The sequence below is a fragment of the Ostrea edulis genome, chromosome 8, assembly GCF_947568905.1.
Source record: "Ostrea edulis chromosome 8, xbOstEdul1.1, whole genome shotgun sequence".
NCBI lineage: Eukaryota > Metazoa > Mollusca > Bivalvia > Ostreida > Ostreidae > Ostrea > Ostrea edulis.
The window spans coordinates 37,266,994-37,339,082 of NC_079171.1; the positions used below are offsets into that span (position 1 = coordinate 37,266,994).

Consider the following 72,089-nt stretch of genomic DNA (forward strand, 5'->3'; position numbering starts at 1 on the left):
TTTATTTACTTTGAATTTCCTTGTAGAAATAACCATATAGTAGAACTCTGCGTAGTGGAATTGAAACCCTTCAGCCAAATGTGCTAACCTCATGTGAAATTATTCATAACCTTACTACCCAACTTAATTCTGAAAAAGCCTAAACAATATCATTATGTAAAGAGATAAAAGAAAATTGAGAAACAGTTAAAATGCTTTAACAAAAATTTGAAAAGCACATTCAACAAAAAACAAAAAAAACAAAAAACAAAAAAAAAGAAACAAAACAAAACAAAATAAATAAACAAGTAACAGTGATGTTCCCAGTGTTACTAAATCTGAAAGTGGAAGGACAGAGTGAAGAAATCTAACTTCACAGGATTAACTACAAATGTTAAAGAAACTTGTACAAGACTCCTTTTCAATTTGTAATGAACGTGAAGATAAGGAGATTGATCTAGCTTGTAAGAATGTCTAACATACATCTGAATAAGGTGGTCAGAAAGCGTGATACACTTATGATGGCTTAGTCGTTTTTCGGGCAACATTGAATTTGCATGATTCCTAAATCCTCTTTTGTACCCTTATATGTTTTGTGGAATTCAGTACAATTAATAGTTGGTTTTCCTCTCACAGTTTCCAGTTTGGCTTATTACTGATAAAATGTTTCAGTTTCAGGCAGATGTTTAAATTTCCTCTTCTCTGGATTCCTCTCTGGAACTCGGTTTAGATAATAGATACATTGAATCAATATATTAATCAAATGAACAACTTAAATTTGGATTACATAGATGACCATTTTTTTTACTGCTAAATAATTACGAATGTACTGTGAATTTTATGTGGAAAATGAAGACGCTTCCAGATTAAAAGAAATAGTATTTATGGTATTGTACATGTAGTTATAATTGTATCAATGGAATGTCCATTTATCAATCAAAAACATTATCTTACCTGATGAAAAGAATATTTAACCTACAAATGTACATGTATACATATATTTTAAGTTATTAGTATCATTATTATTTTGGATGTCTGGTTTCCCTAAATGGTATAACATAAAATGCTCGGGGGATCCTGCCATCTACGCAAACAAACTGAAAAACGACCTGACCTGGACTTCTAGAAAGAAATTTAAGTCGAATCTTGGACTCAAGTCTGAGATTTTACTCAAATTTTGACTGCTTAAATAACAGAAAACTAAAAATTAAGTTTGAGATTTTTTCGAGAAATCGAGGTCATGGAATCGGGGGACTTGAAATTAAAATTTAATGGACTGTTTGCTTGTTTCATATAGTCAAAGCTATTGCTAATTTGTATTATTGTATTAGATAGTTGAAATAAATGTTGATATATTGATTTAAAATTATTTTATTCAGTTTGATAATGACTGGAAAAAAAATGGCAGAGAAGTTTGAAATTTACATAGTTTCAAGTACCCATATCTTTGACATACATTTTTTGGCACGCTGTTTTTGGCTATATTTAGCTCTAAAACTTCATAGTTATTTCGGATTTCAAACATTTCGGTTGAACATCACTGAAGAGACATTATTTGTCGAAATGCGCATATGGTGCATCAAAATTGGTACCGTATAAGTTTTACACTAGATAGAAATATCACGGTGGGTGCTTGTGAACAGGACTTCCGGTAACCCCGCCCCATCCTCTTCTTGAATTTTTTTAAATATTCAATTCCTTGGGTATTTCGGATGTATTTTTTAAAAAAGATCAAATATGGATATGTACCTTCAGAGTACTGTTATTTCAATGGAAAACACAAATCTCACATATCAACATTTTTTTAAAATGTTAATCGCCGATCATAATATATGAACCTAAGTTATAATCGGTGATGAGTCATTTTTAAAAATTGTCGGTTGAAATTCGAGTATCCCTTTGAAATACAAACACTCATGGTTTGTTGATATAACTACCCAACAAGATCTAGGTCAAAACAAACTTTAAAACTATTTAAACAAGAGATATTGTATACAGGTATAGATGTCACACAGACATTTAATATACAGCAATAGACTGAAGGTTGAAATAACAGGGAGGCATATTCTCACTGAAATCATTTAATTTTAAACTGAAAATCTATAACAGGATTCCGATACATAAAGAAAACACAGAGGCATATTGGAATTCCTCTTACCTATAAAAAGTCTGGACCCAGTTGCACAAATGTTAGTTAGCTTTAACTGGGAGTTAACTTGCCATTAACTTGAACATTTATATAGTGTTAATTTGAAGTTAACTGTCAGTTAAACTTAACAGACTTTTCTGCAACTGACCCCTGTTTACATGCATCACTTATATCATTAACAAATTTGTTTTGACGTTTTTGAAAAGCACAGCAGTAAATATGAAATTGTTATTTGAATATTTCTTAGGAATTTTAAGTCTATGGAAACCAAGAAAATTAAGTTATCTTTTAATAATTATCATTAACAGTCATCGGTTTGTTTTCTTTATTAACTACCGCTTATATCAATACGATAGAATGATGCAACAATATGGCGTTTGATATGTATTCATTCAATACGCTCCTAGCAGTTTTTTTTTTTTTTTACATTTTGTACAGACTTTGGAAGGGTCAATTGGATTAGCTAAGTGTCAATTAACACCCTTGACAGCACAGGTAAACAATAGAAATTAAAGACACCACTCGTGTTTTTTCACACCTCCGCTTGATGATTTCCCACCTGGTCAGTTGGGCAGTCAATTTGCACACCTGGACGATCTTGATCACTCTCGGGCCAAAATTTTCTTGTCTTCAAAAAGTGGCCGATATGTTAAGGGTAAATTACACATGTTTGTTAACAAATGTATTTTAAAATGTGGCCGATGTCCGGTTCTCGGGGGTGGCCGGTTTTGTGAGACTTTCTTTGTAAGGAAATGTTAAGATTTCTGCCGGGACTTTGAAAATCGCCGATATTCAGGGAGAACCGGTTTTCTGAGGGGCCGGTTTGGAGAAGTTTCACTGTATTTGGTATATCAATGCCTCATACATATCCCTCCATATATATTAATAATTCTACCATGTCTTTTGTTCGGACCTGTCAAAATCTTTAAAAAAAATCTTTAATTAAGATTCTCCGTTTTCATTGACAGCAAATTGCTTGTGTGATCCCGACATCAGACATCAGAAATGCATCCCCGGCGCAGTGCTCAGGAAGTCCTATTGTTTGACCTCTGTGAAACTGTCCCCCTACAGAGGCATTGTGAACTATGTAAAATAAATAACTGTGTTAACTGCATGGAAAAACACATCTCGGTTTTGTCTAAACGACACAATGTGGTGAACTATTTACACAGAAAGTCTACTCCTAACTACCCGAAATGTCCGAAACACAACGAACTGCCTGCGTCTCCTATGTTCAACAAAAGGTCACAAGATATCAGCTACTCTGGAAAAACTCAGTTTTAAAACACGAAATTTACAAAACGATTTGGAAGAATTGGAGACCAGAATTTATCCCCGATATGAAGAAATGGTGTCCAATGTCCAAACTGAGAAAGCTGAATTAGAAACACATTACGGGGAACTGAGAACAGCTGCCGACCAACAAGGATAAGTCTGGCACCGAGAAATCACCGCCATTGTCAATCAGCGGAAATCTGATATTGAGGAGACGAAAAATAAACATTTATCTACCCTGAATAGAAATACAGAAGAAATCACACAGAGAATTACTGAACTCAAACAGATCATTTCCGACTTGAAATTACAAAATACTAGAATCCAATGACGTTTCCTTAACCTCTAGTTACATATCTAGGAATTCCGAGTTTAGAACATTACCGCCTAAAGTCCGATTTACATCACCGAGTTTCTCTCCTCAGAATCAGCTTGATGAAATGTTTGGTTCTCTGTCTCCATTATCCAATCGCACAAAGGAACAAGGTTACCAAATGAATTCACCAGAAGCTATGTCGTCTCCTTCAGTCAAACCACTACTTGATATCCGCGACTCACCGCCACCATAGACACTGATTATTCACCACTGAGCTGCCTCAATGATGAACAAGTCTGGACATGTGGTGGGAATAACGAAATCATGAAGCTCTTAAACCTCCAGGGTAAACTACTAACATCGATACAAACCGAGTCGGATAATGCACCACAAGACATAGCAGTCACACGTGATGGAGATCTTGTTTATACTGACACTACTAAAAGAACTGTAAACCTAGTGAAGAATTAACAAATACAGAACATGATCACACTACAGGAGTGGACACCTTGCTTTGTCTGCAGTACCGCCTCTGATGATCTGGTTATCATGGACAGCGCCGATGAAACACAATCCAAAGTTGTGCGTTACTCTGGCTCCACAGAGACACAAACCATTCAGTTTGATGATCAGGGTCGTCCTCTTTATTCATCTGATTATAACTATAAATACATCTTTGAGAACAGGAACCTGGATATTTGTGTGGCTGACAATGCAGCTAGAGCAGTAGTTGTGGTCAACCAGTCAGGAAATTTCCGATTTAGATACACTGGTCATCCCTCTAATACCAAGGAATCATTTTATCCAATTGGCATCACTACAGACAGCCAAAGTCATATCATGACAGCAGACTTTAACAATGGCTGTATCCACATCCTAGATCAGGATGGACAGTTCCTCCGTTACATTCAGAACAGTGATTTATACGGTCCATTCGGTTTATGTGTGGACATCAGAGACAACCTTTTTGTGGCTGAGTTATATACTGAAAAAGTGAAGAAAATCCAATATCTATCAACACATTGTTAGTTACACTGTGTTACACCTACCCACACAGTGTTGATTACATATGATAAATATGTGGAAAGTGCTATTTACAACAGTGTGTTGATTACAACCACTTATTAATTACAGCTGTGTGTTAATTACAGTCCGGTGTTTGTGATTTGTAATGAACATGTTCTTGTGTTTGTGTGTTTAACTGATTGAACATAAGTTTCTCACTGCTGTTTTATAATTTTAGTGGAACTAATTTTTAACTTATTATCAATTTGACCATGTCACTAGTTATTCATATATTCCATATACAATCTCTCCTACACATGTGAATCACTGAACACAATTCAATAAATATAGATCAGATATTGGGATGTGAATTTCACTTTGTCAATATTTTGTGTGTAGTCTTGAATTATAGTACATCCACTACTGAATACTAACATACAGTATATGGGTATACTTGTTTTGATGTGATAAACTACTAATTGATCATTAATCTGTTAATCATATATTTCAATGTTTAATTCTTAATGTATATATAGATACATATTTCTGATTTTGAATAGTTTATCTTTATCAGCTCACATGAACCAAATCGATTTTTTGTCGTTGATTAATTATATCATTAAGCAAGCTTCCCCAGCTAGATAGGACAGATAACAGTTTAACCACTTTGATCGAGGCTTCCTTCCTAATAACAAACAAGAATTATTCAAACAAACAAAAATTGATTTTCAAAAGAAACAAAGAAAGGTAATTGATAAAGAAAATCAGCACAACCACTCACACACCAATCACGTGCCTAGTAAGACTAATATTCATAATAATAGGAGAACAGTACCTATTACATATGCATAAATCTTCTTCACAGCCTCACATCTGTAAGAAAAAGTAAATGAATAGTCATGCAGAGCAGGAAGGCCTCTACCGAAGTTTCATGATCACCGCTGTGAAGATTCTCTCCAGTATTTATGTATAAAGTATTTAAATAACATATCCTTCACTGCTATGTTGCGTCTCCATATCAGTGAAACATTCTCGAGTGGGACGTTCAACAAGATACAACCAATCAATCAATACTGCTATGCTGTGGGAATTTCGTCGGTTAAATATTTTGCATGAAATAATTTCAGTTCAGTTAAAAATTATTTGAAAAAAAAAGAATTGTTTAAACAGGTCTGAATGTTGTATTAGACTCGAGGCTTTTATAAGTGTGATCTTCATTCCCGCCAAATATCAGTATTCAAAACAGATTAATAGTGGGTGGGGACAAGACTAGGCTTCCATGATGTATCAAAAATCGAGAGCATGCTTTATTTCCAGTATCCGTGTTTACTACAAATGAAGACCAAATATGTACGTATTGGATACAATGAATATATACAAAAATCAACGGGGTTCGAAATGACTGCTACCTAACATGGCTACGCCAACAAACGAATTAATTTGAAGCTTTAATAAATGTTTACACAGAAATATATGCTAGTAATCTTTTGATATTTTAAGATGACGATGCAAGAATGCAGCGATTTGAGGCTTCAAATCTGCGCAGATTTTTCTGCGTCGTAAATCGAAAGTTTCTATATGGGCTATAGATCTATAGCTCTCTGGTCTGTAAATATAATTCTAAATTGTCCGTACGTGTAGCAGGCGTTGTGTCCTTCCCGATTGTGCTTGTGAATGAATGAAGCTGAATAAAAGCTTTATGGATTTTTATGATAAAAGAAAATACAAAACTCCTGCATAATTACTTGCATTCGATTTATAATGATGCAGTGACCTTTTGTAAGGTTTAAACCTGAATCAAGGTATCTGTGTGAGTTAAAATTTTACACCTAGGTATATGCATGCAAAAATGACATGAATTAATATCTAATAACCTTGTATTGTTATTTTAATAATTGTTTGATATATGTAAAAAGTTCAGATGGTTTGAAACTTAACAGGCTTACCGTAATATATAAATACCGACAAATGAATAATACATATATTTCATGCTATCGTGCTTCCGTACAATACGCAGGTTTTTGGGAGTTGATTTTATCAACTTCTCTAAAACTATGCAATGACTCGGCTCAAAGTGGTGTGAACCTGAGTACTTCTCTACAAACATATGTAATGTTCAGCGCTTGCAGCAAATAGTTCGTAAACCGTTTACGTATTACACGTTTAAATGCACAATTTCTGTAAAAGTTACTTTTCTACCGTCGATCAATTGAGTATGTTAATTGAAAACAATATAAATATCACTAGAAATGAAATATAATGTCAACAGCGATATTTCCCAAAATTCAAAAATTCCTACATGCAGACTATCGGTGATCATAATTTACAACAGGTTAAACACACGTGCCTCGCGAACTGAAAGTGGGCCGACACTAAAGTCGGTGTCTTTGAAAATGCGGTTTCTGCGTATTCTATAGCAATTGAGTGGACCTTTCAAATTCAAAGATACATATCCATGTTTACACACGTTTCCACAATCGGAAAATCAAACGACAGTAACTGATCAAATTAAGCGAACCAAAATAGCGTGAATCGACACATTCAATGCTAAAGTTTGAAGAATTGAATGTCTATGGAAAAAAAACCCAAATATTTTGTTGTTTTCAAGAAAAATTGTCATAAGTATGAAAATCAAACAACACGCCATATAATTTCGGGTTGTTTTTTTTTTTAATACACATTTTCCCATATGCATGGACGGCGACCAAGTTCTTAAAGAAAAAGCGTCAGATGATTGACAGATAGAGCACGTATGTTACGGCACGTTTTGTCGCCTCGACACGTTCAGTCGGCGACGACCAGTTGTGCCGCACGTATCGTTGCCGGGCAACCGAATGTGCCGTGAGGGTCGTCAATTTTAGGCCATACCCGAGCACGAATGATCGCCACCCAAGCTCACAGTCCGAAACCCCAACTTTGCTTTTATCTTCCCTCTCCTCCAACACATATTCTCCTTCCTTCTCTTTCTCCCATCTAATCCTCCTACCTCTTCTCCACATTCTTCTTTTTGTTCTGGTTTGATCAAATCGAACAAGTCTTTTGAAATGGTGGCTAAAATCTAAGGGAGATGTTGCGCTTTCTGGTAGCCTTCTATGAGTAATCAGATGTCATTGGACGTCCCCTATAAATTTCACAGCATATTCTATTCCGATTCGAAACATCCCTTCAAGCCTTTGGTACGTTTTGCGTGTGTAGAGAAGAGGCTAATCTTGCATTTCACAAAGGTGGCGTAAAAGTGTAAGACCAGAAGCGGAGAGAGCATATGGAGAAATTCTTACCATTTGGCTAAATTGCATGCCGCCATCTTGGAATTCGAACTATCAGTCATCATGTAAAGAAATTAATAGAAAAATATGTAAAATCATGATTGTAAACTAACCTCTGCATAAACACACGGTTCCAGCATTATACCCCATTCTTCATGTTCGTATCTTTTCAATGAAACAACTTTCAATGTAACTGATACAACAGTCGGAGTTCCATTTATAGTTGAAGTTTTTAATCGAAGAGCCCCATTTAATCCATTATAAGCATTTCAAGAATCTTTGAAAATCACAAAAAGTCCACTTTTTCACTTCAAAAAGCAACGGATACAAAATAACGATCACTAATTCCAGCATCGGAAGCGACAAATTGACATGTGTTTTTCCGGAATCTGTTCATAGATTTATTGAATTATTTTTCAAAAAAGTTCGTTTTTGAATCAAAACCACCGTTTTCGGCATTTTTAGTATTTCGGCAAAGAGACATCTACGGGTAAAATCAAGTTTAGAAAATGCAGTCATTCCCATGTATTCATTTGATGAATAGAAATGTCATGATGTTTTCTGTCCTTGGCACTTGTACTGATGTCATGAGGCCCTCTTAAGGGATACCTACAAAATGTTTAAATGATTTCGGAAACCAACATTCATGTAAATATGATGCTTCACTGAAACTTGATCCAATTTCAAAATAAAGGAAACATTTATTAGTGAATATGTATTCGTAACTGCAGTTAAAATAAATATTAATACTTGAGATGGAATATTGCTTGGTAAAGGTGGGATCGCCCGATGATCTGTATGTTGTTTACTGGGGAGGGGGGGGTATGTTATATACATTAACTTACCGAACAGGATCCTTTTTGTGTAATATTATGTGGACAAATATGTACGTGCCGGGGAGTATATTTTGTTTTTAATTCAGCTCGTGTTTCAAATATTGTGTTGTCAAAACTTTCCAATTTTTAAAAATTAATTTTTACACCATGATGTACGCGGTAAAATAACTGATAAAGTTACACGCTTAATGAATATTCATAACCTTAAGATCACCTGATATCAAGCTCATGAATAAAGTGGTTAGAATTTCTCCATATGCTGCACAAAAACGACATGGATATACCCACAAACTGTAATATTCCTCAATAGACGCCTACTCTTCAACATGTCAGAGATACCCCCGCGCTGCCCTTACAATCACCCCATGTCATCTCTTTCTTTCTCTCTCTTTCTCCTCAACAAATTCAATCACACACACACACACACACACACACACACACACAGAGAGAGAGAGAGAGAGAGAGAGAGAGAGAGATAGAGAGAGAGATAGAGAGAGAGAGAAGTGTGTTGTGGTAGATACCTTATAAGATAATGGCTCCATTTTGAAAGAGCCGCATTCATATATAAAAAGTGCTTAATTCAGACCTATGAATTTGCAAATTGCTTACTCCACCTTTTCAATTTGATGTGTACTTTGTAAAATATCCGATTTTGCAGGCTTTTTGGTACATCTTACTTTCAGGTTTATCGCTAGTGCAGTAGTTGGCCTAAAATATATTTTAAAATTTTGTTCAGCATAGTACTTAAGGTTCTTTTTTTTTTTTTTTTTTTTTTTGTTACATGAAGTCAATATACTAAGTAGTAAATATCTGTTCATGAATATTATGTTCATTAGAATTAGAATTATGTTCACCATGTTGTTTATGCCGAATCTAAAGATTTCATTTTCTTATTAAACCACGGCATATGGTAGTACTTGCTTTGTATTTCACTTTGTGTGCTACATGTATGTGTATTTGTACCCTCATACTTATCAGGATGTATTGCACGTCATATTTATATTCATTCCGCTTTAAAGATATCTTATATAGTTTATAAAATATTTTCTATTTTATTTTATTAAGATGTCTCAAATTTACAGTTTATAAGATGAAAAATGAAGATAACGAACAATGAGCAATCTCATAACTCCTATAACCAATACAAAATAGATAGTTGGTCAAACACGGACCCCTGGATATACCAGAGATAGGATCAGCTGCCCAGGAGGAATAAACATCCCCCGTCGACCGGTCAAACCCGCCGTGAACCCTATATCTTGATCAGGTAAACAAAATTATCCAAAGTCAAAATCAGTGTGCCAAGAACGGCCAAATAATCGGCATGAACCACGTCAGACAGCATAGATTGGAAAAGTGAAATACAATCCATACAGCTGTTAACTTGCCAGTGTCTATATGTATGTAGGCATAAACAATTACATTTTGATTGTTAAAGATACACAATAAGTTTATGAATTTGAGTGTAGTTCTATTTTTTCAATTTTAGAATAATTCTCAATCCCAGAAGTATCTGGTGCACAACTCCCATAAATACTTTTTGTACTTTGATTAAAATGTGCAGGTCAGCCGCTGACAGTAAAAGCCAGTCGTGCTCGCAAAAGTCCATTACATGTATTCAAAGGAAGCTATTCCGGTTAAATTCGACATTTAATTAAATGTTCCGAGTCACTAAAATAATTTTCATTATTTTCTTTGTTATTTACTTTCGTTTCGTTGTTATTCGTGTTACCAAAATAAAGCACACCCATAACAGAAGTTTTTAAAACGTCCTTTGGATCACACCTGTTAACATAATCAGGTATAGTTTCTATTCAATTAGTACTGTATTGTGTTTCACAAATAACTTTTATAGAACAGCAAATATATGTAGATGAATGAATGATGTGAGTTATATGAATTTAGAAAGGAATGAAAACAACAACACTTTGAAGACAAATGAAGGTCACGCAGTATTTTCCGCCATATTGAGATCCCTGAACGGTCACAATACAAATATGAATCACGTGTCGAGTTTTATTATTTCCACTATGCATTGATTTCGTTTGCATTTCTGTTTCTTTTTTTTATGATGACAGCATTTCATTGCGTAGGATGAATAGAGAGGATGGGAGACGTTTAAGATTTTTTTATAACTTGCAGAGGAAATCGATAGAGGTTCATTAAACAATCACCAGAATATGAGGTCCATCTCGGTGTCACGCGTGTAAATATTTGAATTTGAATCTGAAAGTGCAAATAAGCTTTTTAGCTCACCTGAGTCGAAGGCTCAAGTGAGCTTTTCTGATCAAAATTTGTCAGTTGTCTGTCGTCGTCGTCATCGTCGTTGTAAACTTTTCTCATTTTCATCTTCAACCAAACTTGGCACAAAGCATCCTTGGGTAAAGGGCTTTCAAGTTTGTTCAAATCAAGGATCATGCCACCTTCAAAGGGGAGATGATTACAAACATGTGAAAATAGGATGGGATCATTTTAAAATGTTCTCAAGAACCACTGGGCCAGAGAAGCTGAAATCTACAAGAACGTTTCCTGATAATAGTGCAGATTTAAGTTTGTTCAAATCATGGCCCCGGGGGTAAGTTGAGGCCAAAAGAGGGTATCGAAGTTTTACATGGGAATAAATAGGGGAAATCTTTTAAAAAATCTTCTGAAGAATCACTGGGCCAGAAAAGTTAACATGTACATGGAAGCGTCCTGACATAGTGTATTCAAGTTTGTTCAAATAATGGCCCCTGTGGGAAGTATGGGGCCACAATAGGGGATAAAGTTTTACATAAAAATATACTCGTAAGTATCCATGGCTTTACTGCTATTAAGGAGATTTTTCCTATGTATTCCTATATAAAAATGTGATCATCTACTTTGTCCCCACCCTAACTCAGGGGACGACCATTCGAACAAACTTGATTCTGCGTTACCTGGGATTGCTTGTATATCAGTATTCATTTATTGTTTTTGAGAATGTTTCTAAAAAGATTGATCCTATATCACTATGGAAGACTTTAAGTCCCTACTGGGACACCATCCTACCCCGGGGGCCCATGTATTGTACAAACTTGAATGTACATTATGTCAGGGAAATGTCATATAAATATCGTTTCTTTTCTGGCCCACTGGTTCTTAAAAGATTTCAATTGATCCTCACCCTACTTTTCCTTGATTATCTTCCCTTTAGAGGAATCATGACTTTTCATTTGAACAAACTTGAATTCCCTTTACCCAAGAATAATATGTGCAAAGTTAACTGAAATTGGCTTAATGGTTCTTGAGAAGATTTGTAAAAGATTCCACCATTTTGTTTCTCTAATTCTTACCTATCTCCACTTCAGAAAGGATTTGGCACATCTTTTCTTCTTTACCTGAGCAAATTTTGTTACAAGTTTGGTTACAATTAGACATGTGGTTCTAGTGAAGAAGTCGAAAATGTCAGTTTTCGCATGCTTTACGGACGTAAGGATGGACAGATTGTCACAGGACAAAATGTGATCGGAATAGCTTACCTGATCTTTCAGCTCATGTGAACTGATAAGATTTTTCGAAAAATATAATTAACCTTTTGAATATATTTATGATAATTTCTGTTAAAGGAGTCCTTATAAAACATAAAATTCATTTTGTATTTATAAATTCTAAGAGGAATTAGTTTCCTTGACATCGATTTTGAAGATTTCACTAACACAAGGACAAATTAGATATGACTTTTCATTTACTAAGATAACTTTAATTATTTACAACAATAACAAAATGAAGACAGATATTAAACGTGGAGAAAATATATCAGATTTGAAGTATACTTCTAGTGGGAGAAGATCAGCACAACAAAGTTCATAATCCATAATAATAATAATAGCCTTTATTTATCCAGAATAACACAAATTAGCATATAGCTAGTTTTCATTGTGATATATATATATATATATATATATATATATATATATATATATATATATATATTCTTCCACTAGCGTTGGTTCGATGATCAAGTTACCACTCGAAGCGACACAAATTATAGATTTACAGATGACAATCCAAGAACGCAGCGGTAAAAGGTTGTAATTGGAAACTTTCTATAATGCGTGGATCTATACCTCTTAGGTCCGTCCCAATGTACAGATGTGTCGCTAATACATTTAATTCCGAATTGTCGGTACGTTTAACATACCTTGTGTTGTACCAGTGTGTACTCGTATTTAATTGAATAAAGCTGTTTCTTTATTTTACAATAAAAGAAAACACAAACCTCCTGCATGATAAACTTACATTCTATTCACCATGATCGAATGACTTTTTGTAAAGTTTAAACATCAATCAAGGTATCTGTGCCAGTTTAGATGTTACACCCAGGTATGCACACAAAATGAAATGAATTAATATCTAACATCCTTGTATTCTTATTTTGCATGTAAGAATTGTTAGATAAATGAAAAAAGTTCATATGGTTTGAAACGTAACAGGCCTACCGTAAGGTAAATACCAACACATCAACAATACATACAATGTATATTTCATGCTATCATGCTTCCATGCAATATGCAGGTTTTTAAAATATCCAAGGCAGTCGTTGACAGTAAAACTCAGCCGTTCTCACAAAAATTCATTAGATATGACAATTTATTAAAGGAAGTGAACATGAAAATGTGACAAAGGGTTTAAATTTGTCATTTTGATGTATGTAAAACTTATACGGTACCAATTTTGATGCACTAGATGCGCATTTCGACAAATAATGTCTCTTCAGTGATGCTCAACCGAAATCTTTGAAATCCGAAATAACTATGAAGTTTTAAAGCTAAATATAGCCAAAAACAGCGTGCCAAAAAAAAAAAAAACCAAAAAAAGTGAAGCCAAATTTGTCCAAGGATAAGAGCTATGCATGAGGGAGATAATCCTTAATTTTGAAATATAATGAATTCTGAAAATCATTAAGATGTAGGTTTCTTTAGTAGGGAAATATTTCATAAAGATTAACTAATCTTTTCAATCCTTGGGAGCTGTCATCTTGAAAAACGTATTACCTCCCTGCTGGGTTATCTCTTAGCATCCACTAGAGGGCAGCACTGATGCTGAGGTCAGTAGGACACATTGTGTATTTTTGGCACATTGCAAGCATCAACGTTAAAATGTTATCAGCAGAAAGTGAATTAACTATTTAACTATGGGATATCAGTTTGAACCTGATGTTACAGAGGAAGAAATTGCCTCTCAGAATAATTCTTCTTTACCAGCAATTGATTTTAATGAGAGAGGAATTATGTGTACATTCAAGGGGTGTCTTTGTTGTCATGAGTTTGAACATTTTGTGTAAGATTATATGGATATACACATAAAGTGTGGTTCTGTACACCCATATTTTGACATGGTGTGTCTAAGTCCTGTTATAATTGATACAGCTTACATTTATCCATGGATTTATGTATCCAGAGAGGAAGGGTCTCAGGGGACTTGGAATTAACAACTTGTTAAACAAGTAAGAAAAACACGAAAATGAAAAATACCTTCTGTATTCACGTGTATTAAAATCTAATCATAACATGGCATTTAATTGTGTGTAAATATTTCCAATTACACACACACGTGATAGAATACAATAACAATTCCGTTGCAGGCATGCTATCAAGATTTTTGGCCCACACACAGTTTATCAACTGGGTCAGACGGGGTCAGCCTCTTGGGGGGGATCAGAGTAGTTTTACCCTTATTTGTTGTGACGTAAATTAAGGGAGCATTTCCTAAAGAGCACTGCAATTATAAAGGATTTCTTGAAACCTCAGACTTTGATACAGATTCTGAATAAGTATAATTTTTATTAGTGTAAATAAATAATATAACTGTAAATTGCATCTACGAAATTTATCTGTGGTCCAATGTACATCAAATATTATAAAATATATAAATTATATGCCTTTATTGCAGTACTTTTATGACACAGTCACCTTAATTATCTCCAAATATTTTAAAATCTAATAAAATCAATTGATTTGGAATCTTGAAATATAACAGTACTAGTGCTTCTCAGTAAGTTCAGAAGTTGGAGGAGCTGGAGATATTTTTGGGAGTGTTTTCTTATTTTTCTTAATGCATTGTAATTAGATTTGATTTCAATTCCTTTTGCTCCAAAACCTTATCCATCAATTCTAATATGAATCCATAAATTTCTGCTGTATAATAGTGACCCATGCGCAGTCAACAACAGCAACGTGTCTCATCCACGTCAGAGCACAAGTGCATACTGGGAAATAATGGATGATCTCCCTAAACCTTTAACTTGGAGTGTTTAATTGATCAAATCTCGTAATAGAAACAAGCAAATTATATTCAGGCTACACTATTTAGTTTCAGGAGGTCTTTTAAGTTTATTATGCAACAAATATTTTTTTCATGTTCACTTCCTTTAAACGAATTTACATTAGTTTTGGAAAAGGTGAAGATAACGCATTGTGAACAATCTCTTTTGAATGTTCTAAATTCCTAAAATTATGTTCATTTTTAGGTCACCTAAGTAAACTCAGGTGACCTATTGCAATTACTGGTTGTCCGTCGTGTTACGTGCGTCGTGCATTAACAATTGAACATTTTCACTTCTTCTTTACCTACTTCTCCAATTCTTGTCAAATATGGTGTGAAGTATCTTTGGGACATGGGGAAATAAATTCTAAATTTAAGGAATCCTGCACTTTTGGGACCCTAGGGGTGGGACAAAAACTGCCAACAATGGACCAATTTAAAAAAAAAAATCTTCTCAAGAACCGCACACGTGTAAGAAAAACTAAATGCATAGTGATGTATGAAAGGACGGCCTTTACCAATGTTGTAAATTTCATGATCCCCGAGATAGGGGTTCTGACTCCAGGGTGGGACCAAACTTGGTATAGAGTGTTTATGTGTAAAACACTTACATATTGTAAATAACATCTTGTTTAGTGCTATTGAAACTACTAGTAAATTGAAACTACACTGTGCATGAATATTTAGGAAGAACAGGTAATCCTTTACTAGAATTGTAAGTTTCATTATTCCAGGGGTAGGGGTTTTGGTATCAGAGTGGGACCAAATTGGTCAGTTATTAAATGTGTGAACAATAGAAAGTTTAACTTCTTGGTAACTATCATTCCAATTATTTCAAATTTGATATGAAGCCTCTTTAGAACAAGGTTAACATAAAGTGTAGGTTTCAGGATTTCTTCACCCCCGGAGCCTTTGGGGCGGGACAATTGCCGAAAATTGACCAATGTTCAAAATTCTTTTACTCTGGAACCGCACCTATGTAAGAAAAACTAAATGCATAGTCGAGTAGAACAAAAAGACCTCTACGAAAATAGTAAATTTCATGATTCATGGAAAAAAAATTACGTGATCAGAGCCAGGTAGTCATATTTTTCTGAGCTCCAACATTTTGACCAAATAATGTGAGTTTTCTGTGTGTGGGATTACATATATTTGAGCCAGACCGTTCAGAAGTTAATTTGGATACCTGGAAAGTGATTTTACTTGTGAAATTGAAAATATAGTGATTTTGTTCGAAATTTCTTAAAATGAGCCTGAGTAGAAGTCGTGAGAAGTCGTTAGTCACAAACAGTGATAGCAGTCACGGCCCAGTGAATGTCGCAGAACCCGGTATATCCATCGCACCTACGCTAACGCAGGAGATAATAAGCACGATGCAAGCAATACCTAATATACAAACAACATTGGGGGAATTATCGGAATCTCTCAGAGTGATCAAAGAACTAACTCAAGATATAAAGAACATTAAGAATGACCTGTGGGAGGAAGATGGTTTCGACTTCTGCATCTCTCATATTGCTGAACAACAAGAAGTGGACTCAGGAAACATTCAGGTGCTGAAGCAAGAGAACAAAATGTTGAAAGAAGATATAGATATGTTAAAATCTGTAGTTATTAACTTAGACAGAACCGTCAGAAAACAGCAAAGCGAGATCACAGATTTAAAGTCAAGATCAATGAAGCAGAACTTACTCATTCACAATTTACCCGAAGAAGAGAATGAAAATCTTTTCAAGAAAATCCCACAATTGATTAAAGAATACCTGGGAGTCGAAACGACTTTTGCAAACATACACCGAAACGGGCCTAAAAATCCGGGTAGACCAAGAACTATTACGGGTCGACTAGAGAAATTTACTGATAAGGAGAAAGTCCTCCAAGCACAGAAAGACAAAAGAACTAGCAAAGGGTCTGGCTCTACAGAACAATCAAATACACCTTTCTACATTACCCACAAAGACCAGTAGAGGTAGCTGAAAATCGGGAAAAAAACTCCAAGAAATAAGTAACCGGTATTGGAAAGAGAATGTGAAAACACGTTTTGCAGAAGACAAGTTAGTTTTTCCTAACGGAAACACATACAAAGAAAAAGTGTTAAAACCAAAGCTTGAAAACATTTTGCTAATGGATCAAGCAGAAAAAGAGGCACTTCAACAGATCCAGATGTCGACACTAGAAACCTCCACAGAAGGGAACGATTTTAAAATCGCGGCATCTACCACAGTGACCTTTAACCAGGTCAGAAACTTCTAGAAAAAAGTTGTTATGGACTCAAATTACTCAAACGCGGATCACAGTTTATTGGTATATCGATTCACAGACAAAAACGGTTTGATCCACGAGGTGTATAACGACGATGGTGAGCACGGGGCTGGGAGAAGACTTCTTAAAGATCTCCAATCTCTCCATGTTACAGACATGACATGTATCATCTCTAGATTCTTCGGAAAATATCTTGGCTATCGTAGATTCCAAATTATGGAAAACCTCGCGGCAGACATTGTTCTCGCGCACCGAGGTGAATCGTTGGGGTAAACATCGACAGTGTATTGATAAAATTCACATATACATTGTTTATATATATGTGACAAAGATATCGACAACTTAGAAATAGTCACTTATCGATTCCATACACCTCCCAGCGGTGAAAGAAATTACATTGTTTATTTATATTGTTTATTTTTGCACATATACCAGTTTTAATTATTTTGATCAATGCCAACTGATATTAACCCCCCCCCCCCCTTTCAACTTTTTGTTACCATCCCTGGCCTTCAGATTAGTTGATGAAATATTGATGAAATGTCAAATTTATGTTTATACATGTGTAACTCTATTTAGTAGTTCCACGCAAATACATTATGCATAGAATGTACAGAACATGTAATATTTTGTATTAATCCGGATATTTATTTTCCACGAAGTGTATTATTCCGGATATTTAATTTCCATGAATTATAACATACTGGTTCTTAAATTTAGCTTTCATTTAAAGCTTCCAGTATATAAACAACTTCACAAGGTTGGTCAAGTATGTTCAGTTTAGTCAGTTATACATTTGATTACGTACAGTATATTCATCTGTACATATGTGTTTTTTCCTTTTGATTTCTTTTGTTCGGGGTCCCCCCAAAGCTCCAAGCAAGTTCAATCTATCGAATGAATATGAATATCGATATTAAAACATACATGTGTCAATGCTGGTAGATTTCTACAAGTTTTTGTACAATTAGATAAAACAGAATTTATTTTATCAAATGTGTATGCACCAACTAAGGATAACCCATCAGAACAGAATGATTTTTTAAACAACATCTTAAAGCACTTAGAAGAAGAGAGTTCTCAGAATCTGATTCTAGGTGGCGACTTCAATATTACATTGAACCCAAATTTGGATAAGAAAGGAGGTGTATTGAAGGAAAATCTAAATATAGAGACAATCTTATATCTTCATTAAAGGATTTAAACCTTGTAGATATATGGCGAGAACAAAATCCAAATGGTATGCTATTTACGTTTAGTCGGAAAAATCCTATAATATTATCAAGATTAGATTTTTTCTTAATTCCTGCTTTTCTTGCACCACTTTGTAAAACCAGTATTAAACCATCCATAAAAACTGATCATAGTATAATTACTTTGAATATAAAGGGTAAAAGTTTCGAAGATAGAGGCCCCGGTTTTTGGAAATTTAATTCATCCCTATTAGAAGATGAAGAGTTCGTGTTGAATACAAAACAAAACATTTTACAGCTAAAAGAGAAATATTTTTTTTATGAATGATAAACAACTAAAATGGGACACCATAAAATGTGAACTCAGAGGGTTTATAGTAAAATTTTCAAAACTTAAAGCTCGCAAACTAAGAAAAGATGAAAAGAACATAGCTAAGGAACTTGATGATCAAAAACGAAAAATGTCGGAAGATCCTACGGAAGAAAATGTAAATAAATATAATGAAATTAAAGAAAAGTTGGAATTGATAAATGAAAATAAAACAAGAGGTATTATTCTTCGATCAAAAGCAAAGTGGTATGAAGAAGGAGAAAAGTGTACTAAATATTTTCTCTCCTTAGAAAAAAGAAACTATAAAAATAAATACATATCTACAATAACGTCAAATAAAGGGGTTTTGGATGGAAGAGAGAAAATATTAAAAGAAGAACAATCATTTTTTGAAAAGTTATAAACATCAGATTTAGATTATTGTGACTATAAGAATTATATTGATCAATTTACTTACAATATGAATATTCAAAAACTTGAAAAAGAGGATTTCTTGTCTTGTGAAGGACCTATTACAGTTCATGAATGTGAAACTATACTAAACACTTTTAAATGCAATAAATCGTCTGGCACTATGGTTTCCAAATGGAATTTTATAAGTATTTTTGGAAAGAAATTTCAGAATTAATAATTGACAGCTTGAATGAAAGTATCCAAAAACACAAACTGTCCATAGATCAAAGAAAAAGCATCATAACTCTTGTACCTAAAAAAGATAAAGATAGGACTGTACTTAAAAACTGGAGACCAATATCACTTCTTAACTTTGACTACAAAATTTTATCAAAAGTACTTACTAGAAGAATTAAAAAGTTTTTACCTCAAACTGTAGACATTGATCAAACTGGATATATAGAGAATAGATTTATTGGAGAAAACATTAGAACTATTTCTGATCTTATACACTATACAAGTCTAAAAAACATTCCTGGTTTAATTCTTTTAGTTGATTTTGAGAAGGCATTCGACACTGTAGAATGGAATTTCTTGGATAAAGTATTAGATACATTTGGGTTTGGAGAAAGTTTTAGACTCTGGGTTAAGATACTATACACAGATATCTCAAGCTGTGTTATAAACAACGGATTCTCAACCCCTTTTTTCAAAATAAGTAGAGGAGTCAGACAAGGTTGTACCCTTTCTCCATATCTTTTCATTCTTTGTGTTGAGTTACTTGCAATAAGAATAAGAGAAAACAAAAATGTTCATGGAATCAGAATTGGTGAAACAGAATTTAAGATAAGTCAACTAGCAGATGACACTACCTGCTTTTTAAGTGATGAGAAATCTGGAATTGAATTACTAAACATCATTCAAAACATTGTTCTGGACTCAAAATTAATTTAGATAAAACAGAAGCAGTTTGGATTGGGAGTTGTAAAAATTTCAGACCAGGAATCTGACCTGTTAAGTGGTCAAAAGGTCATTTTTTTACATTAGGAATATGGTTTAGTTCAAATGGTGAAGAAGAAATGTTAAGAAAGAATTTTAATACAAAACTAGAAGAATTGAAATTAACATTAAATTTATGGAAAATGAGGAATCTAACTCTTATTGGTAAAATCCTACTAACAAAAACACTGGCAATCCCTAAACTCATTTATCAAGCACAAGTTCTCCCTTTCTCATCAGAATTAATTAAAGAAGTAGAAAAAGAAATAAATGCCTTTATTTGGAATAATGAAAAGCCAAAAGTAAAAAGTACAGTAAGCAGTCAAAAAATTAGTAAAGGGGGTTTGAAAGTACCTAAATTTGATATACAGGTAAAATCATTAAGATTAGGCTGAGTAAAAAGAATTTTCACTAATATAAAATCAAAATTAAGAAGCATAATTCAATTTTACTTGCAAGATATTGAATTAAATGACTTTATTATCTCTAGAGGATGCATGAATCATTTAGACATTGATACTTTTTTGCCAAAGTTTTACAGTGATATTTTTAGTACATGGAGAGAATTCAGACATATTGTAAATGTTGAACCAGTCGTTTTTAAAGAAAGTTTATGGTTTAATGACAGTATTAAAATTGACAATAAAGAGGATTTTTGGAAGAAGTGGTATGAAAGGGGTATTTTATATATTGGAGATATTGTAGATAGAGATAAAGACTTCCTTAGCCATGAAAAATTAAGTGAAACACACAATTTAAACATATCTTTTTTTGAATACTATTGTTTAAGAAATGCAATACCCTACAGTTGGAGAAAGCATATTCGACAAAATGATAATTCTTTTATAAATAGAAACACGCTTATACTGAGTTTCAATGGTAATAGGAGTCCCATATCAAACATGACTTGTAAAGATTTTTACTGGATTGTGATGGAAAGTATAGCAGAATTACCAACATGTATACCAAAATGGGAAAATATTTTTGATTCAAAATTAATACAGCAAGAGTTAGAGAGTATTTACAAGTTACCTTTCACAATATCAATGGAAACATCATTACAATCTTTTCAATATAAATTAATTCACAGATTTTTAGCACACAACAAATTGCTGTATGCAATGAAAATTAAAACATCATCTTCTTGTATATTATGTGGAAATTTAGATACAATAGAGCACAGGTTTTACTTTTGTGAATATGTTGGTACTTATTGGAAGCATTTCCAAACTTGGTGGAATAGATTAAACATTACTTATATAAATGATATCTCTTATCAAGACATAATATTTGGATTTTATGAAGAAAAGTGTGAAAGTCTGAATTATTGTATACTGCTTTCTAAATATTATATACAGTTTGTGTTTAATTCAGATACAGGGCACAGTGGTCCTTCTTTATATATTTTTTTGCAATTTTTGAGAAGAAAACTGTTTGTTAAAAAATCGATTTATTGTGGCAGAAGAAATCTTGATTATTATAACCAAGTATGCATATGGAAAACGATAGAAGACAAAATAATTTCAATGTAAGATGTATCTTCCTTAAATGAATAAGTTATGCATATTTCATGTACTAGTCTCTCTTTATCTTCAAAGTAATTGTACAATATTGCTATTAATTTTCACACAGTGTTTAACATGTTTGTTGAAATATTGAAGTTGCATGTAACATCCTGTTTATATGATAATATATGTCCAAAAAGAGCCAATAAAAAAAAAGTATCTCATTTTGTGCCAGAATCAATGTTCACGAGTTTCATATTAACTCTTCTCATTTTCATCGATTTTTCTTCAAAAATAAGGCATTACACTTCATAAAAAAATTCATTCATTTGAAATTTTGGTATGAATAAAGTAGTTTGTAAATGTTAACATCGTTCCCGATGATTATAGCAATTGCATTTCTTTTAATTCTTTCATATGTGAAGATAAATGATAAATCCCGGTTTTCGGTGATTTTTTTTAATATCAAAATGTACGATTTTGCCCTCAAAATACACGTTTCCCCTTTGTTTTGTGCTCTCGATTTTTTTTATATACGCTAGAGGATCCCTTGACTCACCGTTTGAAAACAAAAAAACATTTCTGTTGCAAATAGTTTGAGGTTACGCTATATTTTTGGCTAGAATGACTAGACTATAACTAAGGTTTGTTACAACACGTGCATGTAAATGTGGTCTTGGGTATACTTACCGCAAAATGTAAGAGATTTTAAAAAGCGTTGGTGAACAGTGTCAAGCAATGCGTTCTTTTTTGCAGATCACCAACACAAATGGCATCAGCTCTAGCATTTGCCCAGCACTACATTGAATGTGAAGAGTGTGAGAAATATCCAGCACAGTTCCTGTGTAAAACATGCCCGGGTCATCTATGCCATTCATGCAAGTCGGAGCACGAGAGGAGAAAAATAACCCAAACTCACAAAATTATGTTCCTGTCCTCGGAGAAATGGGATATAATGGAACTTATGTATTGTTCAAAGCACAGAAACGAAAATCTGAAGGGTTACTGCTCTCCCTGCCAGACGCCAGTCTGTACCCAATGTATGATGGAAACTCATAACGGTCATAAAGTGAGAAATCTTACTACAGCCTACAACACAATCAAATATAAACTTCTAAAAGAAAAGGAGGAGATAGAAACAACACTTCTGCCGAAATATGAAGAACTATTAGCGAAGGAAAATGAAAAGCAGGCGGATATATCAAAGCGAGCTGTCGAAGTGCAAAAGCAAATGGAGGATCATACAGAGAATATTATCAAACGTTTAACCTCTATCAAAGAGGAAAAAGTACAGTTACTTCGACAGGAGAAGGAAAGGGCACTGACGTCAGTTGCAATCTCCAAAACTGAAATCGAAAAACGAATACAATCATTAAACGAAACCAAAACCCAAATATCAAACAACTTAGGGGAAAAGCCCGGGATTATATTTTTCAAAGCTACAAATGGCAACGCCTTAGATAAAATGCGTCGATATCCAAATTCAATTGAATACAAACTCGATAACTTTTATCCCGGTGACATTGAACGAATAACAGAGAATATCGAATTTGGAAACGCCCCTACGTTTAAAATGGAGGGTCCGACGACAATAGAAAGTCAAAAATTACAAATTGTTAAAATTAGACCTTTATATAAACCACCAAAGTATGGTTCCAGAGATAAGGTATATGGACGAAAGCCACGGGAAGAAAATTTTCCTTAATTCATTCGATGTGTTGACGAATATGATGTCATTGGGTCACTACGTCCATTGATCAAAAAGTAAATGTGAGCATAACAAAGTGTCAAAGACATGACCCTAATTGACTTGCATTACAATGCAATGTGCCCAACACAGAATAAACTACCCAAATATAAACCCATTTTAAAGTGTTTATTCTGCAATGCACAATGTCCATATGTTCCACTCTAGGCAGCGCTACTGAAAGACAGGCCCCTTAAAATAGTCTGAATATTTTCAATTATTATCATTGCAAAGCTATATAATAGATATGTAAGCAGATATCGATGTAAAGGGATGTTTGTTTTGTTGTGTTTTTAATTATCGGTCATGATATTGTGTGATTGTTGATTTACATAAATTTATCTATATATGAAGATATGCGAAAAAGTGAAACTCTTACTTTGTAATTGATATGCAAGCATTTTTGTATTTATAGCCTCACATGCAGTGATGCAGTATATTAAAATTATTACTCCGTGAACAAATTGTCAGCAAAGGTCCCATTTTACAACCTCTGTACCTGTACTTTCAGTACCAGGATGGACAGCTCTATACCTCTGGTGCTGTATTGTCTGTTTAAGATAGAACATTGGAATGCAAATGCAATTTGTTTACTTCTAAATGTCACAGGTAGATAGTATCAATTTGTCCTTGGAAAATAATATATATATATCCTCATGTATTTTGTGCTTTGAGGTAGAGAAGCAGAGAGAGGTAGATAGTTGTTGGTAAGCTCTCCACTTGTACAGATTAGAATAAAAGTTATAAAATTAAAATTGATTTGTCTTCCAAAGATCTTAATATAACCTGAAAATAGGGTTACATAGATCATTTTGGTGCAGTGACCAGGACTTGGCGAAATACTCTAACAAAGCAAAAAGGGATTGTTTTGGTGGAAACAAAAGACACGACCAAGGAAGGAACTCTTTTCATGACTTAAGTAACTATCCTGAAATTGACATGGCACATGATCTTCAAAACCTGAGCACAGGGTCCCTATTGGTAATTATAAAAAACCTAGAAAAGAAATGGAAGAATTAGAACAGAGATTAGAATCGATGGACAAAACTAGTGAAGAAGATCAGAAACCTCTAGAACAAGAAGCCGATAAACCCAGTTTACTCTAAGTTCTCCACATTTAAAAAGAGATTCCGAAACATATCACAAAGAGCAAACATTTCTTAGCCACCAAGAACCTGAGCACCGAGTCCCTAATGATGATGATGAAAAAGCCTTTTTTTTAGTCAGGTTAATACTATGGCCGCCGCATTATATGTGTCATTATCATCCGGTTTGAAGGAGATCGCAAGAAATTTGAACAATGGATAAAAGAAATAGAAAGCAAAATCACGGAATTCCCATCACAAGAAAAGGGCAGTCAGCGATTATATTAGGAGATATCTAGATGAAACAGAAGCCACTGAATAAGTACCGCGATTTAAGAGAAATGCTAATAAACAGATTTACAGAAATCACTGACTCCAACACGTTTTAACTGTAATGCACAACATAATTCAAACGAAAGTGTAAAGTTGTTTGCGGAAAGGCTCCTACGGATCGCGGAAGACGCGTATTATAGATAAAACCTAACAGATAAGTTAGTTCAACAGCAGTTAGTAGATATCTTTTGTGACGGGCTGACATATGACTATTTGAGAATGAAAAGTCTTTATGATAACCCCCGAGACTTAGAATCAGCAATTCAAGTAGATATAAGAGAATAAAATTTGAGACAGAGTTTGGCAATACGCGAATCAAATGTGTTCGATAATGCAATTAATTACAGAAGACAGACTTTCCGCTGTTGTGACACGTCACATTTCTTAAGAGATGGGTTTTATAACTATACTCCGAGAGGAACCTATGGAGGTGGACAACGCTCGTAATTACAGGTGTTATAGATGTAAGAACTTGGGTCATACAGCAAGGTTTTGCCCCCAAAACAAACCTCAAAATATCAAACAACCAAATGGAAGACAGAATAAACCAAGTAGAACAAACATCTCAAAACCGTACAGAACTGTCAAAAATTTGGACATGTTCAAGCAGATTGTCGAAGTCCGAGAAAGTTTGAAAGAACGTGGCAAACTCGTGATAGACCGTTTACTCGTAAAGATAGATCTTACGGATATGAAAATGAAATTGTTCGTAGATCAACCGCAGACTGGACTCTTAACCCTCATTTTGAAGAGAAAAAGAAGTAGGAACACTAGGACGCTCTTCCTTTAAAGAAACCGAAAGGAAGATTAATAGACCTAATTTTGAAATAAATTTGATGAATATCCCTTGTAGTATATATATTTTTAAAATAAATAAACAAAAACATAGATCATTAGTAGATACTAGAGCAGCGGTGTCTTTGATTAATTAGAAAATGTATAAAAATTTACCCTTTCAATATAAACTTTCCAAAACAGATATACCTGCTCTCCATGCAGCTATCCGCCGCAGTGGTCTAGAGGTTGAGTGGAAAGTCGGGGTTCGAATCCCGGCCGCGAAAGAACTAAGTCGTTAAGACAGGTAGTGACAGTTCCATCGCCAACCGTTCTTCATCAGATGTGAATGTCACTGGTCCTTGGAGATGACCTTTCACACGGATGTCCCGTGTCATAGTAGGTGTGGCACGCTAAAAAGCCCTCACTGCTCAATGGCCATATGTGCCGAGCATAGGTCTAAATTTGAAGCTCCTCACCAGTATCGGTGACCTCTCCATATGAGTGAAAAATTCTTGAGAAGGACGTTAAACAAGATACAATCAATCAATCTTCAAGCAGCTAATGGAACTTCCCTTGTAGCATTAGGCTGGGTGGACATTTCATTTAAGATAGCTGGACTCATTTTGAGCCAAAACAAATATGTGACTTGAGGACTCAATAGGAACATGTTTCGAGACTAGCTCACTAACAACCATTAGTTTATAGTTTAATCTTGGTTTAACCCTTTAACTGCCAGAAATTCTCGAGTTTTCCTTCAAAGCTGGTTAAAAAGTTTCAAATTGAAATTAAACCATTTTCTAGGCACATTTTCATAATATAACCTATACATGCGTACCGCATGATGCAACGTTTTCCGTCCTTTTTTTCGTGGAATATCTCCATCCAACGAAAGGATGATATATTCATTCCTTAACATTTAAATATGTAAAGCATTGAGTTTGAATGAATAAACATATGATTTGAGTTCAATTAAAGATTTATTCTTGAACTACATTATATGCCGCTTCGAAATTGGCGTAGTAATTTACGAAAGCATCAACTGAAAATCGGAAATGGCGGCTTCCACGAATTGTTTACGTTTGACTCACAAACGGGTTCCCTGTGAACTAAAAGGTGCAGGTTTGAAAGGATGCGTTAGAGATGAATCCTGTGAATAGAAAATTGCTAGAACTTTGTTGAGTGGAACTGGCATTCACCTCAATGTTCGATGTCGGTACGAACGGTAAGTATGGGACATGTGTATGATGTGTCATGCGATCAGAGACCAGGCAAGTAAGGTTCTCTTGAGGTTTCTACGGTTTTCAGGGGGACGGGTGAGTGTTGCATAGGGTCTTGCAAGTTTTGCCAGTGAATTACTAGGGCATTGCTTTGATGGTCACTGCAATCCCTGTTATAACTTCGTACGGACGCCTCGTTCCGGTGCCCACTCATGAACATAATATGTCGTAGTTCAAATCGTCGTCGTTAAGGGTTTGAATTGCAGTCGCTCTGAGACAGTGTGCAGTGTAATTTTGAGAGCATCCAGAATTTCTAGATATGTCAGACATGAATTTCGAAAACTGGTACGCTTTGACAGACTTTGCTTTGAACCACACTTTCTCTGATTGTGGAGACGCCATTGCAGCTTTGGAACAGTGATTAAATAATGATATGCCATTCTGGTCTGTGACATGAAGAAGTTGTCATAGGGTGCGTACTGGACAATTGTCATACCCGGTTGAGTACATTCGCTTATCCTGTGGAACATCAGATGTGTCGAGACCACCCTGCCAATTCGTTTGCATGGTTTTATGGGAAATTACTCTGTCATTCTCATCATATAAAAACTCAAATGAGTTTGTCATCAGCTGTTGATGAAACTCAAGCCCCCGTGACACAAAATGGATCGAAATGTCGTACCAGACCCGATAACACAAAATGACGGGATTATCAATAGTGGAAAGGTAGTCAGAGATTTTCAGCAGGTCACTACTGTTAACAACTGGCTTGTGCTGTGTAGGCCAGATTTCATATTTTGCTTCAATTTGCCATCAAGGATGGCATTTGCTGATTTGAAATTTATATCTCTAACAATGTCAAAATTTCGACAATTATCATTCAGATGACTGTTAAGAGCTGAATTTATGGATTTTAGTGTGTTTTTGTGATACCCGTGAGGGTGTTTGCCCTTCTTGGGGTCAAATTTCAGTTGGACTTCAGCATAGAAGTGTCTCAACAGGCCACAGAGTTCCTCTTTTTCAACTTTATGCAGGTTAGTGTCAGTATTAAGCTTTCCCATGCTCCAATCTGGAAATCAATTTTGAATTGTTTATTTTGGGGTGTTCTCTCAGTTATTGTTTTATATATTTAACTATTCTTTAGTAGCTTAGTACTTCGTCACTAGCTTGAAAATACGGATGTATATTTAATTGCTGTTCATTTCATTTCAAAATTAAGGATTATCTCCCTCGTGCATAGCTCTTATCCTTGGACGAATTTGGCTCCACTTTTTTGGCACGCTGTTTTTTGGCTATACTTGGCTCCAAAACTTCATAGTTATTTTGGATTTCAAACATTTCGGTTGAGCATCACTGAAGAGACATTATTTGTCGAAATGCGCATGTGGTGCATCAAAATTGGTACCGTATACGTTTTACTTTAAGTATTCGTTAGCGAGACAGACAGAGGAATTTTATTTCATTTATTTTAACGAATGCATACATTGTACAGTGTTTGTTATTATATATATATATATATATATATATATATATATATATATATATATATATATATGTGTGTGTGTGTGTGTGTGTGTGTGTGTGTGTGTGTGTGTGTGTATGTATGTATGTATGTATGCGAGGGTCTCTACAACTCAGTAGCTAAGTACTTCGTTACTAGCTTGAAAATACGGATGTATATTTAATGCAAATTGCTGTTACAAAATTTAGAAATTCATTTCAAAATTAAGGATTATCTCCCTCACGCATAGCTCTTATCCTTGGACGAATTTGGATCCACTTTTTTGGCTCGCTGTCTTTGGCTATATTTAGCTCTAAAACTTCATAGCTATTTCGGATTTCAAAGATTTCGGTTGAGCATCACTGAAGAGACATTATTTGTCGAAATGCGCATGTGGTGCATCAAAATTGGTACCGTATAAGTTTTACATATATATATATATATATATATATATATATATATATATATATATATATAAGAGTAAATTTGTTTGTATCACGTTACCTTGGAAAATCTTGACACCCCACTTTGTTTTGCTCTTTGTACCCTTGAGTTGAGGACCACTTTCGATTCCTTTTAATTCCTTCTCAGAGATTGTTTGAATCTTGGATTGGAAATGACGGGGTTTATGTTCTGGTGCCTTGGCCAAATCTCTAAGCGCCTCATCATTGGATGTAGAAGTATTTATGATTTCACAAATATTCTGACAATTTTCATCCTCGTCATCAAATTTATTAAAAAGAGAAAGAAGAGTTTTTTCATCAAAATCAGGTTTCATAACTTCACATTCAGGTTTGTCTTGAAAAATATCATCGAAAGTACCAATATCGAAATATCCTCCATTGGAATCCATTTTCAGAAACTGCATAAGCAGACGGGTACGCACGTGTGTTATGTTTTTCCTTGAAATAATCATATTTATTTTATTTTATATAACTAATTGTTTATTTTATCATTTATTTTTAATATGTTAATGTTTTGTTGAATGAATTTATTTGGATCGATAGAGTTATTTAATGCACAATAAAGGATCAGAAAATATATAATTCTGCAGTAAATACATCACAGTTATAAAAACAAATACCAATAACTGAGTATTAATTTCAGATGTATGCAATCTAAATAATCTACACATTAATTTTGGGAGAAAAGTACAGAAAGGTCATGGTAGCTTAAAAGATTCTCAAGTTAAATACATGGATACTATAAATGCTATAAAATATAACAAGAGTATCATATCAACTATTTCATTCAAAATGTTTTAATGATATACATGTACATGTACATGCAAGCATACATTGAAATCCATACATAGTTATTCAGTGAAACACTCGGATGAGGTTAAATTCACTGGACACTTTCTTTTCCCGGTCCTATTTTGATGTACGGTTTTGGACACAACGGTTTTGGACAGGACTGTAGACTGTCTGAAGTGTCCTTACAGTGTGGCCTAATTACCTGGTACAGGTACTACTGTCTAGCTGCATCAAGGCCTTTTAGTGCAAGTACTGGCGGCATGGTGGTGTTGTCTAAGAACAGCTGATTTCTCTTCATGATGCTGACAAGTTTTTCCTCAGAACTGTTGCATTCCTTCGCAGAGACAATTCCTGGCTTGTTTGCAGATATTTGGAAATGGTGGTACTTTGAAATGGCTGGTATTTTTTAAAAAAAAATTCTATCAATATAAACAGACCAATTATAAAATACCACAGGTCTCTCCTGGTCTTTTATCAGCTAGGGAATGCTGTGCAGATTCCTAATTGATCTGCTCTATGGAGAGCCAAAGAGTTCAATATTCTATCTTTGTAATTATGTATTTGTTGTTACTAAATGCGCAATTGGTTCAATGTAAAATAGAAAAATGTTAATCGTTATCTTGACATTTGTAGTACATAACGGCATATTCGTTATTTGAATTGTGTAAGATGTAAAGGAATGTAATGTCTGTGTAGATGCGTAAGAAGTGAATGCATTATTTATTCAATGTAAATTTGAAATTAGATCTTCGTCATCCATATTTGAGCATTTGCACATTGCAGTTGCGAGTTACAGTACAATTTTTTGGTAATCCGTCCGATGATAGTTCAACATTCGAATTTGCTCATTCGTTTACTGCATTTCAGCATGTGTTCGTTGTTTTACCATTATGACGACAGAGGGCGCGCGCTACATCGAATCTTTTGGGAAATAGACTATAGAATCATATTGGAGGACCAGTTTATGTGACATTCCCTCGGAGCTATTATTTTCCCGGCCTTTCGAAGTCCGAGGTAAATCATTTTATTTTGTGCAAGGAAGATATTTTGATAAGCAAATTCATACCATATTTTTACTATGAGTTTCATTCCTTCTGTTTATCATAAGTAGAGTTTCTTCTCCGACGATGTACTGATTAATAGAAAAATTCGATTATCTAATCGAAATGGCCCCCGGTTATAGATAATCTATTAAAATTTTTGATAATCGATTAATCAAAATCTAACTTAAAGTAATTTATTCTCATGCTTTCTTGATTTATTTTCTGTGAATGTAGCTAATTCATAAGTATTGATTTGATAAATGAATCAAATGATAAAAAATACATCAAAAATGCATTTCAGAAATCACCCCAAATTTTTTACCAATTCATTCTTCATTCAATGAAAAAAAAATTAATACTTGAAATTAATCGATTATTAATCAATTATAGTGCGTCCGATTATACTGATAATCAATCATGAAAAAATATTCCGATGGTTCATCACTACGACTGTTTACAAAGTTGAATACTATTCCCTAAAAGGGCAATTGTTACACTAAAAATGGAATTGTTACTCTTTTTTAGTCTAATTAACTGTATCATTGGGATTTTCAGTTGTTTTCCCTCTATTTTCGTGTTTGCTTTGAGTAAAACATTAAGTGCAAGAATACTTCTACATCCTCTAAATATTTAGAGTCTAGGAAGCGTATATTTTCATATATGTACAAGGACTCCATATGTGGCCAACAAGGTTTATAAATAACCTCTAACAGCTAGACTATCAAATAAAAAAATATTTCTTTCTATGATTTAAACAGACAAAATGAGTGGTTTACAATAAAGAGGCTTGACAGAGGACAACTGGAACAATTTTTTTGACAAGAGAAAAACTATATCAAAATACCCATGGTAATGTTGATTAATGATACATTTTTAACAAAAATAGGAGTTTTGAAATTGGGGTGTCTGAAATTGAGTTAGCTATCTTGTGGAGAGAAAAAGAAGGTGGTGATCAGATACGAAACAAGTGCTTGTGGAAATAATGTAAAATTCAAATCTATCCCCCCCCCACATTTTTTGCAAAGATAGACATAATAGACATATTAACCCCCCCCCCCCCCAAACGACGTAGAAACATTTTTGCTGGTTTACCCCCTCCCCCACTTTCCGACGCCTATGAAACAAGAATAGTTTTTGCGTGTTTTAGAATTCTTACTCAATGTACATATTAACTATTCAATATTGTGAATTACGTATTTCAGTGACAGCAATGTAAAAATGGTGGGGAAGGGGCGCGAAAACGAAAATCAATCCCAATCAAAGCAAATATGTACCAGAGTTTTTGGTCTCGCACAAATAAATGTAACGTCCCTGGTGGTATGTTGTTACTAAATGGCATACACTGTTAAATCAAAGTAAGCTCATGGAAAAAAAATCAGTCCAGTCATCTATATTGATACTTACAACAATGTTCTACATCAAGTCTCTGATCAAACTACTTCAGCAGCACATTTTCAACGACTTTTAGCGCCAACCGGTTAATGTTGAGTGTGCTAGACCGAGTGTTAACTGGTCCTCCTATATGATTCTTTAGTCTGTTTCCCAAAAGATACGATGTAGCGCGTGCCCTCTGTCGTCATAATGATAGAACAATTTACAAATGTTGAATTGCGCAAATGCGAATGTCGAACTAATATCGGACGGATTACCAAAACACATTTACCACAACTCGCATAGGCTTAACAAACTACAATGTGCAAATGCTCAACTACGGATGACGAAGATCCAATTTCAAATTTACATTAAGTAAATAATGCATACACTTGTTACGCATCTACACAAACATCTATTCCATTTACATCTTACGCAATTCAAATGAGGAATATACCGTTATGCACTACAGATGTCAAGATAACGATTAACATTTTTCTATGTACATTGAATCGATGGCGCGTTTAGGAACAACAAATACATAATTACAAAGATATAATATTGAACCCTTTGGCTGTCCATACTGCTCACAGATGATGCCACGTCATTAAGAGTCTGTGCTGTGAAATCTGGGCTAAATTTAGTGTGTCCTGCTTCCATTAAAGAGAATTCTGCCATTTACACAAACAAACTGAAAACGACCTGGTCTGGACCTCTCGAAAGAAATTGAAGTCGAATCTTGGACTTAAGTCTGAGATTTTACTCAAATTTTGACTGCTCAAATAACAGAAAATTCAAATTTAAGTTTGAGATTTTTTGAGAAATCCAGGCCATGGAATCGGGGGACTTGAACTTAAAATTTAATGGACAGCTTGCTTGTTTCGTATACTGAAATTAATTCCTTATTTGTATTATTGTATTAGATAGTTGAAATAAATGTTGATACATTGATTTAAAAGTATTTTATTCAGTTTGAGAATGACTGGAGAAACAAAATGGCAGAAAAGTTTAAAAATTACATATTTTAAAATACCCATATCTTTAACATACATTAAGTGATCTAAATTTTTTTGTACCATTGTAATCCTTGTGAAAGTATTTTTCTTTTGATATAAAAAACGTGTGATTTTACAACTTTTAAAATTTTCGCCTGCCATTGCTATGAAAGAGTATCGATGCTGAATATCAATATAATTATAATATTATGTAAAAATTCTGGATTTTTCTGCATGCATTTTAATTTTGATTTGTTTTTTATTTAAACTAAGTAAATTTTAACTTACCTGTAAATAGTGTACGGGTACTAGAACAAATCTTAAGCGTGATACCCTCACCAGTAATGACGACAGACCGGAAACGAGAGGCGTGGTGCGTCATCCATGACTATTTACCATTCTAAAAAGGGTGGACAAAGTTTCGAGTTGCCGAAGCCACCCCTTCCCCTCTCCCAGCTGTGACAGTGTCGGACAAAATAATTTATTAGGGTTACCGTTACCGCCTGACTCTGTCAATGGATATGAAACAGTGTGAAAAAATTAAGGACAGTGTTTCGTTCAAAATTGGGACGTGTGATTTGCCGCACGTTTTGCAAAACGACAATCCGAGACTCGAACAATAGCGTCAGTGTCTCCCTTACTGACTGGTCGGACCCTCCATTTGCACTCATGGCAATAAAGGTACAATAGTTTGATTTTATGTTGCATGTATAGGAAGTCTTGAAAAACGCATGTTGAAAGTTTGATAAACAATGTTTATGGAATGTGTAGATCTATAGAAATCACTAAATAGAGAAATCACGGTGGGTGCTTGTGAACCAGACTTCCGGTAACCCCGGCCCCATCCTCTTCTTGTATTTTTTAAATTTTCAATTCCTTGGGTATTTCGGATGTATATTTTTTTAAATATCAAATATGGATATGTACCTTCAGGGTGTTGTTATTTCAATGGAAAACACAAATCTCGCATATTAACATAATATATGAACCTAAGTTATGATCGGTGAGGCGGCATTTTCAAAATATCGGTTGAAATTCGTGTATCCCATTGAAATACAAACACACATGGTTTGTTGATATAACTACCCAACAAGAACTAGGTCAAAACAAACTTTAAAACTATTTAAACAAGAGATATTATATACAGGTGTAGATGTCGCACAGGCATTTAATATGCAGCAATAGACTGAAGGTCGAAATAACGGGGAGGCCATGTTGGATTTGTTGGATTTTCAGGTTAGACAGAATTATATATATATATATATATATATATATATATATATATATATATATATATATATATATAATCATTCATTTCGATATTTGGGTGATCAATGAGATAGATCTGCTTACATTGATAATAATTTCAAATAATTATAAATGGGGAGGGAGAGGATGATTATTTGGTATATCAATGCCTCATACATATCCCTCCATATATATTATTAATTCTACCATGTCTTTTGTTCGGACCTGTCAAAATCTTTAAAAAAAACTTTAATTAAGATTCCCCGTTTTTATTGACAGTAAACTGGTCGTGTGATCCCGACATCAGAAATGCATCCCCGGCACAGTGCGCAGGAAGTCCTATTGTGTGACCTCTGTGAAACTGTCCCCCTACAGAGTCATTGTGAAATATGTAACATAAACCTCTGTGTTAACAGCATGGGGAAACACATCTCGGATTTGTCTAAACGACACAATGTGGTGCACTATTTACACAGAAAGTGTACTCCTAACTACCCGAAATGTCCGAAACACACCGAAAAACGCTGTGAACTTCACTGCGAGAAATGTGAAATTCCTATCTGTTCTGCCTGCGTCTCCTCTGATGAACATGAAGGTCACAAGTTATCAGATATTCTGGAAAAACTCAGCTTTAAAACACGAAATTTACAAAAAGATTTAGAAGAATTGGAGACCAGAATTTATCCCCAATATGAAGAAATGGTGTCCAATGTCCAAACTGAGAAAGCTGAGTTAGAAACAAATTACGGGAAACTGAGAACAGCTGTCGACCAACAAGGAGAAGTCTGGCACCGAGAAATCACCGCCATTGTCAATCAGCGGAAATCTGATATTGAGGAGATGAAAAATAAACATCTATCTACCCTGAATAGCAATACAGAAGAAATCACACAGAGAATTACTGAACTCAAACATATCATTTCCAACTTGAAATCAATACTAGAATCCAATGACGTCTCCTTAACTTCTAGTTACATATCTAGTAATTCCGAGTTTAGAATATTACCGCCAAAAGTCCGAGTTACATCACCGAGTTTCTATCCTCAGAAAATAAATAAAGATCAGCTTAATGAAATGTTTGGTTCTCTGTCGCCATTATATATTAACACAAAAGAACAAGGTTACCAAAATGAAGTCACCAGAAGCTATGTCATCTCCTCCAGTCAAACCACTACTTGATAAACCGCGACTCGCCGCCACCATAGACACTGATTATTCACCACTCAGTGTTAGCTGCCTCAGTGATGAACAAGTCTGGACATGTGGCAAGAATAACGAAACCATGAAGCTCTTAAACCTCCAGGGTAAATTACTAACATCTATACAAACCGAGTCGGACAATGCACCACAAGACATAACAGTCACACGTGACGGAGATCTTGTTTATACTGACACTACTAAAAGAACTGTTAACCTAGTGAAAAATAAACAAATACAGAACGTGATCTCACTACAGGAGTGGACACCTTGCTTTGTCTGCAGTACCGCCTCTGATGATCTCCTGGTTATCATGGACAGCACCGATGAAACACAATCCAAAGTTGTGCGTTACTCTGGCTCCACAGATACACAGACCATTCAGTTTGATGATCAGGGTCGTCCTCTATATTCATCTGATTATAACTATAAATACATCTGTGAGAACAGGAACCTGGATATTTGTGTGGCTGACTATGCAGCTAGAGCAGTAGTTGTGATCAACCAGTCAGGAAATTTCCGATTTAGATACACTGGTCATCCCTCTAATACCAAGGAATCATTCTATCCAATTGGCATCACTACAGACAGCCAGGGTCATATCATGACAGCAGACTTTAACAATGGCTGTATCCACATCCTAGATCAGGACGGACAGTTCCTCCGTTACATTCAGAACTGTGATTTATACGGTCCATTCGGTTTATGTGTGGACATCAGAGACAACCTTTTTGTGGCTGAGTTATATACTGCTAAAGTAAAGAAAATCCAATATCTATCAACACATTGTTAGTTACACTGTGTTACACCTACCCACACAGTGTTGATTACATATGATAAATATGCGCGAAGTGTTATTTACAGCAGTGTGTTGATTACAACCACTGGTTAATTACAGCTGTGTGTTAATTACAGTCCGGTGTTTGTGATTTGTAATGAACATGTTCTTGTGTTTGTGTGTTTAACTGATTGAACATTAGTTGAACATTAGTTTCTCACTATTGTTTTATAATTTTAGTGGAACTAATTTTAACATACTTATTACTAATTTCACCATGTTACTACATGTAGTTATTCATCTATTCCATTTTCAATCTTTCCAACAAATATGCATCGCTGAACACAATTTAATGAATGTAGATCAGCTATTGTGAAGTACCTAGGGATTTCACTTTTGTGTGTAGTCTTGAATTATAGTACATCCACTACTGAGTACTAACATGTATGTGTATACTTGTCTTAGAGTGCTAAACTACTAATCGATCATTAGTCTGTTAATCATATATTCCAATATGTTTAAAGGAAACGTAGGGTATAAAAAAATAATTTCACATTTCAAGTACTAAATATTTAGTAATTAAGTCCATTGGTTATTTCCATTTGATTGTAATCTGTTGTGTAGAAATCGGCTATTAGATATAGCTACACATCATCTGCTGGAGGCTGCCATTTTGCAAGATAAAGTTATCGGTCTTTAAGATATTTCCCACAATCCCATCTGCTTATGACGTATACCGGGCAATTTCCTCTCAGTGAAAGGAGCTGATCATGTCTGACTGCAAATGATATCAATATGAGCCTGATTATAATGAAGAGGAATTATTAGCAGCTTCAAATGAAAACACCAGTGAATTGGGATGGATTGATGAAAACGACGCTCTTAATTCTTAAACTTTTAATTTTGTATTCTTTATACAGTTCATTATCTTCACTTCTTCATTCTTCACTTGAACATTTCTTAGCACATATGATGGACAATGACTGGGCAATTCTATCTGTATATGTTGCACAAAGTTGATTTATTCTTCAATATGGATTGAGAGTGGGATATTTTTGCCACTATTCATGTCTTCATTGAGCTGAAAATATAAAAATGAAATCAAACCATTACTTTATAACTTAAATAATGAAATTTCATGAAAACGCATGTACATGTATTTCACACAACAAAGAGTTTATTTTTCATAGTAGTTTTCTCTCTTCCTGATTTATTAGTACATCTGTTTACAAGAGAATATTGCAATGTGAACCTGTATACAGCACAAATCAGTTGATTATCACTACACCCCTGCACTAATTACCACGTAAATGTCAAGACTTCAAAGATTAACTGCAAAGGGGGAATTCAAATGACCTTGGTTGTAAAACTTTGTTAATCTTTTAGAGAAATGCATCAAATTACCTGTTTCCTAAGATGCTGATAGTCCAGGTTGGTCAATAGGTTTTGCATATGAGTTTTTCATTCGTTTCCAAAAGAAAATGGATTAGCTGAAAAATGAAAAATATTCATAATGACTAATTAATTATTTATATAAACTATACTTCAAATATACTATACTTCATTTGTTTACTTGTACATTTTCAATTTCTTTAAAAAACAATAGTATAGGCCGGGGCTAATACAAAATGTGCTAGTGCAGGGGATGATTTTTGAAAGTATTACATGGATCCCGCTTTTCCTTTTCTTCATCTTTTTGAGCTATTTTCTCTTATTTCCTTAGGCTTCCTGCCATCAAATATTTTAGTTACTGCATGCATCTTCTTTTTAATAGGTTTTAATGTGTATCTCAATATCTTAATTTAATTAGATATTAAATTAACTTTGAATATTTCATATTTAGCTTGTACAAAATGTTCACTGGATAAGGATATTAAAATAAACTGAATTAGATTAGATTAGAAAATTATTGCATAAGTAAAAGTTTGTTGTAAATAAACTCTGGTTATTTACACATTAAGAATTATTAGTATTTACCAAGTAAAAAGCAAATATAATTTATACTTACCCTGATATCCTCATTCAAAGAATCTTTCTCAAAATGCCGTTCAAAACATTCATTCCCAAGGTTATGTATCCGAATTCTTGCACAATGTTCATAGTTTTTGGGGAGATCAGGGATGCTAAAAGGTAGATACATGTATTCCTTTTCCTTTGACCACGGTGCCAAATTTCGATTGAACTTCCGACATTTAAATTATAGATATTCTGTAACCCATTTATAGATAGAATGTTCTATCGTTAAAATGATAATGTCCTACGGACCCGATGTGTGAGGGCCTGTCCCGAGACACAGATTATTCTAACTAACCCATTTAGTGCTATAGGCACAGCAGTTGCAATTAATTGCCGCATACACGTCATCAGCCGCCATGATGAGATTCTCCCATTCAGCTCAGTTTTCAGTGTAAATGACAGATTAAATCTTGTTTTCAACAGCAATTATTTTTTCTATGCTTGATTTTGTTGTCTGCATGGTACCAGTTTTCACATATCAAAATTTGATTTTTGACCCTACGTTCCCTTTAATTCTAAATGTATATATAAATAGATAAACATGATTTAGAGTACAGTTTTACTTTATTACTGAGTACTTACTTAGATATATAGTATCATAAAAGAGAGTGACCCCAAACGTCCAGTTTGACCACTTTGATCGAGGCTTCCTTCCAAATAACAAACAAGAATTATTTAAACAACCAAAAATTGATTTTGAAAAAAACAAACAAAGAGAGGTAATTGATAAAGAAAAACTGCACAACCACTCGCACATCAATCACACGACTAGCAAAAAGATTAATGTTCAAAATAATAGGAAAACAGTGCCTATTATATATGCATAAATATGTTCTACAGCCTCACATCTGTATACCTAAGACAAAGTAAATGAATAGTCATGCAGAGCAGGAAGGCATCTACCGAAGTTTCATGATCACCGCTGTGAAGATTGTCTCCAGGGTGGGGTCAAAATTGGAATAAATATTGTTTATGTATAAAGTATTTAAATAACATCTCCTTTACTGCTATACTGCGTCTCTATATGAGTGAAAAATTCTCGAGCGGGACGTTCAACAAGATACAACCAATCAATCAATACTGCTATGCTGTGGGAATTTCGTTGTTTAAATATTTTGCATGAAATAATTTCAGTTCAGTTAAAAATTATTTGAATAAAAAGAATTGTTTAAACAGGTCTGAATGTTGTATTAGACTCAAGGCTTTTATAAGTGTGATCTTCATTCCCGCCAAATGTCAGTATTCAAAACAGATTAATAGGGGTGGGGACAAGACTAGGCTTTCATGATGTGCCAAAAATCGAGAGCATGCTTTATTTCCAGTATTCGTGTTTATTACAAATGAAGACCAAATATGTACGTATTGGATACAATGAATATATACAAAAATCAACGGGGTTCGAAATGACTGCTACCTAACATGGCTACGCCAACAAACGAATTAATTTGAAGTTTTAATAAATGTTTACACAGAAGTATATGCTAGTAATCTTTTGATATTTTAAGATGACGATGCAAGAATGCAGCGATTTGAGGCTTCAAATCTGAGCAGATTTTTCTGCGTCGTAAATCGAAAGTTTCGATATGGGCTATAGATCTGTAGCTCTCTGGTCTGTAAATATAATTCTAAATTGTCCGTACGTGTAGCAGGCGTTGTGTCCTTCCCGATTGTGTTTGTGAATGAATGAAGCTGAATAAAAGCTTTATGGATTTTTATGATAAAAGAAAATGCAAAACTCCTGCATAATTACTTGCATTCGATTTATCATGATGCAGTGACCTTTTGTAAGGTTTAAACCTGAATCAAGGTATCTGTGTGAGTTAAAATTTTACACCTAGGTATATGCATGCAAAAATGACATGAATTAATATCTAATAACCTTGTATTTTTATTTTAATAATTGTTTGATATATGTAAAAAGTTCAGATGGTTTGAAACTTAACAGGCTTACCGTAATATATAAACACCGAGAAATGAATAATACATATATTTCATGCTATCGTGCTTCCGTACAATACGCAGGTTTTTGGGAGTTGATTTTATCAACTTCTCTAATACTATGCAATAACTCGGCTCAAAGTGGTGTGAACCTGAGTACTTCTTTACAAACATATGTAATGTTCAGCGCTTGCAGCAAATAGTTCGTAAACCGTTTACGTATTACACGTTTAAATGCACAATTTCTGTAAAAGTTACTTTTCTACCGTCGATCAATTGAGTATGTTAATTGAAAACAATATAAATATCACTAGAAATGAAATCTAATGTCAACAGCGATATTTCCCAAAATTAAAAAAATCCTACATGCAGACTATCAGTGATCATACTTTACAACAGGTTAAACACACGTGCCTTGCGAACTGAAAGTGGGCCTACACAAAAGTCGGTGTCTTTGAAAATGCGGTTTCTGCGTATTCTATAGCAATTGAGTGGACCTTTCAAATTCAAAGATACATATCCATGTTTACACACGTGTCCACAATCGGAAAAGCAAACGACAGTAACTGATCAAATTAAAGCTAACCAAAAATAGCGTGAATCGACATATTCAATGCTAAAGTTTGAAGAATTGAATGTCTATGGAAAACCCCCCAAATATTTTGTTGTTTTCAAGAAAAAATGTCGTAAATATGAAAATCAAACAACACGCCATATAATTTCAGGGTTTTTTTAAATACACATTTCCCCATATGCATGGACCGCGACCAAGTTCTTAAAGAAAAAACGTCAACTGATTGAAATATAGAGCACGTATGTTACGGCACGTTTGGTGGCCTCGGCACGTTCAGTCGCCGACGACCAGTTGTGCCGCACGTATCGTCGCCGGGCGACCGAATGTGCCGTGAGGGTGGACACGGATGGTCGTCAATTTTAGGCCATACCCGAGCACGAATGATTGCCACCCAAGCTCACAGTCCGAAACCCCAACTTTGTTTTTATCTTCCCTCTCCTCCAACACATATTCTCCTTCCTTCTCTTTATCCCATCTAATCCTCCTCCCTCTTCTCCACATTCTTCTTTTTGTTCTGGTTTGATCAAATCGAACAACAAGTCTTTTGAAATGATGGCTAAAATCTAAGGGAGATGTTGCGCTTTCTGGTAGTCTTCTATGAGTAATCAGATGTCATTGGACGTCCCCTACAAAATTCACAGCATATTCTATTCCGATTCGAAACATCCCTTCAAGCCTTTGGTACGTTTTGCGTGTGCAGAGGAGAGGCTAATTTTGCATTTCATAAAGGTGGCGTAAAAGTGTAAAACCAGAAGCGGAGAGAGTGCACAAAAACAACATGGATATACCCACAAAACTGTAGTATTCCTCTATAGACGCCTACTCTTCAACATGTCAGAGATATCCCCGCGCTGCCCTTACAATCACCCCATGTCATCTCTTTCTTTCTCTCTCTTTCTCCTCTCTCAAACAAATTCAATCACACACAAACACACACACACACACACACACACACACACACACACACACACACACACAGAGAGAGAGAGAGAGAGAGAGAGAGAGAGAGAGAGAGAGAAAACTGTGTTTGTGGTAGATACCTTATAAGATAATGGCTCCATTTTGAAAGAGCAGCATTCATATATAAAAAGTGCTTAATTCAGACCTATGAATTTGCAAATTGCTTACTCCACCTTTTCAATTTGATGTATACTTTGTGAAATATCCGATTTTGCAGGCTTTTTGGTACATCTTACTTTCAGGCTTATCGCTAGTGCAATAGTTGGCCTAAAATATCTTTTAAAATTTTGTTGAGCATAGTACTTAAGGTTCTTTTTTTTTTTTTTTTTTTTTTTTTACATGAAGTCAATATACTAAGTAGTAAATATCTGTTCATAAATATTATGTTAATTAGAATTAGAATTATGTTCACCGTGTTGTTTATGCCGAATCTAAAGATTTCATTTTCTTATCAAACCATATATTGTAGTACTTGCTTTGTATTTCACTTTGTGTGCTATGTGTATTTGTACCCTCATACTTATCAGGATGTATTGCACGTCATATTTATATTCATTCCGCTTTAAAGATATCTTATATAATTTATGAAATATTTTCTATTTTATTTTATTAAGATGTCTCATAATTTACAGTTTATAAGATGAAAGGTGAAGATAACGAACAATGATCAATCTCACAACTCCTATAAGCAATACAAAATAGATAGTTGGTCAAACACGGACCCCTGGATATACCAGAGATAGGATCAGCTGCCCAGGACGAATAAGCATCCCCCGTCGACCGGTCAAACCCGCCGTGGACCCTATATCTTGATCAGGTAAACAGAATTATCCAAAGTCAAAATCAGTGTGCCAAGAACGGCCAAACAATCGGCATGAACCACGTCAGACAGCATAGATTGGAAAAGTGAAATACAATCCAGACAGCTGTTAACTTACCAGTGTCTATATGTATGTAGGCATAAACAATTACACTTTGACTGTTAAAGATACAAAATAAGTTTATGAATTTGAGTGTAGTTCTATTTCTTTTAATTTTATAATAATTCTCAATCCCAGAAGTATCTGGTGCACAACTCCCATCAATACTTTTTGTACTTTGATTAAAATGTGCAGGTCAGCCGCTGACAGTAAAAGCCAGTCGTGCTCGCAAAAGGTCCATTACACGTATTCAAAGGAAGCTATTCCGGTTAAATTCGACATTTAATTAAATGTTCCGAGTCACTAAAATAATTTTCATTATTTTCTTTGTTATTTACTTTCGTTGTTATTCGTGTTACCAAAATAAAGCACACCCATAACAGAAGTTGTTAAAACGTCCTCTGGATCACACTTGTTAACATAATCAGGTATAGTTTCTACTGGTATTGTACTGTGTTTCACAAATTACTTTTATAGAATAGCTACAATATGTAGATGGATGAAAGTTTTGAGTTATATGTATTTAGAAAGGAATGACAACAACAACGTTTAAGAGACAAGTCAGATCACACAGTAATTTCCGCCATATTGAGATCCTTGTTTGAGAGCAATACGAATATGAGTCATGTGTTGAGTCTTATTATTTCAACTATGCATTGGTTCCGTTTTCATGTTTTTATGATGACAGCATTACATTGCGTAGTATGAAAAGAGGGTGAGAGACGTTTAAGATTTTTAACAACTTGCAGATGAAATTGATAGTGGTTTATTAAATAATCACCGGAATATGATGTCCATCTCGGTGTCAAGCATGTAAATATTTGAATTTGAATCTGAAAGCGCAAAAGAGCTTTTTGATAGCCTTATGTATTCCGTCTGTCTGAGCGTATTTCTATTCGTAAAACCCCGTGGGGATACGAGTTAGAATAAGTCCTCAGTACCTATTGCTTGTCATTCTCTGACCAGAGGGTGCGTTGCGCAAGCTTCACATACTCCTCTGTCAACGGCTTGGAATCACGTGACAATATAATCACATGATATAAAGTATCATTCTCGGTTTCCTTTCCCTTTAAAAGTTCTGGCAACAAGTGATACATCAGGCTTTTTCATAACCCACTGACACTTTAATAAGTACTTATTTACCATTTACCTATTCGTCTCTTATTTCACAAGTTTTATCGTATTTTTGCAGCATTTCTTCCTTTTGATTCCATGTTTACATTTAAATGTCCACCACGTGTATGTCTTACATTCATACGCATATTACGAAGTAGTCCAAATTCATGATCAGAAAACGACGATTTTAAACAAATTACAGTAAACATCAATTTAATTGGCGGATCGCCGAATTTTTGAGTGAAAGGAGCATTAGCCAATCAGAGAACCCCATTTACACGCGCTTTCTGAAGATAAGGACGCGCCGCCATTTTGCCCGACAACAAGGAAAAGTCATCATTTTATCGGATTGTTTACATTGGTTTATGACAACGCAATTATGGTGAAACGTTGCTGTTGGGGCACTTGTAACACTGATAGCAGTTATTCAGATCGGCTTCAAGGAGGGATAGTGTTCATTCCTTTTCCAAAACCTGGAAGAAACTTGGAAAAAGCCAAGAGGTGGATATGTTTGTATGGTCGTCACCATTATCAGTTAAATGAAGATATACTCAAAAAGAGAGGGAAAGCGAAGCATTTATACGTGTGTTCAAAGGTAATATGCTCACCGATACTTGTAACGCTCATTAAAATATCATTAAACTCGTAAATAGAAAGTACAAAGGGGACATAGCTGCAGATCTGGTATCCATGCAGGTAAAGTGCTACATGTAGGTGATATGAAATGCAAATGAATACGGAGGTATATCAAAATATTGGTGATTATGTTATATAATCAAAACTCCTTTATGGAAATCCATGCAGTTAAATACGACCTGATCTGATGACTACATATAGCATGGAAGGATTCAGGATTTTAACAGGGGGATAAAAATTTTGGCAAAATAACCATTCTATTGGTATTCATTTTGTTTTTATTTTAAGCTTCTGTCATGTATAAGCTTAATTTTTGTGAAACCTTTTAAACATCTTAGACAGTAGAATTTGATCACTAAAACTTGAAAAATCAAATTATGAGGAAAATCTGGAATCAGTCCCTTTACTGTACATGTACACAATCACTGTGACAGTAGATTCAGGTCTTCTATAATCATGTAACACGGATACTGAAACATGTACATACATATTCTACAACAATGCCAACCAGAATTTTTTTTAGCAAATTGCACTACATATGCACATACCTTTATTTAATGCATAATGTCCGACTGCTTTCTTGATTTCATTATATTGTTTAGTAATCATTTTTGTTATTATAAAATTGGATGGTTTAATTGTTACAATATTTAAAAGATAAATTTGATGTTCTTAATGTGTTCCTTTTTTCAATTATTAGCATTTTGTCAATGGCCAGCCATCTGAGATGCATCGTGATCCAGTGTCTGCAGTCAGTTATGATGCAGTGACACCAGCTCGAAAACCACCCACCAAAAGAGGGTCAAGTTCAGAAACGAGAACTACATCTAAGCGACATATTTTGATGGACACTAGTACTGATATGTAAGTTGTCTTTGGGTCTAAAACGTATGGGATTATAAGGAAAAAAATTGCAGTTTACAGGGCAAATATAGGGATTTTACAGCAGATTTATAGGAATAAATAGGGTTTTTATTAAAGAATTTGTATAAAAGTTTATTGTTTCTGCATATTATCTTTCTGGAAAAGAAACAATATTAAACATAAACAAAGACAAAATCCTTTCAGATTTCCATCCAACAGATAGGTTTTATACAATGATCATAGTTATTTTCTTCATAACAATCTAATTAGATATCAATCTAGCATCAGCTCTCTCTCTCTCTCTCTCTCTCTCTCTCTCTCTCTCTCTCTCTTTCATTTTTGAAAATAGGACTGTCATTTTCTTGGATATATAGGGCTTTTTAGGAATATTTATAATGACTTGTAGGGAAAATATAAGAACCTTTTGAGTTTACTTATAGGAATAAATAGGGACTTGACACCCTGAATTATAACTATATATATAGTATTGCATGATACATTTGCAAGATAAAGCATTTTGAAGTAAATATCCTCACATTTAAAAAAAATGGCAATGCATGTACAGTGTACTATATTTAAGCAAAACCTTTACCCAGTCTGACAAAAATTTCATCTTTAAGAAAATATTTGTAAGGAATGTGTTTCTTTGTAATCCATATCAAAGGAATCAACACAACGAAGCTGGTAGTGATGTGTTAAAGGCATCATCTGAAATTCAACATGTTTCAACGACTGCACCTACAAGTTCTCAAGCATCAGCAACAAAAAATGTTAACCAAATTCTTCCTGGTAATTATGTTCTATGATTCAATATAAAGGAGCAGTATTTTCAAATGACATGATATCTATGCACCAAAATAAAAAATATACTCTACTGAAAGTGTAAAAAGAACTTTAGTCAACTGAATTTGAATTATTAGTACATTTATATACAAATTTAAGTGTTTGACAGCAAACAGAATTTCATCTCCAAGACTCTCTACATATATCTACCATACAAAGATATTAATGACCTGTAAACAAATCTTTCTGTCACACTGAGTCAGTGTTTATTTATTTCCTTCTTGTCATGAGGGGAGGAGGCTTATTATGTCTGGTACAAACACATTCTTGTTTTCATAGTTGGTGTGGTAAATCGACATCATACATGTAGATCAGAATCATATTTGTGGATAAATGGCTCAAAATGTTGGACATAAAACTTAGCTAGTTTCTGAACTAAGACATCCATAGTAGACTTGTTTGGATAAACTCCTTCTACATATAAGTCTTGTTTGGTATATGTAATGAAGTCACAAAATGGAGCTCCGGTGACTAGAAGCTGTCCTTGGACTTGATACCAGTGGGAATGCTCATGTTTTAAGCTGAAAGTGTCACCATTTCTTTGGAGGAAGAAATAATTTCTTGTTTCACATGCTTCACTGATGGTCTTGTCTCTGACAGAGTAAGGATATTTAATTTCAATCAAGCCACTTTCCGACTTATCACACTGTGCCATCAGGAGTTGCACCTAGAAATGGTAGTTCTGTGTTTACAATCAAACCTATATCATGAAGGTGGTGTCCCGTTTTCTTAATGTATATTTGGTTGGCAATGTGTTCATTCGCTTTACCATGTGATGTAGCAGAAGATGTGAAATCATTCTTTTGAAATGTGTTCTTTAAACATTTCTGGTTTACGTCTTTCAGACTTTGAGATCTTGTTGCTTTTTCCAAATTAATTACATCACTCTGTGTCAAATTCAGCTCAGTCCATTCATATGTAAGGTTTTGAATGCATTCAAGGTCAATGCAGGTATGAGGGGCTTTTGGGAACACAGTACTTCCACAGTTTTCTGCTGCACGGGGTTTTGTAATAGGTAAAATCAATGGTGCCTGAAATTATGCGATAATAAATACATTGCGATAATAAATACATTGCAATGATATACATGCCATACAATGTTGAAGGTTATGTTTAGGATCTCCAATGAGTTGTGATCGGATTTGACTTTCATGGAAAAAGTGTGTTTTCTATCGGGATCCATGTTGAGTTGTATATAAATCATGTCTAATGAAAAACAATTCAAGATTCTTTTTATCATATATGTTTTACATTATTGTACTAACCATGAATACTAAAAAAAGACAAGAAATAATATTAAATTTTCCAAATATATTGCAGGTTGTAATCCACTTGAAACACTGGCCATTATTGCTGACAATACTGCATTAACTGAAGAGAAGGAAAAACTGCTCCGAATTAATTTTGAGCTGAAACAACAAAATTCAGGACGATTTGGATATAAAAAACTGAAGGACATTGATTATCAGTATTATACGAGGTTTTCTAAAGACCGGTTCAATGTTTTATACTCACTTTTAGTACCAACAGAAGAAGATCCTATTATATGGAGTAAAACTCTTAAAGGTTCAAAATCGTTGTCAACAAAGGATCAGCTCTTGCTTGTTTTGATAAAACTGAGACAAAACTTTGACTTTAAACATATTTCATATTTGTTTGATATATATGTGCAAGACTGCAGTGCAATATTCACCCACTGGATTAATTTCATGTTTTTCAGACTAGGTAGTGTAGATATATGGCCTCATCGTTGAAAACATGCCTGAAAATTATAAGAAAGATTTTCCAGGCACTTTCATCATTATTGACTATACGGAGTTAAAAGTACAAAAGCCCAGTTCTCTCAATCGACAGAGTCAATGTTATTCTGACTATAAGTCATGCACAACTTTGAAAGGACTTGTGGGCATAGATCCAAGGGGCTCTGTAATATTTTCTTCCATGTTATTCTCTGGATCAGTATCTGGTAAAGTTATTACACAGGAGTGTGGCTTCCTTAAAGTATTGTCAGACTTTAAACAATGTGGGAAATTACAAAATGGTGATGGAGTTATGGTGGACAAAGGGTTTAATATTGAAAAGGAAATCGAAGCTATTGGTCTTCGGCTAAACATTCCACCTTTTGCGTCATGTGCAACACAGACGAAAGCTGCAGGGGTAACAGAAACTGTCAAAATAGCCAAACATCGTGTGCATGTTGAACGGGCTATTGCTCGTATAAAACAGTTCAAAATACGGTCAGGCAAAATGAGTCTTTCTCGTTTTAGTATTGTTGATCAGTTATGGTTAACTTGTTGTGTATTGACCAATTGTATGCCATATTTTATTCAAGATAATGAAAACTGTTAAACTTCATTCACTAATTTTTGTTGTTGTAAATTTTCATAATATCAACGAGGTTTTCCTACAAATGGATTTTTTTAAATGAATCGATTGCATATGAAAAATGTAATAATCTTTGATATTTACTGTATAATGCTACACCAAAGAAATTTGATATGGATGAAAAGTGGAAGATATGTGCAACAATATTTTGAAATTGAAAACTTTAAAATTTACTTCATTTAGTCACAATATGCAGTTTTAGTAGAAAGCAATCTGACAAAAAAAATTTAAAACCTCTGCTGGACTCGAACCCTTGATCTACAGATCAACACTCGGTATGCTAAGCTACTCAGCTAGGCGATGATGTTTGAAATGAAAAGACAAATATTACTGATATTCATATTTCATTCCATGTTTTAAAAGGAAGTCAGTCATTATGATACTGTGGAGTACCTCCTTAAAAAGTTTAATTCGTATATTTTGTCTGAATAAAGTTTGTAACTTACATGATACCTGAAAGGAGATCCTATGCAATGAGCACCGAATAGAGTGTTGATCCTGGATACCAGATAGGAAATTGGGGCTTGTTTAAACTTTTTCAGGATTTCCATATCCATTTCACCGATTTCAGTTTTCCTGAAAATTGTAGAAAAATAATTTTGAATGACCATTTAAAAGAACTTTATGTTGTAACAAGTGTTCTGTGCCAAACACTTGGGCGGGACTTGGCAGCAGTGTGGTTTGAAGTCTTTTAGCTGAGACCTAATTACCACACCTGTAAAAACGTGTTAGAGGCCAGGGGCCCGTTTTACAAAACAACTTGCGACAAAGTCGCAAGTCTTAAATTGTATTATACAGTTATTACTTTAAATGAATGAATTAAAACTTTTCTAAGGCTAAATCTTCAATATTTTCTTTAAAAAATATTTTGCATTCGGAGTGAATGATTTACAATAAAGTTGAAAATTTTGTCGTAAGTCTGAAGTTCTTTTGTAAAACGAACCCCTGGTGTCCCTGTATGTGCTTTACAACTAAGTGAGTCTTTTCTGCTGAAACGCCTTAATTTGGCCAAAACATTGGCCACGTGTATATCTAATTTAAAGACTGTCTCCATGTGAGTGAAATGTAGAATGACAATCAGTCATGCAAAACAATTAGAAAACAATGAGGAGAAAAATTGATTGAAAGATGTACACTTTTTTTTACCGTGTGTCAACAAAAGAAGCCACAATTGGCTTTCTTTTTCTGTTTAGGTTTGATGGGTTGGAAATGATCATCCGGGACACTGGTTCTGGTTGAATCTTGTCACCTCTTGGCTTATCCCACTGTTGGGGTAGGGAAGTTGATGACAGCATTGAGGGAATTTTAACAAAACCAGAAATCTTCCACTGCTCCAGAATCATAATAACAGCTAGGACGTGTGCACATTGACCTGCCTCCCTGTAATATGTACACAACATGGAAAAAAATCCCCACACCAAATTTGCATAATATACATTTAACAAATTAACAATAGCATTATAATACTACATGTACCCCAATACAAAACTATTTCACACATATGTTTAGTATAATTATCTAAACGGGCTTTTGAGAAAGGTGTGTACCTATATTTGGTAAAGAAATTGAATCATAGTTACACTGACCTGGAATGTGCACTCTTTAGTTAGCAAATAACTGGAAACACAAACATTGGTAAAATGCACCGCGTTACTAAAAGGAACAAAAATACAACAAATGAAATTTGAAAAAAAAAATAAGGACAACACTGAGCAACATTAATGAAATATGACAAAACTTTTCCGAGTGAAGTTGTTTACAAACGCTCTCTATTTATGCCTGATGCACGCATGTACGTAGATCTATATGCTTCAAGAACAATAATTTAAATAAACAAAAACGTAAAATTGAAATTATAAACAAGTGAAAACTGTTTCAATAACTCAAAATAACCTTACACACACCCAGCTTTGCAACTGCAATGTGCATCATCTAATTTCTTCTTTTCAAAGTTGACATCAATGTTGATCTTGTGTGGGTCCTCTGTTTTTCTCTGACTCCTTCTTCTTCTTCCATTTTGGTACATTACCGCTCTTGGCGTAAACTCGTACCGGCGCATGAGGTGCAAAGATGACTGTACAGGTGCAGGTTAAAAACAACATATTTACAGTGCAGTTAAAAACGACCGGTAGGTTTAACGTCTGATGGTGGTGTTCTGTATCTGGAACTTGAAGTTCTCCACAGATGTTGCACATACTGCTTCGGATGGTAAAGCATTCCAAATACGAATTCTATCAGGGAAGAAAGATTTCTGGTATATAAGAGTCCTTGCATACGGTACCATGAAGCTGATGTTGTTGCCTCTCAGCGAGTTGGTCGGTACCAGGATAGGTGATGAAGGTATGTCTATCAACTGGTTGACTACCTTGTACATCATTACTGCCTTAGCTTGAGCTCTGCTAGTTGTCCGGTAATCAAAATTTACCATGCGGGCAGCTCTCCGTTGCACCATCTCCAGTTTCTGGATGTTGGCGGCAGTGTAAGGGTCCCATATTACGCTGGCGTACTCTGTGACTGGCCGGACCAGGGTTGTATAGCAGAGTGCCTTGGTGTTACGTGGACACTGCTGTATGTTCCTCCGCAAAAAGGCAAGGGTGTTATTTGCCTTTTTTGCAACCTGATCAACATGGTGGTTCCACTTCAGGCTCTTGTGTATATGGACCCCAAGATATTTTGCTGAATCCACTACTTCGAGGGTATGACCATGGATATGGTATTGGTGGCTTATGATCTTCCTCTTGTTGGTAATGTTCTGGATCTGGCACTTCTTGGGGTGGAATTCCATGAGCCAGTCAGCCTCCCACTTTTGTAAACTGATCAGATCCTCCTGAAGCTGGATGGCATCAGCGGAACATCTGATGTGTTTGTACAGAGCACAATCGTCAGCAAATAGTCGGACCGTTGAACCCTCTGATACTGCCTCCGGTAGGTCATTTATGAACAGCAGAAAGAGCAACGGGCCAAGGACACTCCCCTGGGGCACGCCAGACTGGACTGGTGCATCACTGGAAGTTACCCCTTCCAGGAGTACCTACTGTGTTTGCTCACCCAGGAAGTCCCCTATCCACTGACTAATGTTGTGACGGATGCCGTAGTACTTGATCTTGTAGAGAAGGCGTCTGTGTGGAACTTTATCGAAGGCCTTCGAAAAGTTCAGCAGTATTAGATTTGTCTGGTTCCGGTTGTCGATGTTCATAGCAAGGTCTTGAATTGTAATTATGAGCTGGCTTTCACAAGATCTTCGTTTGCGGAAGCCATGCTGAGCATCATGGAGGATGTTGTGTGTATCTAGATGTCGCATGATGCTACTGCATACTATGTGTTCCAGCATCTTACATGTTACTGAGGTGATAATTCTTTGCTTTACTCTTCTCCCCTTTTTTGAAGATCGGTACCACATTGGCTGTCTTCCATTCCTTTGGTATTGTTCCCCGATCTAATGATGCTTGGAAGAAGAGTTGCAGCATGGGTACTATTTGTTTAACCGTCTCCTTCAGTAGTCGACATGATATCTTGCCTGGTCCAGTTGCTTTGTGTATTTGTAGGTTGGTCAAGATCTTGTAAACCCCCTCTTCTCCTACATTAATGGCAGGCATGTCTTTGTGTGGACTTAGTCCCTTGTCTGCTATTGTGTCCTCTCGTTCATCCTTGTTAAAAACAGAGGAGAACTGAGAGTTTAGAGTATCTGCCTTCTTACTGCTCTCAGACTGTGTCATTCCCTTGGTGTCCTCTAAGTGCTACTCCAGCACTGTCGGTTCTTAACAAAACTCCAGAATCTTTTTGGATTTGATGACGAATCTGGGCTGATGATGTTGGTAAAGAAAGAGTTGTACGCTGTTCTACAAGTTCTTCGTGACAGCTCTTTGAGATGTTTATGACGCTTGATGTCTTTAACATTTCCTGTTCTTCGTGCCTTCCGAAAGCTTTTCTTTTTCCTCCTCGATACTCTCTTCACTTCTTGTGTTATCCACAGCTCTGAGAATCTATTGGATGTCAATTTAGATGGTAAGTGCTGTTCTTGTATGGCCAGTAGTCGCTCTTTGATGAAAGTCCACATAGTTTCGATAGGGCTTGTGGTGTTAAATGTCGAGCAGAATTCTGTGGTTAGTGCCTCACTGTCCTTCTGTATGGCATCCATATTGGCTTTATTCCATAGGAGGATTTTGCGGGCAACTGGCTTATTCCTTCGTGTGGGCACACTGGCTGCGATCTGCACAATATCGTGATCTCCAATACCAGGGGCCGGGGAGCATTTATCCACCAAGGTTGGGCGGTTGGTAAGGAATAGATCAAGGGTGGTGTTATGTCGAGTGGGGAAACCCACCATTTGTTCGAAGCCACAGTGGTTTACACAATCCAGGAATTTCTGGTTTACTAGTACTTGATTGGAATTTCCTTCAATGCTCTGTGTGGTCCAGTTAATGTCCAGAAGGTTAAGGTCACCTCCTACCCAGAATGCTGCTTTCCGATATTTTGCTGTGATTGATTCTAGGGATGTGCACAAACGCTCCATTTGGTCAGCCGATGAACTTGGAGGTCTGTAAAGCGCACCAGTGATCAGCCGGTTTCCCTTCTCCAAGGTAACTGAAGCATAGACCGATTTAGTATCGCTTTCTATGTTAATGCGTTCACTTATGATGTCAGTCTTCACAGCAATCAGAACTCCACCACCGAGAGCGTCCCTTCTATCCTTCCTTTATACGTTGTAGGATGAGGGAAAATCTCAGGGCTATATACGGACTCTGTCAGTTATTTTTCTGTTCCAATAATAATGTTGGGATTACAGGAATCAATGATGTTCAGTAGGTGCGGTTTTTTGTTTTTAATGCTCTGAAAGTTTATATTCAGGATGACAAATTTATTCCATGAGTGAGTGACGTTCATTGTGTCACGGTTCTTTGTAGCCTTTGGTGAGGAACTAGCTACGGGTGAACCAATTGAGTCATTTTCACTTTCTATGCTGCTAAATGAGGTAACTGTGTCCATATGAAGTGAATCAAAGAAACTGGAAGTAAACTGTGGCATACCACATGTTACACAATGTCATGCCACATTGTTCAAACAGTTATACATCTGCGAGTCCATATTCATACAATCCGCATGATACCATAAGTTACAATCATCGCATGCCACACCTCTTTGTTTCCATGTTACCGCCTTATGACATATTTGACAGGGGTACTTTGGAAGACGTGGACCAGGATTACTCTCTACGTCCGACGAACACGTGAGAATGATGAAACTTAAGTATAAAAGTGTATGCATTTTAACTCGTTTGATGTTTGGGAAGACGGGTACATGTAAATACCTCAGGCCTCCGAGTCCTCTATTCGCTGCTATGCTACTGATACAATCCCTCCATAATTCACTTACAGTCTTATTTTCACTGTGTTCTGTCCTTACATTTGAAGATCTCACTACTACAAGGATCAGAAACAGAAAGTAGAAGTTCACACTTACTGTCGTTGTTTACTTTCGCTCTGACCGGAAGTTGTAAACCACATAGCAAAATTTACAAGAGGGGATAAGATCTAAATTTAGACTTAAAACACAGGTGTAGGTAAGTTCCAAGTCTGTTCCTATTGATAATAATGCAACCTGATGCGCCCCCAACTTCATAGAAATTAGAAAATTTTAGTTTAGAGTACCGCTGAACGCGGGAAGTCGTCTTTGCACCGCACATGCGCAAAAGTTCAAAGGAAATAACTGCTATATACTTCGGCTTTTATTAGCATATCTTCGCGTTCTTGTGTATATAATTTGACTGATTTAACATAAGAATCCTTCATAAACACGAGAGCTCGTTGTTTTTGCCGAAGGGATGGTGTATGTAACATGTGTGATGCAGAAAAGTCGTCTTTGATGTCATTTAACGACATAATCCGCGCCATGTTGTTTATGCGTCGAATGTTGGGCTAGTTACCGTCGTCATGGTGGGTAGGGCTTACACGAAAATCGGTGATCGGCCAATTGCACCAAAATATATCATAATATGACTGAATATTTAGTTCAAAAATAAATGTTGAATAATAGAAACTTTTACAAGATTTCTGTAAAAAGCTGTTGACGGAGGTGTAGTGCGAGGAGGGCACGGGACTCTGGGTGTATCATGCTTGTTTGTAGGCAGGGTAAGACTAAATGTGGCGTCAGGTCTATGTTATGACGTATGTCACAATACGATTGTGACATAGGTGGATCATTTAGTTTTATGCAATAAATATTTCCTTTATACAAACTATGTATACAAATGTTGATTTAGTAAATTAATATAAATATAAGAAATGAACATCGGGTTTCACATAATTGGCCTCAAATCCAGATTCGTTCATATTGACCACGATCACTCAAAAGTGATGTTCATTTCTTAAATAACTTTGGAGTTTGATCCAATTTTAAGAAAACCTAACCTATTCGATATTTCCTGAAATATTTCCTGAATTATTTGAGGTATGGCTTTCATACTTTGTCTATGGATTCGTATTGCAAGACCTTTCATATTATAGCATGATCTATGACCTTGACCTCAGAACAAACCTGAACTTTCTCAGAACCGTAAGGTCATGCTAGTCATATTACCTATGTTGTGTGAATTCATGTTCGAATATGTTGACGTGACCAGTTGGGGCTAGGTTAAACCCACCATATATGGTGTCAATTTTTCATGGGAATTGAAATTATTTTTAAAGAAAAAATCAAAACAGTCGTACAACAGCAAGGCCAAGCCAATTCAAGTGAGCGATGTGGCCCATGGGCATTGATTTTTGCATTGCTTTTGTATTACTTGACCCATGGGTGTAAAATGCAAGACCAATATGAAAACGTATTCATTTGAGAAAATGTCGTCATAATTTTTTTCCATATAATAGCGGAAAAAAGAAACTGTGCATTATTTAATATATGAAAAAATAATAAAGAATAACAATGAACAAATTTTATTTTTGTACTACTGTTACATGTAACAAATCTATTCGTTACAACATTTCATAATCCATTAATGTTAACGTCGAATAATTCAGCACACTCGAAAGACACTGGTATTCGAATTTGAATTAACAAAGTTAATAACGCGTGTGACCATCATTTACATTAACGCACGCTTCACAACGGCGCATCATTTATGCTACTAAAGTGTTCAGAAATGCTTGAGGGATGTTGTAACAGATGTTGCTTAAAGCCTGGCCTAAGTCAGCCAATGTCACTGGCTGATTTTGTAAACGGCGTAGACGTCGTTCCATTTCATCCCAGATGTGCTCGATCGGCGATAAATCGGCAAGACATCCACATTCTGTTGAACAAAAAAGTCCCTGACTACACGTGGAACATGTGACCTTGCGTTGTCTTGCTGCAGTGATGTGATTTTGCTTTCTCTGTAGGAAGGGTATCACATGGCGCTGAATAATTTCGTCTCGATAGCGTACGCCGGTAAGATTTCCATTGACAAATTGTAGAGGGGTCCTTCCATGTACTGTTATTCCACCCCACACCATAACGTTACCTCCACCGAATTGTTGACGCTGCACAACACAAGCGTCCTGGTACCCCTCCCCAACTCGACCATACACTCTACAACGGCCGTCACTGATATACAAATGAAATCTGGATTCATCAAATAACAAACTATTGGCCCAGTCCTATATTCTGAATCATAGATGTCGTCTGCACCACGCTAGTCTAGCGATACCATGACGTTGAAACAGTGTTGGGCGAACCACTAAACGTCTAGGTCTGATGTTGTGCTCGCACAGACGATTACACACAGTTCTTGGACTAATTGGTCGAAGTCCAGAAATGCTACGAGCAGTCAAACTTGCTGTCTGGAAATTATTTCTCAGGTGCACAAGTCTAATGTGGTTGTCTTGTCGACTTGACGTCACACGAGGACGCCCAGAACGTGGTCGACTCCGAGTGTTACCAGATTGTTGGAAACGTCTCCATAATGACTGGATGGTGTTCTGATGAACTCCAAAGTGTCTTGCTACGATATTTTGTGCCATTCCAGCTTGAAGCATCTCAACAGAACGATTACGTTGGTTTTAGCTGAGTCGTGACATGGCAGAAAGTTAAATTTTATCAAAACTAAAGTCCAAACAAACCTTTTACACTTCTTACTCCAAACAATAGTGGCCAGTAAAACTCATGCGTACGAACATTTCAATAAACAGCATGTGTTCACTAACCATGAAAAAGTCCGTGTATCTGAGTGGGGTACTATCCGATATGGTTCAAAACCATCACCTTTATCGATTGTATAGATTTTATCAATATAAACAATAAATATAGAAAAATCATACTAAATTTTATAATGCACAGTTTCTTTTTTCCACTACTATATTGAGAGTGTTTATCTTCTGAAGGGATATCCTTGTGGTTTTGTACGAACATACATATTTGCAAGCATTCCTCATGATGAGAATAAGCGAATCAGACACTTGGCTTGCGAATATGACGAACGGAATTAAGTTAGGTTTGTTACGACGCGTCCTTGTAGTTGTGGTCTTGGGTACACTTGTCCCAAACTGCAAAATAATTTTTTAAAAAGTTGATTAACTGTGACAAATTACTTCTTTTTGCAGATCATCAACACAAATGGCAACAGCTATATCGTTTGCCCAGCACTACATTGAATGTGAAAACTGTGAGGAAAATCCAGCACAGTTCCTGTGTAAAACATGTTCAGGTCATCTGTGTGACGCATGTAAGGCAGAGCATGAAAGGCGAAAAATAACCCGGAATCACGAAGTCATACACCTGACCTCAGAGAAAGGGGATATAATGGAACGGTTGTATTGTTCAAAGCACAGAAACGAAAAGCTGAAGTGTTACTGCTCTCCCTGCCAGACTCCAGTATGTACCCACTGTCTGTTGGAAACTCATAATTGTCATGAAGTGGAAAATCTGGCTATTGTCTACAGCAGAATCCAAGACGAACTTCTAAAAGACAAGAAGGAGATAGAACTAACACTTCTGCCGAAATATAAAGAAATGTTAGCGAAGGAAACTGAAAAGGAAGCGAATATATCAAAGCGAATTGACGAAGTGGAAAAACAAATAGAGGATCATACAGACAATATAATCAAACGATTCACAGCAATCAAAGAGAATTGGGTACAAGACCTTCGACAAGAGAAGGAAAAGGCACAAAAGTCGGTTGCGAAATCCAAAACTGAAATCGAGAGACGAATAAAAGCATTAAACGAAATTAAAACCCAAATATCAAACAACTTAGGTGCAAGGCCAGGGATTATATTTTTCAAAGCTACAGATGACAACAGCTTATACAAAATGCGACGATTTCCAAATGCAATTGAATACAAACTCGGTAACTTTTCTCCCGGTGACATTGATCAAATAACACGGGATATTGACTTTGGGAAAGTCCCTACATATAATATGAGGAGTTTATCACAATATGGTCTCTTGTTGTCATCTCACCATGACATATTCCAGAAAAGCAATCCCTTTTTTAGGGCATTTTTCCTAGATGAAAAGTAATTTTAGATGGTGATATTTGATTAAACAAATGCAATGATTATATATTGTTAGTTTAGTGGCAAACTGTAAGAACTTTCTTTGCAACGATAACGTTTTCATCAAATGAAATTTCGCCTTTATTTTCTTGCTGAATAATACGCCATTTTCATTTTCCGGCGGACTTAAGGCAAAGACCATACGTTGAAATTTAAATTGCTTTGAAAAATTTTTTTTTGGCAGATGTTTTCCAAGATCACTTGACTGACAAAAATCAGTAATGTACTTTTACTCAAAAACTATAAAAGGATTTCAAAATCATGGTTTATATATATATATATAAATATATATATATATATATATATATATATATATATATATATATATGGTGACATACATTTATTAATGGTAAATATCTGTTGAACACTCACCTCAAACTGTTTCAAGTTAAGTATGACAGTTTTCTTTCTTTACAGAAGGTCAAAGTATGGTATATTTTTCGAAATATTTCTCACATGTAACCTTCGTTACTGATTTCTTGACATGATAATATATTAAGATATACATTAATTGTCCATGTATTATTCCCTAACTTGTATTGGAATTAACTGAGCATATATATTTTGTTGATTTGCGAAAGACAATAAATACAAGAAGAAAATATTTAATCAACACAACAAGAAATTATCCGCTGTAAATGTCAGTAACAAGATTTTAAAAACGCAAGATAAACGACTAGATACCACTTTCAATATCTTTGAAATGGCAGAAAATAAAATTGATTAACAAATATTCTCGAACAGTTCAATATTTATAAATTATGAAAACAAAAAACTAACAATAGATATAGAACTATATTTTTTCTGTATGTAAATGAAATAGCGATATAATTATGTAACGTATGTTTCAACACTTACACAACAGTACATCTATAAAAATATTATCCCTAAATGATTTTATTATCAGTTATTCTTTACGATTGATGTTGCAAAATCATAACAACATCACTTAAGCCGGTTTCGAGGTAAGTCCGAGTCATTTCCCTTTCGAGAACTCTCGTACATAGTAAGGCGCAAAACAACTTGTTAACACGTGGGAGTGGGACAAATATTCATCACTGCATAAGTGAATGTGCTCATCTGCAGTTTAATCAACCGATTTCGACTGATACATAACCTAAGAAAGGGATAAGCATTGTAGGAGTATTTAAATACTTAGAATTCTTATTAAATCACGTTATTTCGTTGCACCTACCTATCATATCTATGATTTTACCTGCAAATATGGCATTCTATTTATGTTCCCACTTTAGTAGCTTATTTCTTGTGATAGTATTTAATATTTCCAATATTAAATATTTAATGAGAAGTCGGTTTTGATACATTTTATCATCTTTCTCACTGACTATAAGATCCACTTTGTCGCACTTAGGCATTCAAAGTTACGCTAAATGCACCTCCTACACAGGAGAGCTATAATCCCGAAACTGGCGTATTCAATGGAAATACCAATTTTAATAAAAATATAACGTAGGTAAGTAAAGAAACCAAAATGTGTCTTTTCTTCTATATACTACTCTGGGCATAAGATATTTTCCGTCGAGAACCCTTGGCAGACATTAAATTTGAAACACTGGTGCCCCCTTATGAATAAATGGCCCCCATTGGATTTCAAGTCACAAGGTCAAAGGTCATACATGACTGAAATGACTAGTTGGTTATAAGTGTTTTGAGAGATCAAACTTACATGTATCATTATGGTTGCCTGTGACTAGTAGTTAAACCCTTATTTTCACTGTTTATACAGACATTTTACCGTTTCAGTATTGCCACACGGTGAGTATATAATATTGTTTCTAAAACATTTTTTCATGGTTGTTAAAAATATTTTAAAATATTTTTACCATGGTAGTTATTCTGTATTTCTGCTCTCGTAAGCGCCATTTCTGAAGAAAAAAAAATTAAAATTAAAAACGATTAGAATAATATTACCCTATGGAATTTCTGGAAAGATACGTTTCATTCAGATAAAATGATTTTAATGAATTCTCTATAAGATTGCATAGACCAATCATCAGAGATTGATCTCTTCATTTCTAAGATATACTATGAAAAGATGCCGAATTCTAGCCAATTGATAAATGTAGAGTTGCATAGTTCCTTATTTATGTAGAAATATTCCATTATCACCTGCATGTGGTGTTTATATATCTCAACTGATTCGATAAACAAGAGCTTGTTATGCGTATGGTAAGTTTTGAAATCGAGGCAAGCTACTTACATACCCTCTTCATACTTAGATATATTATTGAAAGTAGAAATTAACGGCAAACTGACAACTCATCTGTATGACAAACGGAATGATTTCAGCTTCTCCATCGTCAACGTTCCATATTTATGTAGCAATATACCATTATCACCTGCATATCGTGCTTATATATCTCAACTGATTCGATGCAAGAACTTGTTCTGCGTATAGTCCTTTTTTAAATCGAGGTAACCCACTGACAAACAAGTTGATGATACAGGGGTTTCAACAGTCTCGATTGAAGTCAGCATTTCGCAAATTCTATGGTCGTTATAACGATCTAGTTCGTCAATACAACCTATCATTTTGCCAAATGCTGTCTAAGTGTTTCACGGATTTACCTGAACAGGATATAGGGCTCACGGCGGGTGTGAACGGTCGACAGGGGATGCTTACTCCTCCTAGGCACCTGCTCCTACCTCTGGTGTGTCCAGGGGTCCGTGTTTGTCCAACTATCGATTTTGTATTGCTTGTGGGAGTTTTAAGATTGATCAGTGTTCGTTATATTCATCCGACCCATTGACTAGGATATCAAATGTGTCTAAAACTGAAACATGGTTTTGAAAACTTTTATTTTTGAAAGGACAGTTCGGGTATAAGTATACTTGCCAATATATCCTTGGTTTTACTGATATTGGGAAGATTAAAAAAAACTTGATTGTGCATTTCCTGGGAATGTTTGAATATTAATACAAATGAATTTATTCTTCTTGAGGGTATTTCTCAAACGATTTATCATATATATATATCACTATGGAAGACTTTGATCCCCTATTGGAAACCCATCCTACTACGAGAACCATGGTTTGTATAAAATTGAAGCTACACTTTGTCTGGAGAATGTCATATAAATCAATCTCATTTTTCTGGTCTATAGGTTCTTCAAAACATTTTGAATAATCCGCACCCTAATATTTGACTTTCCTTTAGCGGGATCATGACTTCTCTTTTGAACAAACTTGAATTCCCTTCACCTAAGAATAATATATGCCAAGTTTAATTGAAATTGGCGCAGTGGTGTTTTTTTTTTTTTAGAAGATTTTTAAAAATTCGATAATTTTTTTTTGCTGTATTTCTTACTTATCTCCACTTCAGAAAGGGTGTTGCATAATGTTTCTTCTTTACCAAAGCAGATTTTGTGGCAATTTTGGTTGAAATTAGCCCTGTAGTTGTACGGAAGAAGTCGAAAATGTTAACATTTTACGCATGGTTTACGAACTGGTGAACAAATTGTCACAGGACAAAATGTGATCAGAATAGCTCACTTGATTCTTCAGCTTATGACTTAAGAGTTTTAGACAAAATATAATTATAGCCATTTGAATATATTCATCATAACGTGTGTTAAAGAAATTTTTATATGCCATAAAATTCATTTTGTAATTATACATTATAAGAGCGATTAGTTTCCATGACATGTAAACGCAAGGCCACTTCCTTTTGACACATTCCTTTAAATAAGGACAAATTAGATATGATTTTTCATTTACTAAAATCACTTTAATCATTAGCAGCAAATTGTTAAGTATACAAGAATAACAAAAAGAGGTATAAGATATGAAATGAAGACAGATATTAAATGTGGAGTATGTAGATAAGATTTCAAGTATACGTCTAGTGGGGGAAGATCGACACAACAACGTTGTTGATAACACAGCTATTCTCCCACTAGCCTTGGTTCGAGGATCTGGTTACCGCTCAATTCGACACAAATTATAGATTTAAAGATGGCGATATGAGGCCACAAACCTCAGATTTTTCGAGGTGTTAAATCGAAAGTTTCTATAATGCGTGGATCTATACCTCTTTGATCTGTCCCAATGTACAGATGTGTAGTTTAAATAAAACAAACCTAATGCATAATAAACTTACATTCTATTCACCATGATGCAATGACTTTTTGTGAAGTTTAGATATCAATCAAGGTATCTGTGCCAGTTTAGATTTTACACCTACGTATGCACACAAAATGAAATGAATTAACATCCAATATCCTCATATTCTTATTTTGCATGTAAGAATTGTTGGATAAATGAAAGAAGTTCATATGGTTTGAAACGTGACAGGCCTACCGTAAGGTAAATGCCAACACACCAACAATGCTTGCAATGTATATGTCATGATATCATGCTTCCATGCAAAATGCAGGTTTTTAAAATATCCAAGTCAACCGTTGACAGTAAAACTCAGCCGTCTTACAAAAGTCTCTTACAACAAAGTTATTCCTGTTAGATATGACAATTCATTAAACGAATTTACATTAGTTTTGGAAAGGATGGAGATAACGCACTGTGATCAATCTGTTTTCAATATTCCAAGTTATAACGCTTTGTGATTTATAAATAAGCAAACTAAGGTGATTTGTTGCATTTGCTTGTCGTCCGTCGTGGTCCGTCGTGTGTTAAAAATTGAACAATTTTCACTTCTTCTTGATAACTACTTCTCCAATTCTTTTCAAATATGATGCGAAGCATCTTTCGGACATGGGGGGGAATAAATTGTATATTCCAGGACTCCTGAACCCCAGGGTTCCTAGGGGTGTGACAAAATGGGACCTAAATGGACCAAATTTCAAAAATCGTCTTCTCAAAAACCATATACCTGTAAGAAAAAATAAATGCATAGTGATGTGTAGCAGGAAGGCCGCTACCAAAATTGTAAATTCCATGACCCCCCCCCCCCCCCGGTTAGGGGTTCTGACCCCAGGGCGGGGCCTAACTTACTCTAATAGTGTAGTCCAGAACAGGTAGTCCTTTACCACAACTGTAAATTTCATGATTCCAGGGTTAGGGGTTTTGGCATTAGGGTGTGACCAAAATGGTCAGTTATTAAATGTGTGAACAATAGAAATTTTGAACTTCTTAATAACCATAATTCCAATTCTTTTCAAATTAGATATGAAGCATCTTTGATACAAGTGGGACATAAATTGTAAATTTCAAGATTCCTGCACCCTGGAGCTTTAGGGGCGGAGCCAAAACTGCCCATGATTGACAAATTTTCAAAAACCTTCTGTACAATTGCACATGTTTAAAAAAAAGTAAATGCATTGAGATGTAGAGGAGGAAGGCCCCTATCAAAATTGTTTTCATGATTCCCAGTATAGTTTTTTATGTGTAAAACACTTAAATAATATTTTTAGTCCTATTGATACCGAATTGAAACTACATGGATATTTAGAAAGAGCAGATAGTCCTTTACCAAATTGTAAATTTGATGATCCCTGGTATATGGGTTTTGACCCAAGGATGGAGTCAAACTTACTATATAGTATTTATGTGTAAGTTTGCCGATACTGTATAAAATTAGAATGCATACCTAGGAATAGCAAAAAAGGAAGTACAAACAATTATTGTTTGGATCACAGGTGATAAGCATTATGAATACATGTATTCGTTATAGAAAATGTCCCCATATGAAATATTCACATATTAAGAGCATGTAACTTCTGAAGGGAGTCTGTTCCTGGTTTCACATGGACGACCATATACTGAATGAGATTAAGTGAATCGGACACTTGACGAACCCTTCCCAATCGGGAACCCCCCTAAAATTTCCCATTTACTTATCTAGAAATTCCCAAGATTACGAACGGAATTAAAGTTTGATAATTGTGATCTTGGGTATACTTGTCTCAAATTTTAAACCGCTCACGTCGTGACCTTGTGAACCACATACCGCCTATGTTGTCCACAAGAAGCAACATCATGTGCCAAAACTTGTCGGAACTAACATGCGTGAATTCGAAAATGGTCAAGCTGTACTAGTCCGTGACTACATGGAAGGACGAAAATAGACTAAAGAAAACTACACTGTGAATACCGGTCCAGTCTTATCAAATCAAAATAAATGGTTCCACGTGACACAGACACGTTGATCAAAGAAAAAGCACTGTATTATCAGGTGATATATGTGAACCGCCTCTACCTGTGTATATCCCCGATTTATCTTTACCAATGGACATTGCCGAGAAACCGACCAAGTCACCACCGACAGAAAAACCAGTACCGTTGGTTACTAAGCACCAGACACCGTTGCCAAAGCGAGACAATACACTACGTCGTTACCCACAACGAATCCGTAAACCAACTCAGAAACTGCACTTGTAAATGTGTTCATCTTATTGAACGTTTAAAAATTAGATTCAATGTGACTATCACACCTATTCTAGTCATTTTGTACCTTTGTTCTTAATCTGTCCATGTGTTTCAACTATTTCAGTATTATGAATCTGTTTTCTATTCTAGTCAAATGTATATCATACATTGCATTGAAGCATTAGTGAATTTTATTCACTAAGATAATATTTCATTTTAGATATAGTTTTCATCTTTAAGATCAAAATATTATTTATATGTATATGTTTATTTTTTCCCCAGTGATATCGTGTGTATATTTTATGTATATATTTTATATTATGTTATCTATTTTTCTATTCCTTCATCTATCTGTCTGTGAATATGTTTTATTAAGGACCACAACGTAAATTAGTAATTTGTACTAATGGTGCTATCCCGTCTAAATAAAGAATTTATTATTATTATTATAAGAGAGAAGGGGTGTTGTATATATTATCCGGAAACTGTTCATGTCCATTCGTCTTGTGTAATCAATACTGTGTACTACGTCATATGTCTTTGTGTTATGTGTACTTTTGTATGTGTAGTTTAATAAGATGAAGTAAACACGTGTTCCGGTGTTTCCATCTACTTCACTGCTAATACTGTGGTCTCCACATTCAACATTCAACACTAGGCCTTATGCATCTATAAGCTATACTGTAACATCGTCGTCTTGACTAAGTCTTCCGTTGAATTTGACCAACGGTAGCTTATTAAACGTTGATAAAGAAATACGTACCCCCTGCATCCCAAACTAATACAACAAAATTAAGTTTAATACACGAAGTGTTGGTAAACAACGAGAAACCGGAAGTAACCCCGCTGAACCTTTCTGAAGCGGTGTGATTAACACAGAATAAAAACTTTGTTCTGGAGGAACTCGAAACAAGGCTATTGAATATGATCTTGTATTGTTACTAATATAGCAGGTCAGGCGTTTATATAGTTTGTATTTTGGGTTATGTATGTTTCATTTTATTTCATAATCGCGACTTTGAAACGACTTAGCTACACTTTGATTAGAAACTTGAACATGAACTCAATAAAAATGAAAATAAGATAAACACCAATTTTACGAATCTATTACCTATATAAGAATGATATATACACACTCATCAAGCCTAAGAAGTTTATAAGATATGACATGAAGAGAGATATATCAAATGCGGAAAAATAGATCAAATTTGCAGGTAATCAAAATAATACAAACAGGTAGATTAGATAAATGATAGTATACTTCTAGTGGGGGTGACCTCAGCACACCAAAGTCCATTGTCCATGCACAATACAGCTATTTCCCACTAGGGTTGGTTCAAAGGTCAGGTCACCGCGCTTGACACGACACAACTTTCAGATTTAAAGAGACACTGTATACCCTTTAGGAGATCAGATCTTTTATTTCTTATCGTGTACTTTAACAATTTTGCCATTAAATGTCGCTCCACTAGATCATTCTTTAACAAACAGAGCATATTATCAAGATTCATATCTTCGATAGAGATTCTACACCTCATTTTGCATTTGTAAATCTTACAAGCAATGACGGGAAACTGTTATTCAAAGTGTACGTAGTATTGTTACATACAATATAAAATCCAATCATAAATGAATTTTCATGCTATATCAGAGTTTACTATATAGAATATGTTGCTTCAAATTTGTTTTGACAGAATACACTCAAATACAAGTTGTTTTATATTTTCCTCTGTATCACAATAAGGGCAATCTTTATCGGCATCTTTCCTTTTGATGACATCTACATTACTTGTAAATACGTTTTGAAGTAATTTGAAATTGAACTCTGCCACGGATTTATCATACTCTTTACTTTCTCTAGTTACATTTTCTTCCATATATTACAAGATTTGAGTTCAAGTTTTCTTGACCAGTGTTATTACATCAATGTTTTTTGCGATTTGCTTAATATCAAGATATGGTAGAAAAACTTGGATTTTTTGTCGGAGATAACTTTCAATTTTGCATGAAAGTGAAATTGTATTTATTTGCACCTGTATCGATTTAAGCGAAATTAACTTCCTGAAAATTAACAGCACTGAAGGCATCACATTTTATACTCACAAAAGTAGTTTTTTCCCAGACTCTAAGTGTCTTTTAACTTCCTAAATATGTTTGAAACCATTTGCATTAAACATATCTTTCATAAGTGTGTCTCCACTTTTACACCAGACAGGAATGAATAGTGATTTTGCTTTATAACATATATTTTTGTCAAACCATAAATTTTATTCAAGATAAGCTGATGGTACTAAATTCATATTGCTTTCACTTTCCTTGAATGCACACATTACTTCCTTGTGGAAGAGTGGGATGCATTTAATCATTAGTTTTTGTTATATGAAAGGTGAAGATAGCGAACAGTGATCAATCTCATAACTCCTACAAGCAATACAACAATACAAAATAGATAGTTGGGCAAACACGGTTTGATTTATGATTTTATCAAATATGTATAATCCATATTATACTTAAAGTATTAAGGCAAATATTCAAAAGTGAACCTAAACTTCCATTGTCTTTCAAGTATACTTATGACCCATGCTGCCTTAGTGGCTTTCATTTTAATTGCAAAATCTGTAATACCTCTTCCTCCTTCATTTATGATTGATGTTTGCCCTCAACGCGTTCTCTTCCCCCACAAAAAGCAAACATAATTTTACTGATATTCTTAATACAATGTAAGACTAACCAGGATAGCTAAACACACTGTGTATAAGAGCTTTGAGATTGTAAGAGAGTTAACAATCTGAGACATTCCAAATATGGAAAGCGCCGAGTTTAAAAAAAATGAATTCTCTTAGTTTATTTAACAATTTCTTTCCAATTACACCCAGCCTTGTTATACTCGATATATACGAATGCTGGACAACTCGCCCTCAAGACAACTCGCCCCCTCTCAGGACAACCCACCCTCTCTCAGGACAAGTCGCACCTGATCTATTGAAAATGTCAACGATTTCTTTTAATTTCATAAATGTGGGAATCGTCTTTTATCGATTTCTTATAGTTCCATAATGATATACATTTTGTTTTTGTAATATTAATTTTCCGTCGATGTTCACGGCCGATTATAATTCAATAAGTAAAAAAGGGACAAAATGTAGGGACAAATTAGTAAACAAAACATGAGGAATCACGGCTACCTGTCTCACTTCAACGAATTGTTCGCTGCGAGGCATATAGTAACTGGGACAATAGAAACTGTCATTAAAGTTATTGGCCGAAATATAAAGTGGGCGCTGCCAAATACAACAGATAAACAATTTACACCGGGATCGAAATTCAGAAAGCAAAAATGAAACCAAACCTATCACATAACCAAAAACCTTTTTCGGTCAGAATTGACGTTTAATTGCATGCATTTACATCGATTATACAAATGTTTCAAGTTATTAATGCAATTCCTATTTTTTCTTTGTTGTTTACTTTCAGTTTGTTGTTATTCGTGTTGTCAAGAAAGATACGCGTCCATAAATAAGATTTCGAATTGCTTTGGGTCTCCGAATTCAGGTAAAATACAGTTTTGATTAGAATTATCATGTTTCCACGTACTACGTCTTAAAAATAGTAACAACTTGTACATAAATGGATGTTGTAAGTCAAATATATTTAGAGAGAACAGACACTTTCAGAGACATCGAAGGTCATGTAATGTTTGCCGCCATTTCGAGAACCCTGTATTGTCGCAGTATTCTAATCATGTCTAGGAATTCGCTAGTTTTGATGTGTATTGGTTTCGGTTTTTTTTATATAATTGTTAAATTGCATCACAAAAAGAGAAGGTGGGATACTTTTCAGATTGTTTTGTTTAGAAAAACCTCATATATTATTTATGCTTATTAAACAACGACCATAAATTTGAAATACCATGTCGATTTAACACATGTGATAAGTGACAATGATAATAATAATAATTTTCAAAGTCCCGTATAATAACAATGAACATGAACTATATATTAGATAATTATCGATTTGCAAATAATGGGTTGTATAGGTATACTTATCAAAAATGTAAACCGATCTTCAGCTGTGTTACGTAATGGGTTTCACAAACACATATTGTAACATAATGAATGCGTTTCAATTTTCGAGATCACCTACACAAATGGCAACAGCTCCATCATTTGCCCAGCACTACACTGAATGCGAAAGCTGTAAGGAAAACCCAGCACAGTTCCTGTGTAAAACATGTTCATGTCATCTGTGTATGTCTTGCAAGTCAGAGCACAAAAGGTGAAAAATAACACAAAATCACGACATCTACACCTGAACTCAGAGAAGGGGGATATAATGGAAATTTTGTATTGTTCAGAGCACAGAAACGAAATAGTGAAGTGTTACTGTTCTCCCTGTCAGACTCCAGTCTGTACCCAATGTATAATGGGAACTCATAATGGCCATAGAGTGGAAAATCTCGCTACAGTCTACAATAGAATAAAAAAAGAACTTCAAAACGAGAAAGATATACTTCTGCCGAACTATGAGGGATAGTTAGTGAAGGAGAATGAACAGAAATCCGATATATCAAAGAGAACTGACGAAGTGCAAAGACAAATAGAGGATCATACCGAAAGGCTGATTAACAAATTGACAGCAATCAAAAAGAAGAGAGTCCAGGACCTTCGACAAGAGGAGAAAATGCACTGGAGTCAGTTGCGAACTGGAAAACTGAAATCGAGAGACAAATAAAAGCATTAAACGAAACCAAAACCCAAATATCAAACAACTTAGGGGGGAAACCCGGGATCATATTTTTCAAAGCTACAAATGGCAACAACTTAAACACAATGCGACAATTTCCAAATGCAATTGAATACAAACTCACTAACTTTTCTCCCGGAGACATTGGAAAACTATCGTGTGATTTCGACTTTGGGAACGTTCCTTCGTTTGATATGAGGAATTCATCAAGAGAAAATATTCCTGTGGAAAAAATAGATAATAGAGAATATATTAACCCTTTCTCTACCGTATCGGTCAATTTGACCGATGGGGGTAAAAACAGGACTACACAAAAGGAGTGCCTCTGAATCTTTAAAACTACGGCCATAAGATATATGATCTATATATCATTTCTTTTAACTATGTAAAAATCAATTGAGTAAGTAAAGCCATAAAATTAACAAAAGCATTTAAAGCAAATTATGGATTCGTCTAAATATGACGCAACGCTTTGTCGCAAGGCCATTTCCCTCGTCTATATGATTTTTTTTATTTTCCCTATGAATGCAATATTTTTTTTTACATTTTTGAAAAGCATATATTAGCTGCTTTCAGATGATATAAACATTATTTTTAATGTCTTGCAAAGTCATACGAAAACAGCAATTTCTTGCATATGTACGTTTTCTTACGATTTTATTTCTCAATGTTGAAACAGATTGACATTTGACCTATACTTATATATGGAAATGGGAAAAGTAAATACAGCCTGTAAACGTAGAGGGAATTTTCTTTTTGATTGGTCCTTATTCGTGTTATAATTCGCGGTAGTTTTTATATTACGGTAAAATAAAATTGGGATATGTTGCTCGGTTTTCTTTAAAATTAATGACAAAACGTCGTCGCTGAAATCAATCGACGCACGTCGCACAATAAAGTGGTGAAAACTATTTGTATTGTCCTATGTTAGTAAATTTAGTATCTTTTGATACACTATACAACAATATACATATATGTATGAAATAATCAGCCAGGTTATCTCTGCTTTTTTCAAAAAGCTTAAAACCATTATTGGTATATAACAGTTACACAACGTACAAACACCTATTGAGAATTTAAGTAGCAGTCCACGTAAGAATCATGCAAAATGAAAAATAAGTGGCACAGCTATAAATTTAAAATCTCTTGAAAAATTGTTGATTTGACGAAAATAATGTTTTGTACTTGATCCAATAAAAGATTTCAGTTTGAATCCTTCATAAGATTTTTAATTGGCTGAAAGGATATTCGGTTTCAAAAATATTTTCCCGTTGTTTTTGTTGTTGTTTTTTTTATAATTTATTCTTTTTTCATATTCACATAATCATCAGTAATAGTAATGAAGATACATATTAATCATTTTATACATTCTCACACTCTTTCACACTACTAGTTCAGCATTATTGGTTGAATACTTCTTATTCTAGGTTACAGATCAAAAATAATTTTCCAGTTTTCCCAAAGTCTGTCAAATATCAAAACTTCACATGATTTAATTGCTACAAATTTTTCAACTTTGTATTTGAAAGAAAGATAATGTATCAGCCCAGTAATATGAGGAATTTTGTTTTGTTTTGAACAATTGAAAACATATTGTTTGGTATACAGAATTATGAAATTAACAACTTTATTACACAAACTGAAAGGTGTTTCACCAAAAATAACATTACTAACATTAAAACCAATTCTTTTTGATGTTTTTCTGAAAATATGGATGCTAAGATTATTCCAAAGTGCTAAAGTACAAGAAGAAGACATAAACATATGTTGCAATGTTTCTTCATTATCTTTACAAAACGAACAACAGTCATCTGAAATTATACTGATTTTCTTGAGGTAATATTTCGTAGGAAGAAGCTTGTAAAGAATTCGGTACTGCAACCACTGAACTTGGGTATCAATACTTGTTTTAAAACAAACTTTAAACAGCTCTTTGACAGAAACATTGCCTTCTAAATGTACAGATAATTCAGTGTTCCATTTTTGAATTGATTTGGGTATGAGATCATTACTATTTATCATATCATATAACACTCTGGAACATTTATCATTCAACAGTATAAATTCAAAGTAAAAAGGAATAAATGGTGTACAATTTTTTTTTAACATCTGATCTCTTAACAGACAAAGTCTTTAAAAACTTAGATATAGTACTGGTAATACTGTTGTATTGCATTGTACATACATTTGCTAGTCTAAATTTTTGTGAAAAATCTTGTAGTAATAAAAAATTTCCATCTTCATCTAAAAAGTCTCCAATTATTTTCACACCATGTTGATACCATGTTTTAACATAAATGTCTTTATTACCAACACACATATTTGTGTTATGCCATACTGGAATAGAACTGAGTTGTTGCATGGAATACTTTTCATCCATTGCTCGAATCATTGCTAACCATGATTGAAAAACATCACGCCAAAAATCATTGCTATGGTTAATAATAGTATAAATATATTCATCTCCAAAATCTATCATTTTTTTTACCACCTCATTGCCATGTACTGCCAAAAAAAAATATCCACCCATGGTTTGTGACTGTTTGTTAATCTTTTAATCCAAGAACATTTTAAAGACATTATAAAATTTTTCACCTCAACCATTTTCATGCCACCTTTTAAGTAATCTTGGGTGAGAATTTGTCTCTTGACCTTGTCAATCTTTGAATTCCATATAAATTAAAAAAAACAGTTATTCAGAAAAGACAAGATATCTTTATCAGGATTTGGTAGTGTAATAAACAGATGGTTTAGCTTAGGTAAAAGCAGTGTTTTGGTGACTGTAACTCGACCAATGGGGGTGAGTATTCTTCTATTCCACTGGTGTATCAATGCTTTAATTTTTGGTATCTGAATATTATAATTTAAATCGACTATTTT

At 34.8% G+C, this 72,089-nt stretch overlaps 5 protein-coding genes and 1 pseudogene across 5 annotated transcripts; all 6 read left to right on the forward strand.

Moving 5' to 3' along the window:
• The first annotated feature begins 4,202 nt into the window (after nucleotides 1–4,202).
• Nucleotides 4,203–4,748, forward strand: LOC125663182 (tripartite motif-containing protein 3-like). The gene has a single exon (XM_048895484.2). It carries the CDS (start codon nucleotides 4,203–4,205, stop codon nucleotides 4,746–4,748), a length of 546 nt encoding a protein of 181 aa, XP_048751441.2.
• Nucleotides 4,749–10,570: 5,822 nt separating this feature from the next.
• LOC125662719 (tripartite motif-containing protein 45-like) lies at nucleotides 10,571–24,276 on the forward strand. Its single transcript, XM_056146003.1, has 2 exons — nucleotides 10,571–10,627; nucleotides 22,551–24,276. Exon 2 carries the CDS (start codon nucleotides 22,564–22,566, stop codon nucleotides 23,497–23,499), a length of 936 nt encoding a protein of 311 aa, XP_056001978.1. The 5' UTR covers nucleotides 10,571–10,627; nucleotides 22,551–22,563; the 3' UTR covers nucleotides 23,500–24,276.
• Nucleotides 16,359–17,078, forward strand: LOC130049689 (uncharacterized). Its single transcript, XM_056147596.1, has one exon. It carries the CDS (start codon nucleotides 16,359–16,361, stop codon nucleotides 17,076–17,078), a length of 720 nt encoding a protein of 239 aa, XP_056003571.1.
• A 10,340-nt stretch (nucleotides 24,277–34,616) lies between the features above and the next one.
• LOC130049036 (uncharacterized) lies at nucleotides 34,617–36,925 on the forward strand (annotated as a pseudogene).
• Nucleotides 36,926–42,934: 6,009 nt separating this feature from the next.
• LOC125661553 (E3 ubiquitin-protein ligase TRIM71-like) lies at nucleotides 42,935–58,734 on the forward strand. Its single transcript, XM_056146006.1, has 2 exons — nucleotides 42,935–43,178; nucleotides 57,168–58,734. Exon 2 carries the CDS (start codon nucleotides 57,181–57,183, stop codon nucleotides 58,084–58,086), a length of 906 nt encoding a protein of 301 aa, XP_056001981.1. The 5' UTR covers nucleotides 42,935–43,178; nucleotides 57,168–57,180; the 3' UTR covers nucleotides 58,087–58,734.
• On the forward strand, nucleotides 43,337–47,990 carry LOC125662720 (uncharacterized). The gene is made up of 4 exons (XM_056146005.1): nucleotides 43,337–44,461; nucleotides 45,203–45,366; nucleotides 46,031–46,155; nucleotides 47,530–47,990. The coding sequence occupies exons 1-4, from the start codon at nucleotides 44,246–44,248 to the stop codon at nucleotides 47,961–47,963; spliced, it is 939 nt and encodes a 312-aa protein (XP_056001980.1). The 5' UTR covers nucleotides 43,337–44,245; the 3' UTR covers nucleotides 47,964–47,990.
• Nucleotides 58,735–72,089: the final 13,355 nt, after the last annotated feature.

Coding starts and splice junctions, on each gene's coding strand:
- LOC125663182 (XM_048895484.2), top strand. CDS start 4,203: ATGATCACACTACAGGAGTGGACACCTTGCTTTGTCTGCAGTACCGCC.
- LOC130049689 (XM_056147596.1), top strand. CDS start 16,359: ATGAGCCTGAGTAGAAGTCGTGAGAAGTCGTTAGTCACAAACAGTGAT.
- LOC125662719 (XM_056146003.1), top strand. CDS start 22,564: ATGGCATCAGCTCTAGCATTTGCCCAGCACTACATTGAATGTGAAGAG.
- LOC125662720 (XM_056146005.1), top strand. CDS start 44,246: ATGGTGAAACGTTGCTGTTGGGGCACTTGTAACACTGATAGCAGTTAT. Junction 44,462..45,202: donor ATTTATACGTGTGTTCAAAG/GTAATATGCTCA, acceptor TTCAATTATTAG/CATTTTGTCAATGGCCAGCC. Junction 46,156..47,529: donor TGTTAACCAAATTCTTCCTG/GTAATTATGTTC, acceptor AATATATTGCAG/GTTGTAATCCACTTGAAACA.
- LOC125661553 (XM_056146006.1), top strand. CDS start 57,181: ATGGCAACAGCTATATCGTTTGCCCAGCACTACATTGAATGTGAAAAC.